The following is a 59,419-nucleotide window of genomic DNA, read 5'->3' on the forward strand; positions in this document are numbered from 1 at the left end:
TTTGTTTATGGCTTTATTTGTTTGTTGAGGTTTGTTTTTTGGGGGGGGGGCGGGCAGGATTTGTTTTTAACAGAAAGATATGAAGTGATACAACAAAAGTACAACCTCTGCTTGAAATAACTGAATAGGAATGTATCACTTCTTGATGCTATATAACAAAATACACTGAACTGACAGACTTGGTGAAAAGCAGGAGTTCAACTGCCTTCTGTTGAACAGGAATTCTGCTATTTGGTATATCCCTTACATGGGAAGGTAAAGTACCATTAAGGTACTCCTAAAACGATTGAATCTCTGTTTAAAGAGAACTTGGCCTAGTCATGGACTTCCATACAAGGTTCATTATCAAATGCCCATTTTAATCACCCTCCTAAAGACTGTGGAGTTCAGCCAGAGGACAAAACCATTCGGTAAACAACAGCTTACTTCATTAGGTATGTAAAAGATTTCAACAGCTGAATTCTTCAGCCTTCTTTGACAACCTTCCCATTTTCCTCTGTTTCACCTCTCTCCTCCCCTGGAGGACACTGCATCATTGTTTGATGAGCCTCTACTAGTATTAGCCTTTCCTTGCTCACAATTAATAAGAGCATCAGAAGTTTTCCTTGGTTGAGATTAGTCTGGCTTTACCATCAACTTCTATGGTGCTAGGAAGAAGAATGAGCTTGATCACTACTGGACATTTTAAACAAAACCCATGTACTTCAACAGCCTCTCTAAAATCTACTTAGTTTTGTGTGGTTTTTTAAAAAAGTCAAAATAACTAGTAATTAGGTTATGACACATTAAGTGACAAATATTCCTACTCACAGCAAGTAGACTAAATATACATTTTCCTTGCAATGTTCTTTACTTTAAAACACATTAAAAAAACCTCCATGCTATGAGTCTGAGATCACCTTGTGTTATACATTTGAGTTCTCTGTATTTTAGGAGGGACATAAGAAGATGATTAAGGGACTAGAGCACCTCCTTTATGAGGAAAGGCTGAGGGAGCTGGGTCTCTTTAGCTTGAAGGACACTGAGGGGTGACCTCAGTAATGTTTATAAATATATGAAGAGTGAGTGTCACAAGGATGGAGCCAGGCTCTTCTCAGTGACAACCAATGATAGGACAAGGGGCAATGGATACAAACTGGAACACAGGAGTTTCCACTTAAATACGAGAAGAAACTTCTTCTCAGTGAGGGTGACAGAGCACTGGAACAGGCTGCCCAGGGAGGTTGTGGAGTCTCCTTCTCTGGAGACATTCAAAACCCACCTGGACACCTTCCTGTGTAACCTCACCTAGGTGTTCCTGCTCTGGCAGGGGGCTTGGACTAGAAAATCTTTTGAGGTCCCTTCCAGCCCCTAACATTCTGTGATTCTGTGACACTGGCCCTTAAGATTCATTCCTACTGTTACTATATGTTAGAGCATTCCTAATTCTCCTCCTGGTTTGAACACCTATCATATTTAGATTAACTATACTCATATCTATATTAATGTATATACAATATTGAGTAATTTGGAAAGATTTGTTTTTTTCTTCATTAGCATCTTCATTTCATTGTCAGTCACTGGAACAGGCTCCTCAGGGAAGTGGTCACAGCATCAAACCTGTCAGAGTTCAAGGAGCATCTGGATGATGCTCTTAGTCATAGTTTAGCTTTAGGTAGTCCTGCGAGAAGCAGGGAGTCAGACTCCATGAACCTTATGGGTCCCTTCCAATCATATTCTATGATTCTATGATCTAATTTGCCATTATGAAGAAGGTTCAATTCGGGTAGACAGTCATGAAACAAAAATATATAGAAAAGGGTAGAACACATTAACATAAGCAATGATGGAAAATATTACGAGTAATGTCTTTAAACTGTGCCTGTTCAAGAATGCTGTTTAAAAAGAGCAGCTTTTAAGTAAAAGAATAAACTAGAACAAACTATTTCATGCATGATCATTAAGGGAAGAAATCATCTGAAAAAAATAACTGTGTTATATCAAAGCAATTATAATTCCTGGATATGAATATTTTAAAGTGCCTTTTTTTTTCCCCCTCTCAGGCAGTACACAAGCATTCAAAAGACTCCAAGTAATGAAAAATTACAGGATACGATATACTGTAGCACAAGATTATTTTTATTTCAAAATTGTACAAAGCATAAACAAAGATCTAATTACACTGAAGTAAACCCTGCTCTTTAAGTAATTCAATATTTAAGCAATGATACTGCCATCAAAAATGCCTTTATTATTTCTCATTAAGAAGTTTTATCTTATGGAGCGATACATCATGAAATCAATTGTTGTACATCTAGGGAATTTACCAATAGAGCTCTCTTCCACTGGGGTGTACACTTTGATTTGTCTCATGTGAGTGTCTCTTCCATTTTGGTGATTAGCTAGAACAGCAATCTGAATCATAAACGTGCGAATAGGCTTCTTATGAGTATCTGTTAAAGGAACATGAATCCAGCCACTTGGTTCCACTAGTTCAAGTTGCTGCCAAAAACAAGACAAAAAAGCAAAACATTCAGAAATAGTTAACATGCTTAATTATAAGTGATCACATATTAAACCTGTTTAATAGAGCAGAGTCTTGCAAATCAGATTCTAGTGACTTTTTCAAATTAATCTGTAATTGTTCAGTTGAATACTCATAGCTAATTTACCACCGACGTAACTGGATCCAATTTGTTTCACAGAATAGAATCAAAGTCATTTAAGTTGGAAAAGACCTTTAAAATCATAGAGTCTAACTGTAAACCTAATTCAGTTGAGTAGATGTGTTTGCTTTTGCCTTTCAGAATCTACCTTTCATTTTGTGCCTTAACCTTAAAATAAAAATCAGTACAAAAACCCACAGATTTGAGTATAAATTCAAGAAAGTCAAAGCAATACTATTTGGATCTTATTACTGAAGTACACTGCTCAAAGATGACAGATCTGTTAATTTATCTAGGCACTCTGAACTAAATTACACTGTAGTGACTTGCACAGAAAACTAAACCCACACAAAGTCTGAGTTTTCAGAAATTTATTAAGTGGGCTGGGGAAGAGGAAGAGAAAGGTGACAGAGGAAAAAATACAGGATAACTCATGACACTCTCACCTGTGTGTCAAAACAGATGCCTGTCCAATTTATCATTGCTGCATAGCCATTTATTCACATAAGGTCCATTTTTACTTTTATACAAACCAAGTGTAACATGATTTTTTTCAAAAAAAATTTGAATCCTACAGAAACCAATGTCAAAGCAAGCAAGAATTGCATTTTGTTAACTCTAGACCACATCACTGACACATCAGCAGGCTGAAATCAAGCTAGATGCTATGCAGAAGTGTGGTAACAGCTTTTGTTTAAAGCTAGTTGCCCAACTTCAAAGCATAGCTCAAACATATACAGGAGAAAAAACACACCAAACAAACCACACCAAGCAAAATCCAAAACAGTTCTCCACAAGCAAGTGGATTTCACACACCTAAGCAAGCAAGATTGCTGTTCTTAGCAGCCAAGTTCCTCTGCGGAAGACCTATGCTTTGAACAGCTCAAAATTCCATCTTTCTCCTGAAAACACTGTATGACAAGCATCCTGTCAAACGCCTTGCCTTTGCTGAAGCTTTCAAAAGACCCATCTGAGATCTACTGCTTCACAGGTTGCAAACATCCTCAAGGAATGACCCAAGAAACAAGTGAAAAAAAAAGTTTGACTACTTTAGGTTTAAAGAGACCAAAAAAAAAACCCACCAAAAAAAAAACCAAACCACAACACACCACCTCTCACATTTACATCTTGAAAAAAAGAAACAAACCACCTCACAACACCCAAAACTCTCCACTGCTGCAGGTTCTCCAACTAATCATTTCCAAAGCATTAAATTCACTAAACCTACCTATTCATTTCACTCTGGGTGCTAGACACTTCTACAAGCACATTCACTTGTTTCTTGTAACCCCGGTCTTTTCAAAAAACCTACAAAATCTTTTTTTGCATAGGAAACATCAGGTAACAGTTAGCTTTACAAAATTATAAAAATCATGTGTTGTTGAAGCAGCTTTAAAAAGGGGAAATTAGTCATGGTGAGGTAGTACTCAATAGTTTGAGCAAGTATGCTTTCCATCTCCAAAGTGAACAGAAAGGATGAAGATCCCAGTAATATTTTATTCAACTAGCACTGAAGGTAAAGTGGCTATGACTTAGAAGAGAATTAAAAAGTTATTGCTAATGAAACTTGCATTTTAATATTATTCTCATATATTACAAATTTTGACTGCTGATTCAAAGTGGAAAATTTAAGTTCCCTAGCTAGGGTATTGGTATTTTTATGCTTGGATTGGGATGAAATGGATTAGTTAATACAGTAAAAAAAAACCAAAACAAAACATGTACCACATTCTATAGGTTGACATCATTGGTTTCAGACAGATTTAAGAGAGTTTGGGTTTGTATGCTTTATTGGGAAAGAAATTGCAGAGAGTGAAATAATGACTCCATCTCCAGAACCAAGAGAGCTACAAAGCAACTGGCAAAAGTGGACTGTTTGTACAAAAAGGAGTGAGATGCTTATTAAATTCACAGAGAAACTAACATCTTTTATTTTAAGACAATTATTAGAGTCATAAAGGTAAGCACTGGAAAGTGGTGCAAAGGTAATTTTATTAATGTAGTAATATACTTTGTGAGATAAGATACAATTTTTGTTTATATATTTATCAGAGCTTTGTTTCATCCCTGATCAATGGGAGGTGGTCATACACTTTATTTACAGCATTATATTTTTCAGTCCTGCTACAAAGGCAGTCAATTTCTTTACAAGCCTTTCTACAGAGGTGGAACAAGTAATTTCTACATCTGTAAAACAGGCAACATTAATTAGATTAAAATATTCCCTAGTTCCAGATGTCAAATACTTTGAACCTGATTTTTCCTCTCCTTAGTAACATACAGTATTTTACATGAGGTTTAAGCTCCCACTGAGTTCACTTGCAGTTGTGTCTGGATTTCTGTAAATTGATGAGTTCTCAAACCAGTCACCAGAAAAACAAAGTATGAATAGCCACCTCGGAACAGTCACTTAAGTGCATCATGTAAAAACACCATGACTAAGCACAGATCATACACAGTTCATCAAGCAGCAGTCAAATTGTCTTAGCCACAAAGCCTTCTTTTTATTCCTGAAATCTCCTCTGCTTCATTTACTCCACATGTTCCAACTTCTCTAACCGATGAATACACATCCTTTACTGAACAAATACTAGACTCATCCTCAAAATAGACCCCTTTCCCAATTACAATCAAATAGTTGCCTCTTGGACAAAGCATGCAACACTTGTGATGAAGTTGGAGGTTGTCCTACAATGCATTGAGTACAAGATGTCTGAGACTTACATGTTTGAAAAAAGTTAGGTCATTATTTTTGTCCTCTAAATAACATGACTGTACTGTGACATTTGAGGCTATTTTTTAGTTGATGCCTACATAGTTCAGTAAAGTGATTAAAACCTTGAGACCCACTCAACTACTGAAGTTTAAATACAACAAAACCTAGTAATTATTATCTGAACATCCACTAAAAAACAAAGTAACATTTTGCAAGTATGATACACACATTTTCTGTGACCAAAGGAATGGTACAAACCAGACACGCACATAGTCCTAAATTCTTCTCCTCCCCCATCTGTCATGCTCTTTCAGATGAGTGAGACAGTTTCTTTTCACAGAGGACCCAGGTCCTTCAGCAGGGAGAAAGAATAGGACATGGGAATAGGCAGTGGTGGTACAAGACAAAATGCTGCCCACTCTGCTGCTGAACTCTAGTTCGATGTCAGCACCCAGATCCAGCCACTACAATTCAGCACAGAAGTGGGATGAAATATGCAGCTCAACTCTGCCTGGAGCGTTCCCAGTGTGAACAGAATCTAAAGGAAACTTACTGTGAAGTTTTAAGAAATTCCTATTAAGCCCATGCAAATCACAATCTTTCAAAGCCTTGTAAACCGGTCTGGAAATTTGGGTGGATTTTTACAGGGAGGCAAAAGGCACATCCTCAACACAAAGGCTGAACTACTGCCAAATTTCAAATCCTTGCCTCAGAGCTTGGGGGCACTGGAGCATCAAAGGAGGACACCAGAATATTCTCACACAAGCAAAATAGCATACTTTTCACTAGCCTTGTTCTTGGAACAGAACTGCTTTGGCTGAAACTTTCAAAAAACAAATTCAACCCAAGGCAGACATCTGGCATGGAAAAATCTCAGTCTGAACTGAAATCTGGCAAAAAGTTATAAACTAGCTAAGAGTTACACCTTAAAATGGAAAGGGCCACACAACCTTAAATACAGGTGACACTAGGAGCTCTGCCTACAGTAAATACTATACTTTAAATTGATTTTGGTTGACTTTGTTGTCAACCCCGTTTTTTAAAAAGCATTAAACATCACATGTATATGTTTCATCCCAACTCTACAGTGTAAGTCCACTATGAGAAAATACCAGATTAAGTTTCTTCCTGTATTTTTTCCTCCTAAGTAGGTCATAAGAATGAGCCACAAATAACTGACTTCCAGAAAAGTTTTTAAATCAGCTATATTATTAATTACCTGAGCGAAATTAAAAATAAGTTTTTCTGTTATGTGTTTTACCAGAAAAGGTTAAAAAAAGGGAAACAAAGAAATGAATCAACGTAAGTTCAATATTAGTAACTCAGGACAGTTCCTGCAGCTCTCGACTAATCTTATGTACATTATACTAAAAGCCTAGCATTGATTTTGGGGTTTTTTGTTTGGTTGGTTTGGTTTTGTGTTTGTTTGTTTTGGGAGTATTTTGGTTGTGTTTGTGGGTTTTTGGTTGTGTGTTTTTGTGAGGTTTTTTGGTTTTGTTTTTGTTGGCTTTTTAAAAAATTTGCTTCTTATACTATAGCAATTTGTAAATAAGAGCATGAAATTCATAATAAAGGAACAAAGGGATAAAAATTGAAATGGAAAAATCACTCACCTGTCCTTTGCTGCTGTTATATGCTCTTATCTATCTCTTCTGCTTTTTCTCCATTGCTTTCTTATTTTTTCCTGTCCTTTGTGTGCTACAGCTTTACCTATGGACATATACTCCCACTCCAGTAATCCATGTCATTTTGAAAGCCAAAGCAGAAAGTGTTCTCAATGTAAATCTTTTCCCCAATCAATTTAATAGCCTTGTTTCTTCACTTTATTGTATAGTCCCAGAGGGTCTACAGAATTCCATACACTTTTGGCAAGGCTACTAAAGCAACTAATGGGTGTTCTACCATAGATGACGCAAACCACACAACAAAATAAAAATTAAAATCAAGGCCAGAGCAACTTGAGGCTACACTTCAGAAAGATGACTGAACACAAGACAAGAACTTTTAAGAGGAATATTGTTCTACACTGGTATTGCCAACATCCTTATAGGATAGGAAATCATTTATGCAAACAAGGTTTTTCTATTGTACTTAATCCTACTTACTTTGAATGGTGACCTTTTTTCCATACTCAGTGATATTTTACTTAAATTCTGTGGTGTTTTCAAAGCAGCACATAACTCAAACTGCTGCTTCTACTAGGCTTATAAACCCAAACCAAGTTGTTTGCTATATTTACAGTAGGCTAACATCCTTGAAACAATACATGATTTTTGCTACCCTATGTAGATATCTTTTGTGAAGATACAGGACGAAAAAAACCCCACTGTAAGTAGCTTCATATCCAGGGTGATTACAAACACACCTCAGAATGTATGCTAGACGAGGCTCTGAGATTTCAGGAGAATAAGTTTTCTGTGCATATAATGGAAGAAAAAGCAGCCACTTTTCTTCTCCTGGAAAAAACATCCTCTTCTGTATGCATGGACTTAGAGAGAAAATTACTGCTGCCATCACAGCTTCATCATGATACAACATGATTCTCCAAGACATTGGTACCTCATCACACTTGCATTTGATCATCTGTACTACTAGATCCAAATGACAACACATTTCCTGTGACTGCCTCTAAAACATGCTGTGAAACTAAACAGCATTTGATTTTGCTCCTACTTTTCTCATAAAACTGTCAAAGCTGCTTCTTTTTATTTTAGTGACTTACCTTTGAAATTAAAAGTAGTGGCTAGACTCCTCTTCATAAATATAATTCTGCCTTTCTATGTGCTTCACTAGTTCTTGCCATACAGTTATATAAAAGCCCAAAGCATTTCAAAGGGGCTGTTCTCAATAAATAATGTATTCTTCTAAGGAGAAGACAAAGTTCCAGAGGAAAAAAAATACTATTTTCAGAATTGAAGTATTTATCAATATACAGCTTTTCTCCCAGTTGAGTGATCAAAATATGGGAAGGCTTTTCCTTGTTTAGCTATTGGTTTTTTACAGCTACCCAAATGTTTCCACAACTGGCAACGAGAAAGAAGGCTGGCTAGATTTCCAAAATTGTCTTTCCATAACTGCCATCCTCTACCATATAGCTACCAGGATTCAGAATCAGTAGACCTCTGCATAATTCCAAGTATTGGAACTGTCAACAAATGAAGTAGCAAAGCTTGGGCCTCAGCCACCACCTCACTCAGGAAGGAAGAGAACCAGTTAATAGCAGTGATGCACCAGTTCCAGTAGAAAAATGAAGCATGTCCAAAAAAAACTTCACAAGTTCCAAGTGAGTCAAAGGAGGGACACCACATTAGCAGCTTAACAAGAAATGCAGAAACATGCTCAAAGGACTCACTGTGAAAAGCACACTTCTTCACTCTAATGAAGCAACGACCACCTAAGGAGGTTACTCTGTGGTCTTAATCAGTCACCTCCTTAAGCAGTCAAGAAATCTAACTTCAGTCCATTAGGTAAAAGAAGTTTTCCGTTCTTCCAAATAGCAGTTCCTGAAGAGTCTAGAGGAGCACAGTCCATCCCTCAGGAAGATTCAACTATTGGATTTGGGCAGACAGGAGACTAGTTGCAGAATAAGCAGTAAAACCTGCAAATACTAAATATTCCTATCATATATAAAAAGCTTTTTGTTCAAATGAGCTGAAAGAAATAACATTTGGGAAGACTGGGAAGGTTGAAAAATAGAAAGGTCAAAAAGATCTCTGCAAAAAGTTTTATAGAACCTCCTTCTTCAGACTGTTCTGCTCTTGATTAGAACAGTAAAAATTAACCAATGTCCATGTATTAGGAAGTTCTACCTGGTTAAAATAAAGACAACTAAACACGCAAGCCAAGCTAGAAAGAGTAACTTTACTGATATAGATTACCAAAATAAATACGTGTCACAGAATATGTATCTGAGCCTAGCAGTAGCACAGAAGTCAACTAGACCACAGAGATCCTGAAAACATACTAGAAAAGTGCTTGATCAGCTCAATAACAAACAGGGAAACAATGGAAAATGACAAGTATATTAGGCCAAATGTTCACGAACGCACTAAATTTGAGTTTTGGCACCAATCAACTTTCAACACATCTTGCCAAGTTTTTCTCAGAATCATTTGTACCTGTATAAATAATCAAATGCATCAAGTGTGACAATTCAGTTTATGCTATTGTTTGTAAGTGACAGTGTACATATATCCAGAATCACCCATAGCTTGTCCTCATTTCACTTATTTCTGAACTGTTGAATGAAGTGGTAAGAAGTCTGGCAAAAACAAAATATTCTTTAGAAAATGCTTTGTAAGGTGACACACTTCTGCTTTATTATGTCAAGCAAAAGCACTGTGAACTCCCAGTAAACGATAAAAACTGGAGTTATCAATAACAATGTTATATACCGTTATGAGGATCTCATCCTTTGAAATATGATCTGCCAAATTTTAAATACATTTGACAAGTTGTAAAATAGCAAAAGACCAAGGTGCAAAAAAGATTCAAGCTACAGTTTTGTGTTGTTTTTTGTTCGGTTCATTGTTTTGGGTTTTTTTGGGGGGTTTTTTTGTACTTGTTAAATAGCATAAAACTGAAATTGGAGGCTAGTGCAATGCTAGGAACCAGAAATACAGTGCTTCTACACAGGTATCACTGAAAACTTGCAAGCAGTTTTTACATAAGACATGCAACTGGATGGATGGGGATCTGCACACACATCACTGATACAACACACACACACAAAAAAAACACCACAAAAAACCCCCAGAGCCACACAAACAACATGCCCCCCCCCAAAAAACCCCAAACAACACCAGAAAAACCACACCTTTTGAGAAGCCTGTCTTAAGTCTGATCTGAGACCTATTCCAACCACACTCCCCTGCCCTTACTCTCCCAGCTCATTGCCACCATTACCAGCCTCAGCATCAGTATGAGTTTGTCATGACTACCCAAGAGAAACTGTGATATAGAATTGCCAGTGGGCATCCCCTTTGGGCATCACCTCAAGGACACAAAAAATAAATTGAAGAATTGGAATTCCTCAAAGCAGTGTAATGTGTAAGTCTTATACTGCCTAGTGATCCCCATACATTAAGAAAACCAATCTTGATCCATTCTCATTTCCTTATGATTTAACACCTAAATTCCTATGGTTTCTTAAAACAATACCAGCTCAATCATAGCAGCAAAACTACAACACCTCCAAGAATCATAGTGTAAGTAAATAGCTACTCTACAAATATGTACTCACAGGTTCCCAGTGTAGGTAACCACCAAGCCATATCCTCCTCGCATGGTGGGCTAAGGTTTAGCATCTATGATGCTCTAATAGAGATTCTTACACTGCCTTTCCAAATTTTATGTCTGGATTACAGAAGCAGCACAACACATGTTGGGCAATGTCAGTGGGTTATATCACATTGCCACCTTATAGATCACAGAAACAGACATGTTCCTTAAGTAGACAATGTCAATTGCGCTAAGACACAACCTAAATTTCATTTAGCAGAAGTGATTCATCACCCAAGTCACAAAGTGGTTACATTGACTGGTCCATTTTGAATATTCTTTAGAACAGAGGTGTCCCGATCAGAATTTTCCCATATGAGAAACCACTTGATTTGATTCTGCTGATAAAACAACACAACCTCTTCCCAGACATACTTCATTGATTCAGACAGAATTTCAATGTTACAATAGGAATACAATCAGGAAGAATACAGTATTGAAATGTAATCCATGAAATGTCAAACAGTGAAAGTCAGATTTTTGCATTATTATTGCCTTCATTGTCTTTGAAATCTTCTGAGATCAGATAAGCAGCATGTAAGAAGACAAGAATTAAGTCTTAGATATGAGAGGAGTCTCTGGTGAGTAAGTATGCACAGAAGACTACTGTCAATTGGGACGGAATGGGGTGCAATTGTACATGCTGTGGAACACCAAGAACTTTGTGACATGGACTCACATTAAAAATAGCTGTTTCAAAAGTATCAAGTGATAAAGAATCATAAGTACTGATGTTTGCAAAAGGGTCAAGGCTGTGCTGAATTACCCACATGGAAAAAAACCTCCAGACAGATGAAGTCACCTTAGTGGAAGTCCCACAGCTCAACACATGGATGGTCTAGACAGGTTTGGAGGGGGCCCCTGTCCATGGTACTTAAGCAAGCACCACCCTGGCCATCCCACTCACACCACTGCACCTGCTCACAGCCCTTGCTGGTAACATCAACACAATCAGGTACATGCAGCCTGAGACAAATAGGCTGCCAAATGCCCAGCTACTGTGGATGTGTCAGCCAAAACTGTCTTAATTGCAATTTCAGGAAATATTGTCTGCTTAACTCTAAGTGGCAGAAAAAGAGCAAAAGGAAAGAAAGAAAATAATCAGACAATATATGAATACTTCATCCTCTAGAATTTGGCCGAAAACAACTCTTCATTCTGGAAAACATATCTGCAGAAACCATCAAATTTGTCATAGATTGTTTGCTAGGGATGTCTCTCTCTGGAAAGAAAGGAACACCGTTTTCACATTTGTTGTGCCATATATGATTTTTTTTTTTTTAATATCCTGTGAGGGACAATGCATAGGCAGCTCTCAAGATCCATTACAGAGAGATGTGTCTCAAGAGCTATATAAAGTTTCAGAGAAGGCCAAAATGTTAAATAGGCTTGGACAGTTTGCTCTCACATGCCACATCTGTAAAATTCTATTTTTCTGTTGAACAAGGTCACTCAAACTTTTACATAATAGAGCTAATGTGTGACACATCAATAAATTAAATCTCATTAGAGAATGACTGCCTCTCTGTGTACATTTTAAGTGGTAGTTGTCCTATCCACTGGAACTTAAAAGTGAAAAAAACCTTCTCCCTCTCCCTCTGGAAAGCAGAGGGATTGAATCAGCAGAGTGGCAACACAGGCTAGCACAGCTTCATATGTGCTTATATGGAAACAAGGCCTAAAACTTGAGAGCAAATCTTTGACCCACAGCAGAAGGTCATTTAAGTTTAGTTTGGTTTCAGCTAAAACAGACTCCATCTTAACAGGAAACTTTTGCTGCAGAAGAAATACTGTCTCTGACTGAAGTCAGTCATAACAGCTGTGAAATTTTGGATATCTGATTTGATGAAAAATGGTATTCATAATTCATTTAAAGATCAGTCAAGAGAGGAAGAAGGGAAGGCAAACATTCTGAGCTCATTAGCATTCTCCTGCTGGGATGTACTTCTCATTAACCAGCTGTCACAATAGACAGGAATGCCATACCTTTGCAGGTGCACTGCTATTAAACTTTGAGAAGACTTCTGGAACCAGGGGAAATCCTTCAGACCTACACAGACTTGGCTCCAGTGTGAATCTCAGTTATCTCCCTTGAGATTGGCAGATAGTATGCTGAAGCTGAAAAAGCAACAAAAAAAATTTCTTGAGCTTATGCTCTAGAGTGGTGGCCTAACGGTGTCAAAAATAGGTAACGCAGCCCAAAACAAACTTTCTGCTTCAGTCTGCCTTCTTCTGGTACCCATTTAAAGTCTAAGTTGCAGACATATTGGAACAGAACGCATCTGGACAGTCTGGTCCTAAAAATGAATTGTAGAAAAAGCTACGGTTTGCTGCAAATCTTTAAACTTTCCAGAATTCCAGTATTCTGAAAAACGGATGAGGAATTTTATTTTATTTTTTTAAAATCAGGGTACTGTCCAATTAAAATATTCGTAGCTCAGAGTATTTATTGTACATGCAGATGGAAGAAAGGAAACAGGACGTAAAAAAAACCCCAAAAAGTTGCTAGAAGATATATAGCCAACACAATACATTTAGAAAGAAGTGCAAGTCTAATTTAGTGCAAACGGTTTGTACCTTTTGGGAAGCATTTCAACCATAAAAGCTTCTCACTTGAATGTTTTTCATTTTATGGACAAGTAAGGAGAAGACCCCATATACACAAGGTAACAGGTAAGTATCCTACTAAATAGGAGCCTGGCAGATGATAACTAACTGATACAAGTAATTTTTGGCATGCTGTGTGATGATACAGAACCGAACCAGAAAATTCTCTAACAATTATATGTTTAAATGATCAACTGTTATAAAAACAACAGCATTAACATGGCAAATGTGATTCATGAAACTGTTCCTTTGAAAACCCTTCCAGTAACTTTTACATGATCAGAAGACAGGGACACTGCTTTGCAACAACAACAAAAAAAGTGTCAAACCACCACCCCCCCCTACAATTTCCCGAGTTCATTCCAACAAATGGCACTATCTGCACTCAAACCTTCTACTCACAACCCAGAATACCCTTTAGTGACAGAACTTTCAAAAAAAACCATCTGGCTACGTATGTGGACTGAGATTTTCACAAAAAAGGAAGTGGGGCACAAAGTTCCTAAAAATTACTTACGATGACACATTACTAGCCTTGTTTGTTTAAATGCTTATCTTAGCAATGAGTTTCAGTTACTTTGCATCCCTCCCCAAAAAGCACTGAAAAGCCCTAAGATCTTCCAATTCCTGTACTAAGATCTAAAAACTTTAGTTGCTCTTCAAAGCAGTATCCATCCAAAATAAGGACATCATCTCCTACAACTTCCAGGTGAGTCATGCTGCTCTCAGGGAAGACTGTAGCACTTCAACTACCTGCAGAAGTAAGGGAAAACTCAGGAATTACAGTAGCAGAAAGTGAAAGAGCAGACGGCCATACACACAGAACAGAAAACAGATTGAGCAAGAGCAGTGGAACATGTTACAGCAAAGAAATCTGAAATATTAAAAAAAACAAAACCTCTGAAGTTCAGGTGAATTTACATTACAAACGAGACTGTTGACTGAAGAATTGCACAAGTTATTGCTATTGGCAGCTGCCTTTTACAAAAAACAACACTATAGAATCCTACAAGAAAGGAGAGAATGAGCAATATTTCCTGTAAGCAAAGAAACAAGGGATTTAAAAGAAAATCCTACAACAGTTTCTTGTTAAGAGATAACCTTATACAATATGACCTTATGGCAAGTTGAATTAAGACATCAGAAACCAGGAGACAGAAGAGCATAAAGGAAGAGGTCCTATCATTTTTTCTAACCAGAACTGCTGAGAAGCTTGAAACTTCAGTTCTACCAAATAATACAAGCAGAAACAACACAAATGGACCGTACAGATGAACTGCACAAATTCATTGCAAATGGAAGCTAAGATGATTCTAAACACTACTGGGAAATAAGTAATCTTACAAAGGTGCAGAGGTTTGCAAAATGGATGAAAACTGTACTTCTCATGTCTGCAGTTCTCATTTCTTCTAACATATATAATGGAATGATATTTTGTTTGTATGAAAGTGTAAAAAAAAATCAGCTCAATTTACCTTCAAAATTGTTTAGCCATATCCAGGAAATATGTCTAGACATAGCCACAGTTAAATTATACAAAGAAAGTATTTGGAAAAAAAACAATTATGCAATGAATATTAAAGAGTTAAGTGTCTGAAAACGAGCCACACTGAGCTAATCCTATGTCAATGTCAAATCATCTTGAATAACATTGTGGAGATAGCTTAGTGATTACACTTCATGCACTATGCTTTGCATCCCAGAGAATACTGGAATGCTTCAGGAAAAATAATATGGGAAATGAATAAATAAAAGAAAATGGGAATATCATGTGATTTACAAATAAGTCAATAGTAGTAGCAGCCAACAGCTTTTAGCTCTCAAGCACCCTTCATAGGCAAGGGAAAGAAGGTACACCCAAACCAAAAGAAAACCACTTCCCTCACTGAAAAGGGCTCTTATTGAAGAGAACTAGATTTCTGATCTTGCTCCAGACAGGCCCACAAAACTGCATTGCTGTAACATCTTATCTGCTGCATGAAAATGTAGTTCCAGAGTGACTTTAAATTTTGAAAGAGGCTGCAATAAGCCATACCTGAGTGCTACCCAATTTTAAAAAATCCTACTTATTCTTTACCAAAGGGACAAGTTGTTGCTTTGTAAGACAAAAAATACTGGGGTTAAATGAAAGCATTTGTCTCGTTCCACAGGAATGGCTTGTTTCTGAGGAAACAGAAAATGAAAGAGGGTTGCCTCTCCTAAAAGCAAGCAATTTAAAGACCTTAAACCTATACAAATAATCTCAAGATCCTACAGTAGTATACAAACAAGTAAAACATTTTTGCATCTGGATAAAGACTGTGCAGATGAAGATACACAGTAAAGGTGAGTGGGGCAAAACCTGTCAAACTGTAACATTACTGAAGTTTGTTATAGAGTACCAGATTTCAGTAAGCAAACGCAGAGTAACATTTCACAGGATCCAGAGCAGATGTAATGCTCAACTCAAGGAATATTTACTCATTGGAAACAAATGCAAGAGACTGTTGTGAAAATTATTTGTGGAAATTTGAAATGCAATGCTATGTCTCATCTGAGAAAGATCCCAAATTCATAAATATGTCCCACTGGAAATATATTTTCAGATGAATGAACTTTAAAAGAGAAGCAATAGGAGTATATTTGTCAGAGGTTCAGCTGGGTAGTTTTATATGAGCCAGAATATACTTTCATAAATTTGTGAAGCTGGAATCAGGACTGCTGCCCAATGGAAGCATTTAATTTTACATCTACGCACAATTTCTTTTTATTTTGTGTATGGAACAAATGCAGTAGAGTTTTCACCTTTTGCTCATGTTTTCTTATGAATCAATATGTGTGTCCATAAAATGCAAGGCTATGTTTCATTGTTTAATGTGGAGGTCAGACTGGACTCTGCTCCTCTCAATCTAGAGGAATTCTATTTCTTGACTTCGTTCTAGGAGTCAAAGGTTCCTCAAGTCACCGTTTCCTCAAAGAACGTACAGTTCAAAAAGGCGTTCAGATGGAGCTACACAGTGATGGGCTAATGACTACCTTACTGCCACACCATGTCTACTATAAACACCAGTCTTGAATAGTCTTAATGCTACATTCAACAGGTCTAAAGCTCTTCAGCACAAACTGTATGAGAACCAGAATAAAATTGTGTATGTTCCTGAAGAATGAGGGGGCAGTGGGAAAAACAAAACAAACCACAAACCCAAAAACAAACAACAAAACACAAGAATGACATAATTGAAGATTTGCTTACCAACAGGCCCACTAAGTCTTAAATTCAGAGCTACTGTTGGATATCATCTTACTCCTTAGAGATGTGAAATCAGTAATACGCTGATGGAATTGGATTACAAAAGTATGTGACTTACTGTATGTCTTAAAGAGTAAATCTTTATCTCCTCATGACAGTACAAATAAAAAGAAGCCTAATAATTCCACAATGGAAGTTCTTACCCCAGTAGTGCTGGATTTACCCAAAGCCTATTTATGAAAATCTACCTGTTAAACACTGTGACTGTCATAACCACAGAGATGTTCACACAGAGGGAAACCTACTTGAAAATTTTATTAAATCATTGCTCCTGATATGAAACTACAACTCTTTTCCCAACAATGAAGAAACAAAATATTATTCAAGCTTCATTATCCTCAGCAGCATTGTTTGCTATGAAATAACAACATAAACTCAACTGAAGAGAAATAAGGATTTTCTGCATTTGATAGTAGAAATTATCAAAAAAGTCCTTCATACACACAGTTAAATTTGACCACTAACAGATTCTGAAGGGGATTTTTAAAATTTTTTTTTTTAAGAGCATAATACATATAAGGGGCTAGATTCTCACGGTTCACTCAAAGACTGTGACTGAGAACAGCATTCATTAAAAGCCTCAATAAAAACTGTATTTGTTAACATTCCTTTAAGACAAGACATAAGTTACTCCAGAACTCATTCTGAAATATAGTAGGAGAGATAAACCTAATTTAGGATTTGGACTAAGGCAGCTAAAGAGCACAGGCCCTCGAGCCAGACACATATGCTACATTATTACTCTCACTCCACCCTCTCTTGTATGTTCCTGCAGAAAACAGGAAAAGCCTGGGAAAGGTTTCACCAATTCAAATGCACGATCTTTGTTATTTTATGACAGAATAAGACAGAGAACAGTGCTCAAAGAAATGAATTATACTTCAGACATACAGAAACATTTCCATGCTCTACTTGTGATAAGGAACAGGATTAAACTACATCTAATTCTGCCTCCCCCATAGAACTTGGCAAAGAATACAATACAGATGCTCTCTAAGCTCCTAACAGACACGTGATCCCTGACCAAAATAACATTTCAACAAAGGAGCAAGACCTAACTTTAGGGAGGACTGTCATGATGATAGCTCTGAAAAAACTGAATCCATTGCTCAAGAACTCTGTTTCAGATATCTATCATTTACCAGGTGTCATTTTCTTCTGAACCTCAAGGATTGCTTTAACTGGCCACGTGAACAGCATTCCTTTTCATATATTTTTGCCAGAATTCAGGTTATAAAACTACTTTCTTAATGATATTGTGAATAATCTCAGTTTTCCACTAAAATGTTAAGCTTCAGGAATAAAAAGAAAATGCAAGTATGATTTCAATGATAAAATCTCCTCAGATACCTACATGAAATACATTTGTCCACCTACTTTTCCCTGAAGAAAAAGCCTGTCTTTTAATTTTTAGAGATACAGAATAATATATTCTTACTACTGTTTATCCGTGCTAACACTCCTTATGAATTTATGGAAAATTGGGTGGGGTTTTTTTGTTTTGCTGCTGGCCTAACAAAGCATGACACAGCCAGTGCGTTTTCTAGATGTATTTTTTGGGTTTTGCTTCAGATGTTTTGAAAACTTACTTTGCAGCAGCATTTGATAGCTTTGCCACAAGGCAAGCTACCTACAAGGATACCCACTACAAATAGTGAAAACTGTTTGAAGTTGTACTGATGCAAATAAAGATACTTGCCACATGGAAGCCACACATAGGCCAGAAAATAGTAAGTAGTGGACCAACTGGCTCCTAAATTCTTCTACATTGAGGCCACTTCCCCACTGTATCACTGAACTGTTAAAGATGAATGGTTAAGAAAGTGACAGGATGTTCCCAGCTGCTGTTACCTAAATTGTGTAAGAGAAAATAAGGTGTGGTGCACCAGTTGACCAGCACAGGACTTCCTTAGTTCTTGGATATCCTAGAGTTCCCATTCTGTTTATATCTTATTTTCTTATCCTTAGGCCAAATTAAATGTCAACTGCTGGCTTTGAAAGATTTAAATACTGTGTTAGCAGTAGCACCCAGAGAGGTCAGAATCAATCTTCAATTTGACCTTTCCACACTTAGCACTTTTCACTGTTTGAAATCATCTAGCATTCCTTCTAAGAACTACTTCCCACAATTAAGTTTGTGAAGATAATCAGGTAAATCAAAGCTGATTATTTGTAATTCACTGGCTTTACCCTCTCAATCCTGATCCACCGTTTGTAGAAAAAAAATGGCTCAGATGCCACTGCAAGATGTTTCCAACTGGCTAGCAACTGCTCCCCTTCAGAAAGAGAAAAGCAGAAGTTAGTGAGCAACATCTTAGTGTCATCTTTGACACAAAAGATCTCTTAAATCTTTCAAGGAAGATTCTGGTGTTCAGAATTGGACTCTCACAACATTATTTCACATATAAGATCCCAAAACAGAGTAAATAGCTTTGGATTTCTCAGGTTTGGGGAACTTCAAGGATAGGAAAGAGCCTGCTTATAGAACACGAGGCTGGGGGGTGGAGAGAAAAAAAGGAGGTAAACAGCCTTCTATTTAACAATTCCTATGCAGTATGCAGGGCCCTCTACTACAGAAAAACATAATTTCCCTTTCAAGTACAGGTCTGCTGATATCAGAAAGCACTTCTGCAAGACTTCTTCCCTAGCATGCTGCTCCCTAGAGAAGTCCCTTGTTCCAGACAATTTCTTCAAGAGTACCTACCTTCTTGCTCTGCTAAATAAATGGTAAAGTCAGGTGTCTGGATTATTCCCAGAATACTCATCATTCCCCCCATGCTTCCCCAAAAGCCAACAAACAATACAGCAGGCAAGCAAAGGAGGAAAGGTTTTCACTTGAAGTTAAACCTTAAAGCCTTATATCACCAAGAGCCTCTCTGAATGTACAAGAAAAAAAAAAAAACTGGCAATCCACACAGCAATTTCCCTTTGGGGTCACACACAATTAAAATTGTTACCAGAAGCTTCCCTTCAAATCTTTACAAGCAAGGAAAACTAAAGAAAATGCAAGATGCTGTTACAGCAATTAACACTGTATGGAAACTCAAAGCGCAGGCCTTCTCCTTGCCAATGATTTAAAAAAAATCTAATTCTGTGCCCAACCAAATTTTGACACAATTTCTGCCATGGATTATGGCACAAGAAGTTATAAAAACAGGAATAAAAACTCCTAAATAATTTGCTGTTTAACATAGAACACACTTGGATAGAAAAGCATTATGCTTTAATCTGAAAAAAGAAATTAAGATAACCTATACCTAAGAACTAGCCCATTAACATATTAATAACAGTAAAACAGACATACAGTTTTGCAGTTACTGTGGGGAAGGAAAAAGATACACACGTATATAGTTCTCTGGTCATATGATCTTAACCACAGTTGAGGGGGGCAGGAACCAAAAAAACCACACCAGTGAAGACAGACTATATTATTTTTTTAGATAACCAAACCCATAATTTCTATACTGGCAAATATACACTGACATCATTTGCCACTGGCAATTATACTATTAGAAGTACTTTAGCAGTGTTTAGACAGTGAGATAAATAGATAATTATCTTGAGTATCAAGGTAAACTATCGCACTTTACCTAGCTTGAACCTTATAACCTGGTTTAGAATCATTTCCTTTTCTCTTAAATTTCATGAATCTAGCAAAAGACTAGAAACTGTAATAATCTCTGCCTACATTAAACACCTAACAGGTTCTCCAACAATATGCTCAAGTAGAGACAGATTAAGAACTATGGAGAAAACAGATGTTGCTACATACTACAGTTAGCAAGTGAACAGTATTACATGTTTTGTAAACTATAGTTAATATGAATTCTGATCCACCCCTGTCAGGGTGATCTGGTCAAGCACCATGAAGACATTCTATAATAGATGAGCCTGAACACTGAAATCCAGTATCAGCTGTAATGCTGGATGCATTTCTAGTTAGACAATACATTTGCATTAAAAGGAGGGGAGGAGAAAGAAGGAGTTAAAATATTGACATAGGGAAACTAAATATTTGAGTGTCTTCAGTCATGCCCTCATCTCCCTCTCCACCCATCCACCTTTATCCTCACTCCCATGTCCAGTCTTCAAGCAGAATGCTTAAATGAAATGAAGAGCATCAAGTTCTTTCTTGATATGGTTTTTATGTCACCAGAACTAAATATCTGCTTGCTTCTACTTCTGAAACATTAACAATTACCTGCAAGAAGTATCTAGTGAGCCTGCATTGGTGAACTGTAATTAGAAATCCCTACAAGCTTTGAAAAACCATTGACCAACGAATATCCCAGTGCACTCTCCAAACACAGAACCTTTATTCCAGCAGAAACTTTCAGTAAAAAATGATGTGTGAACAGCAGACACTGATGTTCACACAAGCATATTGCATACAACCCAGCAGGCGATTTTTCTGGGTTTTTTTGGATTATGCCCTGGAGGTGCTGGCACAATGGAATTTCAATACCATAATTGCTTATTTCTCTGTGTGCCAGCCTCCAAAATAACAGGTAAAAAAGAAAAAACACGTAAAACAAATGTTCCTTTTTTAAATTACGGGAATCACAAATCAAATGTTTTTAATTCTCTAGTTCAAACGATGTAATTTATAACCATGACACAAATAGAGAAGAAGCACAAAAGGGAAAATACAGAAATAACATAACGTTCCCAAGGTTCAGTTTACAAGGACCTCACACAAAGTTTTTTTTTTTTTGCAACTCTTACTAGAAACAGTATTATTTGCTAAAAATGCAGTAGCTGCCAAAAGCTATGATCCATCTAAAGCAAACATGTTTAAGATGGAAATAGAGTGTTAATGCTGAAGAAAGACAGAATTGAGTATACAAGTTTTATTTTCAAAAGTGTTGAAGCATCTACAGTACAGTGTTAAGTTTGTTTCTCATCTTCTGAGCAAAAATTGACTGCATTTGCAGATAAGCACCTAAATTAGAGAAAAGTACATTAAGACAATAACAAAAGTAATCAAATTTCGAACTTTCTAATTAAACCTCTTTTTCCTGCAGAAGGTTATTGGGAATTCAACACTAGTCTTGGTTCACATGATAGAACAATGGGAAAATTTTCCGAATGGTTGAACACTAACCCTGACAAGTGTGGAGAGCCAACTACAATACATTATATGGTAGCATAACCTGCCACCCACGTTGCTGAGAGAACAGCTTTCAAACACATGCACCGAGCTGTAAAACCACAAAATCCCTTATTACACATTGTCCCTTACTTAAGGTGAAATACACTATCCCCTCCCTTTTACAAATCCTGGTGCTTTTTTAAAACTTTCATCTCTGAAGTTTATTTAGTAGCTAACTAGACTGTTTTTCAGATTTTTTTTTTCCCAAATGCCATTTTTCCTGGTTTGTTTTCTAACCAATAAAATAATCTTTTTATAGTGCACAGTGAAGCCTGTTATGTCTTTCACTGGTGCTTTTTTCTTAAAAACTGCTTCCACCTGTGTGACATTTCCAACTTTTTAAAAGGAAATGTCTGATATATGACTAATTCATTTGTGAAGACTTATTTCTGGAGTAAAATATTTTCCTTTTTTTTAGTAAGATACATGACTCATCACTGGTACAGTAAAAAAAACTGTTCCATCACGCTTTTGATTGGAAAATCAGATATTCTGTTTTTTACTGTGATTCTTTTCCATTGTTACACAGTTGAATATATTAAAAAAGATACACTGCCACAGTATGCGCGGTTATAGACACTGGTATTCATGTAAGTCAACCATTGCTGTAGAATGACAAACATACTCCACCCTCATTACAACATGCTGTGGTTACGAGCCAAATATCTTTGCCTTTTCTGAAAAGGATACATTATAATAAAAGCAGACTAGCAAAACAAATAATACAAAGGGACCTGAGATATGGTAAAACTAATAACAACTGCTGGGAAACATAATTCTGAAGAGGGAAAGTGAACTCCTTAATTATTTTAGGAACACATACAACCTTATGCTACCAAAAAAAACAACACCCAACACTAGAAAATGCCGGTATAGAAAACTTTCTTAGTTAATGATTCCCCCGCTTCACCCCCCAACCCCACACGTCTGCTGCTTGAATCACTGCATTCCAAGATAGAGGATATACACAGTTTCTTCAGGGGTTTTCAGTTGCAACTTTGCTGGCAATGGGAATTTTATTTGCAAGTGTTTCTATTCTACTGACAAGGTCAATTAGTCCAACGAACTATTGGTTGTTCTGTCTGATAGCTCAGTGTATTTATTCAAGCAAGCACTTTTATAACCCACAATTGAATGCAGACAGTTGCCCTTGTAAACACGATTGTCCACAGGGATTTTCACTACATTTTGGGCATGTAAAAGAAAAGCATGCTTTTCTTCCCTCAGCCTGATAGCACATAGCTTTGATTGCAGCTTGAATTTCAGGGAGCAAAGGGTGGGGGCGCTACTGTTTTAAATATATATGATCTATTGTATCTAAATATACACGTTTGGACCAATTCCTAGGAGTTAAAGAACACAGACATTTGATTGATCTCTCTAGGAGCTCCAAAAATTTGGTAATGCTATCAAAGAGACAGATCAGCATCTCTGCTCTATCCAGGCATTAAAAAGAAAAAAGCCATGGTTTCAAAGAAACAAAGACGCTATATGTAGCGTAAAGGGTTAAAGGCTACATAAAAAGCTTTCACAAAAGCCAGAAGCACATGGGTGTGGGGGGGTGAGGGGTGAAAATCAGCTGCAGAAGTTGGCAGAGTTTAAAAAAAAAAAAAGACGACTATTCCACAGCTCTAGCTAGAATTTTTGTAGGTCAGCAGCACAGCCACACCACTGGCAAAACATACAAAGTGGCAGACTCTAGTCTCACACAAGTTTTAACACCACATAGCATGTACTCCCTTCACCCTTCATACAGAATCTTCTTGCAAAGAATAGATTCTTCATTTGTACTAATTAGGAAAGGTAAAGTGACTATTCTATTAGTAGATTGCTCTTCATTATTCAAGTCTTCCCTGAATAAATCCTTCAGGGATATAAAGAAGCAAAGAAACTATCATGGAAAATGAGGAATCTTTCATGGCTATATTCTACCAGGTTGTATATTATACAAAAATGGAAAAGCCTTCCAAAACCATTTGGGAAATCTGTAGTACAGGAGACAATCACAGAGATAATCAATAAGGAAATATGGATTCCATAAAGCAATGAACTTCGTGAACAACACAGAAGCATGCACAGTATATTAAATCTCCAATATCTATTTAATAATTATTAAAGAACCACTGAAAACAAATAGCTTCTCTGAAAAACGTTACCAAGAACAGTTGAGTCAGTATAACAAACTGATGAACAAATGGCAACAACAGATTTTTAAGGACTGGAAGGATTATACACACATGTTTATGGTGCTTTACCTCAGGTGGGTTTTTTCGTGAATTTGTTTTGTTTGTTGTGGTGTGTGTGTTTGCTTTTGGATTTTTTTTTTTTTGGTTTGTTTGGTTTTTTTAGGTAGAAGTCAATTTTACCACTGCAAACCAGGCAGCAATTCTAGACAGAACTAATTCAGTTGAACAAAACTGTCAAGAATTAACAATCTAGTACCAGTGAATGTCACAATTACAAGGTTCAATCAGTCAGGTATAAACTGAACACAACCTGATGTGGTCTTCAACTTGTGATATTGGTTTAATAGCATAGATAATCTGCATGGACTACAAACAAATCACTTAACCTTCCTACAAAATGACTAGTACTACTGTAATTCTACAACAGTATTATCATCCTACATACTTCAAAAGAATGTTGGAGAATACGCTCATCTAAATCTGCAGTTGGTTTCCTTATACAATTCTATACCTGCTAAAAGGCCACAATTTTATCCCTACTTCAGAAAAAATACTAATATAAAAAGGTTGAGGTATTTGGCTCTCTCCTTCCGACAGACAGAACACTATCTGCAACCTGCTCCTGTCCACCAGAGAACGGACTGGAATTTGTTTATAGTACTGTAATTAGAATACAATGGTTGAGGCTTGCATCAAAGCCTAGAAAAAAATTCCCCCATCATATCAGAGGGTAGTTTCCCTGCATTGATAACACACTTTTTAAAATCTGCAGTTTTAAGCCATCCACACCAGAAAGATTTTTATAGAAATATCTAAAACTTTTTCAGAAATCCCTTCAAACCCTCCTACTAGAACTTCACACACACACACAAAAAGAGAGATGAAAACATGTAACCAAACAGTTGCTACAAAGAAGTATTACAGAGTATAATGTAAATGATTAATGTCACATTGATTAGTAAGTGACCTTGCCGTTTCTCATTGGCAGTGGAAAGAAAAGCTCTTTCACTTTTACATGAGAAACCATACACATTTTCTAATCCCTTTTCCATGGTGGAACTTCGATTGAACAATCATGAAAAAGCTTATAATCCCAGAAGAGGCTTTCACATATGTAAAATGTTGTGCTTCAGTTCATAGCCTCTATACAGTCAAATTCCCTTGAGGAAAACTTTGTACTTCATCAAGTTTCTGCCTTCCATGGAACTGTTGCCGCTTTCTTTCACATGGCTTTTCCTCTGCTTCAGAAGTGTCATGGTTTAACCTGAGCTAGCAATACAACCACAATAGCCACTCACTCACTCCTCCCCCCACCCCGCCCAATAGGGGAAAGAATCAAATGGGAAGAGAGCAACTTCGATTGAGATAAACACAGTTTAATAAAATAACAAAATACTAATACACTACTAGTAAATATATATATAATAGAAAAAAGAGATACTCAAGGCAATTCCAAACTAATCCCATCCACACCAAGCAGCCAGTCTCAGGAAGTGATACCCCAGTCCTGGACAGCCCATCCAAAAGAGAGAAAAAAGGAAAAAGGCAGAAAAGCCCAGAGGCCTCTGCGAAACAGCAAAAGGCCGAACTAAACATCCTGACCAAAACTCCACCGGCTGCGCCCCAGAGAAAGCTAGAGCGAGAGAGAACAGAAAAGAACAAACCAGAAGGCCTTGACTCCTTAAATAATTAGCATGACACTAATGGGATGGAATACTCTTACTGATCAGTCTGGATGTCAGTCAAGCTCTGCCCCATCCATGTCCCCCTTCCTCGATGCCTCACACCTGTGGGCAGAGCACTCAGAGTGTCCTTGGCTCTCAGACCAGAGCAATTAAAAACATTAGCTCTGTGCTGGGGTGTTATGTCTTGTTTTCAGACTAAGTCCAAATAATGAGCATCCTAGCTAAAAAAGAGAAAGATTTCTAACTGCATAAAGAAAATTAACTCATTTTCAGTCAAACCAGCACAAGAAGGTAAAGTCAGACTGACAGCATTAAAAATACAGGGCCTCTTTAATGTACCCTTGCCTAATTGAGTCCCTCTGTGGCAAGAACAGGTTCCTTCAAAAAAATTGTTTCGAATACTGGGATACAAAGCAAGAAAAAGTATCTTTCTACATGCAACAGAAACAATGTTTAATTTTCCTCTTTTTTTCTCCAACATCCAACAGAAGAGATGCTTATTTCTCTTAAAATAACACTTCAGAACAAAGAAAGATAAAAATGTTTAACAATTTTATGATGTGTGGACCAAAATAATATTCCATTCTTCAGAATTCTTCTAGATCTAATGTGAATCTTGCTGTTCACACACACGCACTTCATATGCACAAAAGGCTATTTCAATAACTGCATTTCTAATGATTCCATAGTAAGCTCTGTTCCAATGTACTACACTACGAGGGTATAAAAAGCAAGAAAACTGGAATCCTCTTCAAAATTTCCACAGTTTGAAGCATGTATTAGTTGATTTTCATAAGCAAAGGAATAATGAGTAGGTCATATCATCTGCATTGATGATGAAATTTGCAGAGAACAGTGATGTCACACCATTAGCCTTTTTTTTTTTTTTTGCATAGAAGGCTTCATGTGAACATCCCAGGTGGTGACTTGCAAAATATTCTCTCTGTTGGAAGGTAGAAATAAGGAGTACCAGCTGCACCAAATGAAAATAACCTTGCTTCCTAAACTTGACTCCTACCCTTGACATCAAGCACAAGGCTTAATAACTCAAAAATACCAGTGGATCATGTTCCTCCCTGCTTTGCAGATTTCCAATACTGCTAAATTTTAGATGTAAGGAAAAGGTACTGTCTGCATCCTGATGAACTAAATCCATATCCATCTAGCAAAACAGCAAGATAAAAATCAAAATGCACAAGCTGATGTGCTGATCTCATCTGCAGAGCATCCTAGAGACAGGTAAGACAGACTACAGTTCAAAACTCTATAAAACTAAAACTTAGCCTTTTCTTAGCATCAAGTGTAGCTTGCAGGAATCAGACTGAATATTTTTGACATTCTGAACCCAAGAAAAAATTTGGGGTCAGAAATACATCTTTTCTTATATGGGAGAAAGAACACAGAGGAAGGGTTTCTAACCAGTGTACTTGGAGCCTTGCCAGGAATCTAAATAAAGCAATAACTCAGTACTCCATATTCAGATGAAAGCAGTTTAAAATGCACCTTAGAGATGTTTGATCAGAGACTCAGCAGTAATATATTTTCTTGATTCATTAGCTTGCAACAGTCCTATGACAAGTTAGCACCTCCTTGTTCCTCAGTATTTAAGTTTACTCCACATACAGAAAACAGGTTGAGATTAGTAGCTGGTGAGTTTCAGAAAATGTCTAGGAAAGTCCAGCCTCTACACTACAATCACTTTACACTGTAGGAGTAAAGAGATTACAATAAGGTCAGAATCCCTTAACTACCTCTAGGAAAAGCTCCCCGGTTTGGTTGATAGTTCCCTGCTCTAGCACAGAAGGTCTTAAAGCAGTGAAGAAGTGGCCCTGTCCGTGGTGCTCAGTCACAACACCGTGCCACCAGGGACACTGCTGGGCCTGCCACAGCTCTGGAGCACCTGGTCGCAAAACACCAAAGCAAAACTAAAAGGGCTAGAAAACAAACCAAAATAACCAGCAATTCAACAAGAGACAACAAAAAGCTGTTTGCCATTATTGCTGGCAAAGCTGTATTAAGATAAGGCTTTGAAGACCTGAGTCTTCAAAGTCATCTTTAGAACTGAGTCCTGTCGAAGAGGCTTTTGTTCCAGGAGGAGAATATAGAGCAACTGAGTTAGAGCAGGCCTCTTCCAAAACAATACTTGGTATCATTCTCTGATGCAAAGTCTGCTACATAGGACCTCCAGTGACAAAGTGTCTTTTCCCCATATTAGGTCTATTCACCACCACCCAGTGATAAGTCATAGACCTATAAGGTTGTTAAGCAAGGGAGTTACCCTGTTCCAGCAGCACTGCTTCAGACGGAATGGCTTCCAAAAGAAAGCATCTTGCTTACCTAGGTTATGCAAAGCCACAACGCTGTTTGCAGATTTGCCTTGCTGCATAAAGAACACACATTCACGGCCAGCAGCTTCCTGTCCCCCAACTTCATTGAGGTATTTCTGATCATTGCCTTTTAGGCCTCAATGTCAATACATATTACCTGCCTGGTGGATTATTGCTATCCTTAAACAATTTGACAAGCAAAGTACCCATAGCAATGCCATGCACCAGAAATGGTTTGGTCCTGTCACAAAATTTGCCAGTTTCCCTGAACTACACAAACTAGTAAATGAAAAACATGCCCTACTGCAAACCAAAATGATGGGAAAGTCCAAAAAGTGTGCTGGAAGAACTAACTCCTATTGGAATAGGAAGCAAATAATACCTGCCTAGTTGCATCTTACCTACTTACAGCCAAGACATGTACACCATGTTCTGTGGCTAGGTCCTCTACAGGGCACAGCAGAACAGAAGAGACTGTCTCTTTCTGGAGGGGGGTCTGCCTCTTAAAGCAAGTTTAATTTTGAGATACAACACCAGTGGCTTGTCAGACATGAACTAATGTGAGGAGTAACTATTTTCAGAAAGCCTGACGCACACCTTCCCAGAGTGTCTTTTATATCAAAATATATAGAACTGGCTAATAAAAGAGTTCACAGGTATCTTGCTTCGCTGTGTGAAGTCCCCACATTGTAGGCTGACAGCAGAAGTCATAGAAACGACTAGATTAATATAACCTGAAATCCCACCTGCACTTAGCATCATAACAATTCATCTTATGGCAAGATGAACTGCTGACAACGTAAATGTCTTCAAGAAGTACAAAGGCAATAAGCAGGCAAGCCTTATTTGAAGAGACCAGAAATCTCTTGCAGCCAAGATTTCACTCATATCCTGGGTTATTTTCATATCTTGAGAAAGTATAATAACTTAAATCACATACTGAAGTCTGGATGCTGTTCCAAAATGCCTCTATAGACTCATCTTGCCCATTCAGACTGTTTGCACCATTACATGGGAGAACTCTTGAGTCTGGAAATGAGAAAATATTTGCTCTCCAAGCTTGACGGCTGGGATAAAAACGCACTTAAGTCAGAGGAGAAGGCTTACTGCACACATCTCAACTGTAGTTCCTCCATCTGAGCAAGGGAATAATACTGCCAGATTATGATGGCTGTTCTCACACATAGATGGGGTAAAAATGACTTGTTTCTCAGAGGGGACAAAAACTTTTATTCAGAAAATAATTTCACTTTTGGTTCCAAAAAGGACATGCCTTCATAACAGACCATACACTAAAGCTAATCTCACATTAGTGGTAAAACCTAGCCTAACAGCACATTGCATTGTTTTGAAAATTTCACCATTAAGGAGAAAACACATGGACACATCATAGGACTTTCATTAGACACTATGAGCTGGGCAAGCATCCATGGAAAAATATAAAATGATTTAGCTGGATTTCCCACCCAGTTAATCAGTCCTGAAGCCAATGGAATTATTGTATAATTAAGCAGATTCCTCTAAAGAGCTCATAACAGTTCTCTGCCTATGTGTCAGAAAAGCTGAAGAAATGAGAAAGTTTCAGCACTGCATAAAAATTTACTAAACACATTCTGAGTATCAAGCAATTTAAGAAATATGAAAATGTATAGCACTACTGAACATTACAGTGACAAAGTCACTTGTATTTTACAGCATTAAAGTATTGTATCTCATTAGTAAGCAGCTTGACCATATTTTTTTCTCAGTTTTGAAGTTAAGGCACATGAGCATGTGTTATGCATAAGGATTATTGCTCTCATGCAACATATTACAGCCATATTAATATACAATAAAAGATACTGGCAACTTGTTTAATTTACAAGTTTTTAAACTAAATACATTACATATAGAATCCTGTGTTTAGCAAGAAAAAAGCTAAAGAAATACTGCCTGAAAAACTGCAGAAGACTAACACACTTATTTCACATTTTATTGTTTCTATAGATCTTTAGTAACACATATAACCTCAAAAGTGGAAGTCTACCACTGTAGAAGAAACTTAAGTTATTGTGGTTGTACATATAATGCTGTACTAAACGTGATTATAAAAGGATAATCACGCACCTATTGCAAGAGCAGACTACAAGCACAAAATCAAACTGATAATTAAGGACAACCGTGACATCTAGTGGACACTCGGAAAACAGACCTGTAGCCTAACAAAAGATCCAGCTGCTTACTGTGTTACACAGTGTGCAACTCCCTAATTGCTGCGATGCAATTAAGAAGATTAAAAGGGAGAACTTGCAGCTGTTGAAAGTCAAAGTAACATGATTATTCATTTCTTTTCAAAAGAATATTTTTTTTAAAAAGTGCAAGACTCTTCCATCTAAGATTTAGGATAAAAGTATAGTTCAAAACTTGTGAGAACATGACAAATCATTGTAAGGATATAGACAGATACAAAGCACCAACATAACAGAGGCACATGTTTACTACACTTGCTATCTCCACTGCATCTACAGCCTTCTACTTCAAGTTGTTCTTGTTGGGACTTCAAACACTGAAAAACAAAGTCAAAGCAATAAAAATCCCAAAAGTAAAAATTAAGACCAGTATTTAGCACCTCTCTTTTCTCATCATTCAGATCCTTCTGTTATTATAATACCTGCCATATAAGGGAGGTAAGTTAAACCTTCTCAATATATAAGCCATTAGCTGCTGAACTCCAGAAAAGAGGAATCTGAAATATTAGGCTATGGTAACTCAAAATTAGCAAAGATACCCACTCATGAGTAACCCAATTAGTTTATAAAGTAGAGCTCTACACAGATCACAGATTTTAAGTCTGCTTTATCTACTTACCAAAAGGGTAGCAAAACTGAACAGTCAAAGCAAATCAAATCTGATCTCACTTGTTCCATCTTTCTTCCAGCTAGAAGTATCACCATGAAAAATACTGGTTTTGACTACTACACTTTTGTAAATAAAAACATTACCACCACACTAAAAATCTATGCCCTATTTGAAGTCTTAAGCAACAAACATCATCTTCACAGAAAAATATATCAAATTTTGCATCATATTGTTAGCAACAAAAACACTGCCTCCCTTCCAAAATTTCCACATCTCAGTGACTGTCCAGAATTAAAAAAAATATGCAAAAGATCAGAAACTATACTCAAAAGTAAAGCATAATTTATGAACACATCTGACCATAATTTACATTAGACTGCAATTTAAATTGTCATCTTGCTTGCTCTATATATGATTTTTGGAAGTTAGCGTTGCAATTCGTGTAGCTCTCACCATCAGTAGTGGCTAGAGTCACCTGTTAGCAAGTATGTAACAGATTATCACTTAACATGAATATTCTCTAACCAGTAGAACACAAAGAAACCTTTGCATAACTGATGATCAGGCCTTGTGTCCCAATTTCTTTTTTGCCAGAGTCTCAAAGTGACTTTTGAGTCAAACACTACCAGTTCATAAGAGCACATGCAGCCTCCTGAAACCAAAAATCCAGAGCCCAAAGATATTTATGCACCATACACCCCCATAACTAAAGCCCGTAGTTTTAAAATCTGATTCCTAGTAAGACTCAAAAACTGAGCAACCCATTCACAAAAAACTTGAATTTATGCCTTTTTTAAAGTCTAAAAATGCAAGTATTTAAAAGCTAAGTCTCCCTTTTGATGTATGCAATGCATTTCGTTTTCAGATGTTTTAAGTGAGATCAAAGCTTAACCAATTCTAAACGGTCCTGTTCCAGAAAACACCAGTCTTTATTCCATTACAGGATCTATATATACATCAAGTCTGCTATAACCATGTTGGTAATGAAGCCTGATACAAACAGAAAACAGCCTAGTGAATTTACAAGATTAAAAGCAAACACCAAAATAAACCCAGTCATTTTCCCCCTACAAGCATGCTGCCATATTTTACCTTCAAAAACAATTTTACTACATCAGATGCCCTAATGAGAGGATAATTTTGAGACAGAAAGCAAAGCATCATTGACCTACCCGGATTTCCTGGAGATTATGAAAATTATTTCCTACTCTTACAGAGATTTTGCTTGGAGTATAACTTTCATCAGATTTGTAGTCTGCATAAATACATAATGTCTTCACAGTTGTTTTTCTTCTGCAAGAAAAAAAAGCTATGTAAGCATCATAAATAAAAATATTCAGGATGAATTTGTTGCCAATTTGTAATAAGATTTAAATGTTTTTAAACTAAAAAAAAGTGTGTCTACTGATAAGAACTCTGTTGTTAAAGCAACTGGTGTTTTTTCACATTAAGTTATGCACAAAGTTGATTTTTACTTTTCTCCTTCATCTGCCTTCAGAAGTGTCAGTATACCAAGAAATACAACAGAAGGCCAAGATGCGAAATAAGCACTTGTTATGCCATGAAGCATATGTTTAGCTTATCAAATATGGGCTCTATTACTGTACCAAAGAGTTGTCCAGAAGGCAAATGAGGTTAGGTGCTTGTCACCTTTTTTATCCGAAGAGTCTGAAAAGAAAAAGGACTGAAAGTATTCTAGAGCTAGTCTTTTCTATCACAGCCAAACAGAATATGAAAAGGTTTCTCAAACAATCAGTTAAGTCATACAGGACTTCTTTAAAAACTATCATGTACCCTTCAAATTACACTCAATGACTGAAAGGACAAAAATGTTACTTTAGGTAAGTAAATGTGAAACTGTTACAAATTACATACCATTAAACATTCCTATTTGTTGTTTATTTGGGCATTTAGTAGCCATAATATTTGAAAATCTCATTTTTATAAATGCTATCTAACTGGCTTCTTGCCAGTTGGGTAATAGGATTAACAAGAGAGTCCTTGCACTTCCAAAATTCCTATCTTGGTGAAGAGTAATAAATAAGAAATTATACAACACACCCTAACACATACAGAGTATATTTTAATACCTAAATTGGATGTTCACCAAATGAGGCTGTGATCCATCTGACTGCCAGTAAGTTTCTAGATTATCATCTCGTAACTGATCCACTCCAAATCCTAAGAAAAAGGTGATAAGTCTTGAGTATCCCATTTCTGTAATGTAGACACAGACATAATTCTTCTACAGCTGTTACAAACTCAAGTATGTATCCTAAATTATAACACATAAGTAAATAAATCTAGATATCCAAGTTGTGCCTATGTTTTTGTGACAAAACAAACAGGGCATCTGTCAATCAAAGCTCAGTACTAGTGTCTTTACATTCTTCTCTCCTACTGAAACCTGTGGGGTTTGAAACCATTCAATATGTCCTTGAATTCCAAATGCTTAAGTAGTAATTCATACTAATCACAAGAATAGTACTTATTGGTTAAGCTTTTCCACCTATTCTATAATCAAATTGCTAAACTGAAGGAAAATCATTAGCAGAGACCATTCAGGTACAGATTGCCCAGAGAAGCTGTGGATGCCCCATCACTGGGAGTGTTCAAGGCTAGGTTGGACAAGGCTTTGAACAACCTGGTCTAGTGGAAGGTGTCCCTGCCCATGGCAGGGGGCTTGGAACGAGATCAACTTTAAGGACTCTTCCAAACCAAATCATTCTAAGATCCTATAATTTTATTTTCAAGTTGTTTACTGAAATATTTTTACTTTTTCAAACAAATAGTTAGAACAAGCAATAGATGCCAAAACCAGTATTCCTGAAAGCAAATGCTGTCGCATTTGAAGAAACAATTCCAAATCTTTATTTTTCCATTCCCTCATTATCTGTCCTTTTACTAATCCTTTTATTGATTGCCTACACTAGCTGCAGCTTTATTTCAGCAGTTGAAATTTAATCTGGAATGAAAAATTATTTTCACTCTGTTTGGAGTGACTAAACTATATCATATTTTTCTCAGAGTAAGATACCAGGATATCAGACCAAAGATGTTCAGCCTGAGCACAATATTGTGACATAAAGGGATCATTGACTCTAGGCTGCAGCAAGATACCACATCAATTCCCAACAGATGTTTCCAAAATAAGCAGTTCAACCACCTCAAATGAAAAGAATACAGATTTTCAGATATTTCGAGCAGCTATAAGCTATCATTAACTGCAGCTCAGGACCATTTATGATAGTTTACTTGCAGGACTTTAGGGAACTATACTACAATGGCAGAGTCCAAAGTTCAGACAAAACACTTAGAAAAACTATGCAGCTTGGCAGCCTAAGTTAAAAAATCAGAGATATCTAGGCAAAATGTCAAAGCATAAAACCAATTACACAGTGTCAGCTGTGCTTCTGCTCACGTGGTTTAGTTTGTCCACTGTGCAAGTAAAAAAAAAATCAGTTTAGTATAAAAATCAGTAAAAGATTTGTTTTTAATAAGAGATATGTCTTCATTGTAGGATTTCTTGCATCAAATATAGAGTAGGTCAAAATTATTTGTACGGCTTCACTACAGCAGTTTTACTGCTACACTCTATTGTTGTCTTATCAAAACAAAATATTATGTATTCTAAGAAGAAAAATGTACATTCAGTTTTACACATAATTTGTTGTGATTTTACCTGGCTTACAGGATGAAAGAGACCAAACTGCTTGTGAGCCTATTTCTCTAACAGTACCAGTCCTCTCTAACTGCTTTGGATCAGCACCAGGTGGTGTCTTGTTTGGGGTAGTCATTTCTAGTAAAAGAAAACAAACGAGTTAGTTGACACATTTTTAGTTTGATGGGAAAATTAAAGGATTGTATTCATTCATACAGAAGATTTAAATCTTTGGCATCACACTTACAGAATAGCCTACAGAATATGTTGTTTATACATATACACATATGTATACATTTTTGCATGTCTGTAGAACCTTTTATTTATATATAAAATACAAAACAAAAAAATCTTTAAGTAAGAGTTTCCACATGTAAAATTTGTGTCCTTAAAAATTCAATACCCATTTGGAACATTCATAAGACACATTTTATCATTCTAATTCACACATATAGAGTTAGTCAGGGTTTCAGGTTCTGGGTTTTTTTACAGTTTTGTTCGGTTTTCAGAAATTAAAACAGACTCTGATTTAAAGGCTAACAATACAACTTCATTTCATACACACACACACACTCTTAAGAGTTTTCTTAATCTGCAAGTTCAGAAGCTAGAGCAAACCTATACTCCTAGAGATAATTCTCCTTAAAAATAGGAGAGTTTAAACAAATCACACAGTCCCTAAATTGGTATGGATTGGCTATTGCCACACCCATCCATGGTACATTTCCTTAACTTCACAACTTAATCTGGAATCATTAACCTGTGACTTACACTGCTTAAGTAATCACATTCTCAACAATTAGACTACTACCATATATACTACAACATAATCATGTTGGTTTTCCCATAGTATAGAGCACCTCACTACTTCCTAGAATGTAGCTTGTAAGATTTTTTTTTTGTCAGAACGAAGGACTCCAAAGAAACATAAGCTCCATGCAAGGAACTACATTAAAGCTTAAAATTAAACAAAAAGCACTCAAAAGTCAGGAAATTAAGAGTCGACTTCTAATCCTTTGCTTACATGCATGATAGCATATTATGCTCAGCTAGATCTCGGAAGAAGTAGAATAGAACAGAATAGACTGGACTAGAAATATTTCAGTTGGAAGGGACCTACAACAATCATCTAATTCAAGTGCCTGACTAATTCAGGGCTGAGCAGAAGTTAAGCATGTTATGAAGGGCATTGTCCAAATGCCTCTTAAACACCGACAGGCTTGGGGCATCAACCACCTCTCTAGGAAGCCTGTTCCAGTGTTTGACCATCCTCTTGGTAAAGAAATGCTTCCTAATGTCTAGTCTGAACCTCCCCAGTGCAGCTTTGATCCATTCCCACATGTCCTGTCACTGGACACCAGGGAGACCAGCACTTCCCTCTCCACCTCCCCTCCTCAGGAAGCTGTAGAGCTCAACAAGCTCAATGAGCTCAATCCTCAGACTCATTTTCTCCAAACTAGACAAGCCCAAAGTCCTTAGTAGCTCCTTATAGGACATGCCTTCCACCCCTTGCACCAGCTTTGTTGCCCTCCTCTGGACACACTCAGGTACCTTAATATCCTTCTTAAATTGCGGTGCCTAGAACTGCATTCAGTGCTCATGGAGAGGTTGGACCAACAGTAAATACAGCAGGATAATCACTTCTTTTGACTGGCTGGTTATAGCGTGTTTGATGCACCCCAGGATGTGGTTTGCACCCCTGGCTACCAGAAGTCTTCCAGTACCTTTCCTAGATAGCAAATGAAGTACTGAACTAGGCTGGTATCCACAGGATCCCACCCTTACCCACCACAGAAATGACATAAGTCAGAGACAAGATTTTCCATGCAAGAATAGCTCAGCAGCTAAAATCTTTGTTGGACACAGGTAATTTGAATTCTGTAGTGTACATTGCTTCTGCAACAAATATTTTCTACTGGCCCTTGCCTAAGTGGTTTTTTTTTTTCCATTTTGTAAACACAGTATTGAGACACACTTCCAGGGTTTTTTTGTTAATTTCTCACATACAAGACTGCAATCCTGACTACCATAAAAAAAATCTAAGGAAATAATTACATAGGTAGTAAAATCTAAGTACTGACAAAAGCAGGTCACAAACAGAACACCTTGCTCAAACAGTCTTCTCAGAAAATTGGGTTGAACACTACACAACTAATCTGACATATCACATATATATTCATATAATACACAGATATACTACCCCTAATGCTGACCAATTAAAAAAAAAGCACTCACGCAAAAAGATGTTTTAGAGTCTTGCCTGCGCCAGAAGAGTTCTGTTCAAAAAACCCAAACTATTAAAAATTAAACAGGCAATCCATTTAACAATTCCTATAACAAGACACTAGCATATAAATCTTCCCTAGTTACTGTATTTAAATATTGCATTCTTGGTTTTAAAGCTTTTATCAGGTATTTACAATAGGCTCTTTAAAAATATAGCTGTTCTCTATTGAACTGGCTACACAATAAACCTGTTAATCTGTTCCACAGGTTATACACTAAAATAGAAAATAAATAACTTACTCTAGTTCAGGGGTGTCAAACTCATTTTCACCGGTGGCCACATCAGCCTCATGGTTGCCTTTGAAGGGCCAAATGTAATTTTAGGACTGTCTAAATGTAACTACTCCTACATTTAGACAGTCCTAAAATTACGTTCAGTCCTTTGAAGGCAACCGTGAGGCTGATGTGACCCCTGGTGAAAATGAGTTTGACAGCCCTGCTCTAGTTGCTAGTTAGCACGACTTTAAATGTATTGATAGCAACTTCAATAAAACACAATACGACAAGTATTCTAATCTTCTAAGAATCTAAAACAGTCGGGGCGGGGAGAGGAGGAGGAATAAGAAAAAAAAAAACCCTCACAAACCACTTAGTTCACAGCTACCTGAAAAACATTTTGCATAGGATCACAGAATGATTTGGCTTGCAAGGGACCTTCAAAGATCACCTAGTCCAACTTGGATCCTACATCGAAATTCAGATTACATTTATTAAGCATTGGGGAGACTATTTTCCTGTACTCATTAATTTTAAAGCTCAAATCACCTACTAGTCCAAACTCTGCACTATTTTGTTGCTTTTGTGACAACAAACCAACTAAGAACAGTTGAGTTACACTGAGTTGGGAAAAACTCAACTTTAAGACTTTTAGAAAAATCACTATGATTTTCAAGTATGCAGAATCCCTTAAGACAATGATGTTGACATATCTTAGAAGCTTTAGTGCACACAGGGAGGTCCTAAATAACTTTACATTGCCAAGATTTGCATTGCAGTGGTTCACAAAATCTTGAAGCACACAAACATTTTGGGGGTCTGCAATACACAGCAAGAAAAGCCATCCAAGTTTCCTACTGTCTTAAACCAGGTGTTTCCTTCTACCTAACAGGCAAAGCTACTCAAGATCCAGCTCTTAACTCCAAACCACTGCTGGCAAATAAGTTAGCCACAAATTGTGCATTAGTGATGTGAAAGACTGAAAATCCTTACTATTTAAATTAATATGTTGAAATAATCGCATCAGTTTTTCATGACAACTCCTGTTTAATGAGCTTTGTAACAATACATTCTGGATAGCTTTGCTGAAGCTTCCCCATTCTCTAATAATTTTTAAAAAGCTGATAAAAGTACTAGGGAAAAATAACACAGCAACAGGTCAGCACACTCAAGTAACACTTTGACATTTTACTAGTGCAAGTACCTCATTTTGGACAAAACACAAATACTTATCATTAAAAGTAAAACCACACTTGCATCTAATTTAAGTCACCAAATAAACGCAAAAGAAAAGGCAGGTCCCACACACATACATTTTCTTAGCTCAATAAGATAATAGAATGAGATTTTTTTTTTTCCTTTTTTCAGGCTGTGTAAAAACAAGTGATCGGTATAGAAGCTTTTTCATCCTTGATATGTGCTGAAAAATAGAAAGACACACTGCATCTACAGAAGCATTGGCTGGAAACATCTCCAATTTTCCAATTCAGTTATTCCAAAAGATCATTAATAGGCTGCTGTTTCCTTATTAGCAATATTAATATATTAGTGTCTTAGTGACATGATTGATGCCACACTTTCGTTTTGCCATTTTCCATTATACGGTATGCATATCCTTTGACCAAGACAAGGCGACAGCTAAGTTTTTGCCCCCGTCCTTCCTTGAACTCTTTATCCCTTAGCATCTTCCTCAGAGAAGTTTGCTCCTTTTCTGAGAACATCCCTGTGAAGGTTACAGCCATTAAAGATGTTTTAACAAATGTACAGTTTATAAATAGAACAAATGGATTTAAATGGTTCAACAGTCTGTCTTTCACAGTCAAAGCAGACAGGTCATTCTCAGTATCCCAGTGGAAGACAATTTTTTAAAAAGGTGCATGCCTGCAAGCAAACCCTTCACTAATGCACACACTTCTTCCACAAAACACTGGATAGGAGGCAGAGGATACATTGTGGTCCTTTTCCTACTAAACCTCCATAATAATCCAGGCTCAAGGAAACTTTTGCAGATTCCAAAACAGTTTTCTGCAATTAAAGTTTCTCATTCCACCGCATTAGTAAGACAGAGAGCTGTTTAAGTGCACACCTGTATGGAATTCTGAGACACCAGACTGTCCTTAACAGATACTTGTCCAGCCATTTACTTGTCTGGCAAAAAAGATTTCACAATCTTTGTGGACAGCCAGCTTCAGTGTTTTGTCAACATAAAAGCCAAACATTTTGCTCTGAAATCCAACCCAAATATTACCTTCTAAAAACCATCATGATTTCTTCTTTTGCTCTACAGATAGCTGGAAGACTAGTTAATCACTAGGCTTTATCTGGCACCTCTCTTAGAGATGTGATGGCATTCATCAAATTCGCTCTTAGTTTCTTCTTGTGTAGTTTGTCTATGCCTTTCAAGTTTCCCTCACAAACCAAGTTTTATAAACCTAATATTCTTGCAGAGTCTAGAGATCTACATACTATGGTTTAAAAAAAGCCATACCATTTTAGCTAAGGCCCTTCTTCAACAGAGCAGAATAATCACTTTCCTTGTCCTTATATTTAATCATGCCTGTTAACATGCCAAAATAACACTTGTCTAGTTGACAGGACATCATATTATAGATTAATATTTAGTTTACTATGCACTAAAGATCTCAAATGCTTTTTTTTTGGGATATGGTTTGCTGTTCAGTAATACCCTTTCAACTAATTATGCCTTTGATTTTTCCTGTGTTCTCTTCCTCCCTCAGTTCTCGTTAACTGAGCTTAATTACACTGATTTCCAATCCACTATCCATCTTCTCAAGATCATTTTGAATTCTGACCCTGAGCTGTACAGTGCTTGCAATCCTTCCAACTTAACAAAGTATCTGGTTTTGTATTCACCATTACAGAAAACAATGAAAATACATTCAAAACAGAACTCCCCAGGAGGACACTTCATGAAATCCCTATTTAAAAGTGAATTATTTACAAATCAGCTTCAAAAGCAATTTTTCAACCAGCTGTACAAGATCTCACAAAAATTATTTTTAGCTTGTTTTTAACAATGTCAACCCAGACAATGGCAGAAACCCTGTAAAACTCAAGACAAACCACTTATATTCCCTCTTCATTAACTGTATTGTCTACTGTCAGAAAAAAAATGCTTTGATCCAGACTGCTCTTAACGAACCAAATTAGTCCATTTCCTGTTTGCATGTTGCTTTTGTCTTCTACTTACTGACAAATTCTCCTCCCAACCCATCTGTGCAGAATCTTCCAGGGGATCAAAGTTTAGCTAGCTTTACTTTTTAAATTATTGTTCTGATTGAATTCCCATCATATAATTTTATTCGATTTCAGCAAGTATTTGACTACAACTTTTCCATCAAAACTGAACAAAAGCTGCACTGACTACTCCAGCATTTTTGCAATATCTGTGATTTACAAGACTGCTTTCCCTGTTCTTCTTAAGAGAAGGGGATTTCATACCTTAGATTCCCCGACTTTCATACTTGCACGACCCATTTTACCTCACAAGCTCTTTTCCCTGCTCTCATTTTCTTTGTATGGATCCTGGTTGGTTAAAGGCATTTAAGGTCTCAAGATCTTTCCAGAAACTAGCCTCTTACTATGCTTCCTATTTTTTATTCAGTTGTTTCAACTACCTCACCTGTACATTTGATCCATCAGATTATTCTCTCAGTGCGATTTTAAATACTTTTTTTTTACTCTGCCTTCAGTATATTGCTTTAAGGCTATCAGCAAAAATTACTTAGGCCTTTCATTGTCACAAAGATGTATTTAACTAAAAATAAGGTAACTAGAACAACTGCACAAAAGAAGTTACATTAGCAGTTTTTATACACATACCCCTAACCAATCTAAATAAACACACTTTAAAAATATTTTTTGTAACAACCCAGACTTCCAAAGTTACCTAGTAAGGATATAAGTCGTTCTTTAAAGGATGCAAGCAGTTCTTTATGAGAGCTTGTATTAAATAAAAACAGTCTGTAGAAAATACAGTAACCAGAGGATGAAAGCAGTTTGACAAATCAAGCTGCTTTCACTCAGGCCTCCTTGGTAGCCCTTCCCCAACGGTTTCTTTGTAGGACTCTTAGTTACGCTTTTAAGCATAATTAATTAGTTTCACAACACTGTATTATGACCGTGTCCCCCACACCTAAAAAGCCCTTAATTATTGGGAAATAAATCAGCAATACCAACGCACGAAACACACGGGCTGCGCTTAATCACTAGATGCACTTAACCACAGGTTCCCCCACTCCCAGCCGGGGCGGGGTCCGTGCCCGCACTGAGGGGCAAACCCGCAGTACGTACCGGAGCCGCGGCCGCTGCAGATGCCGAGCGAGCATCCGCCGGCGGGCACGGCCGCAGCTCCGGCGGTTGCCGTGACACCCGGAGCCGAGCGGCGGGAGCAGCCGCCCCTCCGCGCCGGTGCCGGCTGCGGCTGGCGCGGGGCAGGGCGAGGAGAAAGCACGAGCTACGCACCACCCCCCGCGCCGGTCCCGAGCAGCGTCCCCACCTGAGCCTCCAAGCCGCCGCAGCGGGTGGCGGAGCGGCCACGGGGCAGCAGGGCCGGCGCCGCGAGGGTCCCCTCGGCGCGGGCCAAAGGCGGGCGGGGGCCGCCACCGCCGTGAGGGCCTGACGCCCGCCCGGGGCGCCGCTCCCTCCTCCGCCCGCCGCGGGAGCTGCCGGGCCCGGGCTCCTGCTCGCGCGGCGCCGTTGCCGCCCGGCCGCGCACGCGCAGAGCCACGCGCGCCGCGCGAGCTCGGTTTAAAAAAGACCGGAGCGGGGCGGGGCCCAACCGCAGGTGCCCGCGTGCAGCCGGTGGGGAGGGGCGGAGCTCAGCGCGCGCTGGGGGCCCGGGGCGGGGTTCGCCGGCCCAGGGATCTCCCTCAGTGCCGAGCCCGTGGGGGCCGGGACGGCCCGCTGCCCGCCCACAGACCGCCCCGGCAGGAGGCGGGTGGTACCTGAGGCAGCGGACGCACTTCCTGCGTAACGTGCCTCTCTGGCGGCGTCACCCGGAGATGGCGTCACCAATCGTCGCGTTCGCAGTGCACGGACTGACACCGCCCGCGCCGTGCCTCGCCCCGCCCCGCGCCACGAGGTGCCACTCTCTCTCCCTCTCTCCGCACAGGCACGTGTTCTCTATGGTGAGCTTCCCTCCCTTCCTTCCCCTCTGCTCTATGGTGCGCGCCCAGGCCCCTCCCTGCGGGGGCGGCGGCCATCTTGGCCGGGTGGCGGCGGGAGCACGTTGCGCGCCGGCCCACGGGAGCGGGGACGCTGTTCCCCGCTGAGGCCCGGCCGGGGAGCGGGGGCGCCTCGCTCTCTCCCCCACCTCCCGGTAAGCGGCCTCTGACAGCGCGGGTGGGGGGACGCTGGCGTTCTCGCACGGGGGGTAGGGAAAGGGCTCCCCCTCCCCCTGCCGGGAGCCGCCGCCGGCTTCCCGGCCTTCTCCTGGTGCTCGGCCCCACGCACCCCGGGAGAGGCGCCGGCCGACCGACCGCTCGCTTCTCGCCGCGGCGGGGGCCCCAGCGCGGTGTCCCTGGGCCACGGGGAGCCGGGGACCCCGCGCCCGCCCGCCCGCCTTGCGCTGAGGGGAGTGGGCGGCGGTTCCCTCCTGTGGAAGCGCAGGCTTGCTCTGCTAGAGGCAAAAAGCCGTGTTTTGCCTTATTTTGAGGAAAGCTGGTATCCATATGTGTGGTGAGGAGGTCGAGACTTCTTGCAGGTTTGATAAGGCGATAGGGTAAGGCTGTTTTTTACAAAGTATGTTTAAAAAAAATAAAAAACAAACTCGGCAAGGCTTTTCTCTAGGGCCACGGTAGTGTCTCCCCTGCGGAATGCACATAGTTATTTCACCTGCAGGTTTCTGTGACAGTTTTCAAATTCTAATTTAAGTCTCTCTGCTGTGGTTTCCCAAACTCTAGTCCTAAGCGAGTGGTCGTGAGATGCTTCTGTAATCTTCATGTGGTAGATCGCTAATTCGTGGGTTGATTCTCATGCTTTTCACTTTGTGTTAAAAGGAAATATTAAAGATTGAGTGATAATTAATGTTCAGCACCAGCTAAACACACCCACTCGTTATGCTGCGTCAGTATGTTTGACCATATGCTTTTCATGTTAACATTGCATTTATTTTCATATTCATGTTGTACCTTGTGAGTAATATAATGAGTTAAATACAGTATTGAGATTTGGGGGCTGTTTAAACTTCTTTTTGTAGCTTGCCTTAGTTTACAAAAGAAATTCCAAAACCTTAAGCATAGACTTCTTCTTAATATTTAGTAAATTTTGTTTGTACTTGTAGCATTTACTATCATTTATGCTTTGACACCTATAAACATAGTGATCTCCCATATGCAGGTTGAAAATATGCTCTTTGTCTTTCATTTAAGTTTTCTTTGGGTGTTCTAGTTTGTCACTTTCTTGTTCTTGTTATGGTGTGACTGTATGTAGTCCACTAGCAATGGATTGAGAGAGAATTCTTGAGGTTAAGTATTTTCAGAGAAAAGCGCAAATTCTTCTCATACTCACTTCTTTCCACAGCATTTATCTTTGAGGTCTGATGCAATGTATTTTAATAAAATGTTAACTGTTTTTCTGCGAAGTAACTATGACTCAATTCTGAACACAGATCTCTATTGTCTCTGGTTATGTTTCAGTCTTCATTTACATTTTTTAATGATTTTGTGTTTAAGTCTGAATAATTCAACACAGCTACTCATCCTTCTTGCTCATAATTGACTTGACTTAGTAAATTCTAATATAACTTTAATGCCTGTGAAAGAAATAAATATTGGTATTTCTTAATGCAACTACATTACGTTTGTTCTGCAGACTTTGCATTGCTTTTACCTTTTGTGACAGGTAGCATGGTCTGCTTACATGCCTTTTTTTAATTATTATTTTTTTCTGTTGTGTCAGAGATGGCAGCAGCTATGTCAGATCGCCTAAGTATGCTGACTTAAAATTCTTGTGATAACATCTTTTGTGTCTTATTTTTAGATATGTTTCTGTTAACTGTCATAATCAGACTTAATGGACAGCTTTTGGCTTCAATAAATTATACTGTCAGAGTTTTTAAAACTTCTTGTACCTGTGTCATCAGTCCATCAATTCTGGAAAGGTTTTCTGTTGTCAGTCCATCAGAATTCACTAATTCTAAATAATGCTTTACTCTGTAGTTAGCAACAAACTAATATCTTCACACTGTTTTTTATTCTGTTCTTCTTGATTTGGAAGGCAGAAATACAGACATGAATTTTAATGCTTCTGAATACCAGTTCCTCTTGCCCTTAAACTGCTGACTATTCCTAACAATTACTGGTGTGCTGTATGCATGTATGTGCCTATGCATGTTGGATGTGTTGCTAGCCTGTGTTCCGTGTTTTGAGAGTCCTTCTGTCTGCACCTGAAAACCAGACAGTCCTATTTGGTTATGTTAAGTTAAATGCCACCGAAGTAACTGCATATAAATATGTAACTTGAGTTCAGTCTGGTTTTGGACAGTGTTGTTTAATTTGCTCCAAACTGTCAGTTATAAGTAGAAATTTACTGTTGTCGTTATTATTGTTTTGTGGACAATAATCATCACAGGCATCAGGACAGTCCTGGAAATGCTGCAGAAGTGACAGAAGTCACAGATATTTTTTCTGAATATGGTTTAAAGACCAGTGCAGAGTTTTGGATGAACCAACACTTCCATAATGTAGATGGGAGCAGGGGGGCACAGGTGTATGTCTCTATGCCAGTTCAGAAGTTCTATTCCCCACCCACCAAATACTTTATAAATGCTTGGCATACTTACTTCTGTGGCCCCTTCAAAATTCTTCACCATAGATGAGCATTTTCCCATGTAAGTAAGTTAGAAGAAAATCTTAGGCTGTTTTACTACTTACCAATCGAGGTCTGATTCGGCAATGGGTAACAGTGTAAACTGTAGTCTGATTATCCCACCAAGACTGGGCAGAAAGCTTGATGAGGTAGGTGGCAAAAGCTAATTGTTTCAAGACATATTTGACTGTGAACTGCAGGACTTTTATGAAAACTACTGGGATATAGTCCCAAAAAATGTATATTTGAAACACTGACAAAATCCAGTATCTCCCTCCTAGAAGATTACCCTGACTCAAACATCCTTACAGTTTTTAAGAATAAGACTTTCAGTTTCTTGTTTTCTTATCTAAGAAGAATGTATTAAAGTGAGAATTGCAAACGGATTATTCCATATCTTTTGGTTTGGCCTGTGGATCTCGTTGCAATCTTCAGCCCTACTTTGTCAATCTGGTCTGATGATACAGAACTGTAAAATTAGGGTTTTTTAAAAAAAAGTATTCAGTCATTTATTTGAAAACATTTACTATGTTATTAGGACTTTTTGATTTAGGGAAAATTAAAAGATTAAATAAAAAATGAATTATTAAAAGTAGAAACTGCCACAGTATGGTTGTCAGCATGACTAATAATTTCATTCATTTATATCTGATGAAGAATTTCTTTAGACATTAATTTAAAAACACTCTGGAAATTGAAAAGAGGAGTGTGACTACCACCTTTAAAAGAAACCACTTAAAGTATTCCTAACTATGGTAATAGATTTAAAGATTCCACAACATCTTTGTTTCTGACCTTTGCTCCCTGTTAGATGCCGGTCTCTAGTTTTCTTTCACATTACAGTAGTATCTGTAGGATTCCTTCCAACTAAAGTTCACAGATGGGTTTAGGGAAGGATAGAGTTTAATGTGGAAAATGTGCCATCCTCTTATTTTATTTTTGCTTCTTTCAGGAGGTTAAAGTCATAACCTTTCTTTGCATAGTAGCCATGTATAGTGAACAGTCTCTAAACCACTGCAGTATACTTTAGTTTGATGGGGCAAAGATGAACTGAACACCCATCAGAAAATACTTTCTTTAACAAGAAATGTTGGAATCCGTTCCTTCGAAGGAAGTCCTCGTGCAGACTGTGTGGAAACCTGAAGTATTTCAAGACTCCTTCCCAGTTATGTCTTTGAACTGCTGATACATACTGCATTAAATTGAAATGATTTTGCATTGGTATCGTCTGTATGGCTGCCATCACCTTATTTAGTGGTGTTAAACTGGAAATGCTTTGTACTTTATTTATGGTCTTTCTTTAGACCTTAAAAACATCTGTTTGTCATCTTTCATGTCTTGTAAACTTCCAAGAGCCTCATAATTCAGTTGTCTTTGTTGTGGATTGGTAGCACATGGAGAGAGTTGTCCTTAGGTGTGTGTTGCTCAAAGAAAGTCGTCATTATTGTTATTCTCAGTACTATTTGTGAATATGGTAAAGGAAATAGAAATGCACTTTAAAATACATTCCACCTTTATTTAATGTATCAAGACTTAAATTTAAAAGCCTTTGTCTTTCCATCCCCTCGGCTGCAATTGATGACATCTTGAATTCCCAGTACAATGCAGTCCTTGTCAATGTAAATTACTGTCCAAGCAAGAGAAGACAGTCATGTGGAGGAATACAAGTTTCGAGTGCCTGTATTTGTGATTTCAGGAATATTTGTCTAGTTCTCCAAGAGCTTTCTCTTCTAAAAATAAAGTCATTTTATAAAGAATTGTGCCTATTTTTATTGGAATATATTATAGTCGTTATTACCATATTAGGGAATGCAGAATGTAAGTGTAGTTAATCAAATACTAATGAAACTCAATAAAATCAAACATCATCACATATGTCTGTTCACATTGTCTGGATTACTTTTCTGTATGCAACTGGTTTGAAAACTGGTTCAAGTTTTACAGTATTTTGATTACTTAATATAGAATGTTGGCATACAGTTTGCAAAATTATTATTATAATCAGATTCTTTGAGTAATTGTTGTAGTCACAATTCAATTTTACTAGACACTGTACTTTGAACAAGATTAAACAAGGCAGTCTGTGAAACTGAGATTTGCAGCAGTATAGATTCTTCTGTTCTTACTACAACACACTTTTCTGGGAGACAAATACATTCTCAGACACAATCACAGTTGTATTTTACAGAGGAGAAATAGTAATGCAAGGCTGATGTTAAAGATTTGTGCACTTATTTAGACATCAGTACTCTTACTACTAGTGTCTGAGTCTTTGCTGTGTTTGCTGTTTAGTTTAAAAGAGGAAAACAGAAAACCGTTTTGCCTTTTAAATCTCTGAACTCTGCTAGTAATATTTTCAGATATGTACATTCTTCTCTGTGCTGTCTGTAATTATGTCCTCTTTATGATTTCTCTCTTTTTTAAGATCTGGAAGACTCCCACTACTCCTCATAATTGGTGTATGTGTATAACCCTAAATTGTGCATTATGGCAGACAAATTAACAAGAATTGCTATTGTCAACCATGACAAGTGTAAGCCAAAGAAATGCCGTCAAGAATGCAAGAAGAGTTGTCCTGTGGTTCGAATGGGTAAGAGATGTGATTTAACAAAGTATTTAAGCAATTGGAGAACTTTTAAGTAATGTTCTACTAGAAGGAGCTAGTCTTTTATAACTGCTACTTTTTTGTTTATCATTCGTGCTTCATTTCCTAAAGCCTTTAGAAGTTAAGTATTGCTGAAAGCTCGAACGATTCCTAGTAATAAAACCGCTTTTCAGGTCTTTGAGTGATCTGAAGCTTCAGTGAACATTAATTAGTTACATGTTCCTCTGTGGAATTTAGTAGTACTGGCAAGAATTCTGATTCATCGGAAGCTTCCTTGAGTTAATCTTATTCTTTTTCACTAGGAAAACTTTGCATAGAAGTCACATCGCAGAGCAAAATAGCATGGATCTCAGAAACACTCTGTATTGGTTGTGGGATTTGCATCAAGGTAAAAGATAGGCTGCTTTATTTAAAGTGATAAAATTTCCCTCTTATGCTATTGTATTTAGTAAGGTATATTGTAACTTCCCTGAATAATCAGACCTTGTGAGCTGTTATTGTTTATATAAGTGAAGTACTGTGCCTGTTTACTGAGCTGGTTGGGTTGTAGGGTATGGGTTGTAGCTTTTTGTTTGTGGTTTGGTTTTTGTTTGGTTTTGTTTGTTTGTGGCTATAGACACAACAGTAGAAAGGTGTTTTTGTAAAAGAGCTAGAGAATTTATGCAATGTGTTTATTTGTATTGTAAACTGGCAGTCTCAATTGCTAACTATTTAATTTGAAAAATGTGGTATAGAACTTCTTTGGAAAGTTGACTATGTAAATGAAAGTGAAGTAATTTTTTTTTTCTAAGTTCTTTTAAAAATATCTAATTGCTCAGTTGGTTGCATTACGGAACAAAACATTTTGTTAATAAATTGTTTGTGTGCACTAGCAATTTATGAATTTATTTCAATTACAGAAATGTCCTTTTGGAGCCTTGTCCATTGTTAACTTACCTAGCAACCTGGAGAAAGAAACAACGCATAGATACTGTGCCAATGCCTTCAAACTTCACAGGTATTTTATTTTCCAAGTCAATGTAAAAGTGACAAAAATGTCGAGTTTTTCATAGTTTAAACGTAGTGCACATTAAGGTGTTCTTGGTTCTTACCTCAGTAGCTTCCGTTTTGAATGTGAATGACTTTTTTTCTTGTCACTATAATGAATTAAAATTTGAGTGCTGATTTTACAGAACTCCTGTTTAAAGAACAGACTGCACTTAAATCTTTCTTATGATCTTCTATTTTTAAGGAATATTGATTTAATTTGAATTATGTATTGGCAGGTTAACAGAGCAGATTGAAATAATCAGAAAGCCTGAAAATGGGTTGTAACATTTACCTTACCAGCAAATGTTGGTGTCTGATGGCATTAATATAATCCAGAGTTATGAATGTCGTGTACAGGTTGCCTATCCCTCGTCCAGGTGAAGTGCTGGGATTGGTTGGCACCAATGGTATTGGAAAATCAACCGCCTTGAAAATTCTAGCAGGAAAACAGAAGCCAAATCTTGGAAAATATGATGTATGTATGAGCAATAAAACAGAGGTGGCATTATAGATAGCTGCAGTTATATTTTTTCACTGAATTTTCATATCTGTGCACATGGTAGAATTTGCAAGGACATTGGCACTTTCCTTATTGCCAGCCCATGACCTGCTCCACATAGAACAGTAGTAGAAGGTTGTTGTTAACAATGGATTTTTTGCAAATTCTGTATATCTTTCAGGAAAGAGAAGGATACTAATTATAATTGTAACTCACTAAAGATGAATATCAGAAGTACGTTTGTGTCTTTAAGTCGCACTAAAGGTTTGGGGTGGGTTTTTTTATACCCATATTTTAAAATGTCAGCTTTTTCTTTTTCCCCTGCACAATTTACCTGTTCCCCATCAAGGGATGGAGGTAGCTCAAGTTTCGGAGTTTCTTCGAAGTTCAACATTGGTTTTATCTGAATAGCTCATGTCTGTGAGCGCTTACCATGCATCCTTGTGAGCTCTTTGGCTTTTTTATCTTTGATTCTTCTGAATATGATCTCTTATAAAATATCTTGTTATCATAAGTTGTTGTCGAAGGTATTTCCCACTGTACACGTTAATACTGAGTTCTGAAAATCCTTAGTTTCCTTATGTTGCTAGATACTTATAAATTTTGATAGTATTTTTCGAGAACCAGACACAGAACAACTTGTAATCTCCTGGTCTTCATGGGAGATCATAACCTGTTTTCCTCTATATTTACACTCAGTCAAACTGTGCAGCCAGCAAGCAAAATAATTTACAGGGCTTTGTTTATCTACCACTACTCCAAGGAGTGAATATTATTAGAGAAAAGACATAAGTGATAACTGCTGTGACTCATCAGACAGTATTTCAGTTATCACCTCACCTTCAAATCATGTGATGACACTTGAATTCTGATGCTGGCTTTAGTCCTTCAGGAAGGACTTGTAGGAACAAGTGTGTTCAAACTTTTTTTCCTATTTTTTTTTTTAATCTGAAAGTAATATTTTAATAAATTATTCATTTCATGGCTGCCACCTAAAACTGCAAAGAAATAATAATATCCCAGCTGCATTTTCCATTCTTTTTCAAGTTTGGTTTATGTTATTTTGTGGACTTCTTGTTTCGGGTGGTAGTATTGCAGAAATAGCAAAACTTTTGACTTTCTGAGTGTGTACTTAATTGAATTACCATGCTTCCAAAATCAGACTTTCCTGTGAAGAGCCAAATCATTATGACCACAGAAACACGTGGTATGGATTGAATCTTCCATGTCGCTTCTGCTCTAAAACTTACCAAGCATTTCCTCTGTGTATTTGCTTGGTTTGGAAATATGGCTGTGTCGCTCTGTTTCTGTATTGTTTACCATCAAAATAATTGATTTGGCACCATTCATAGTACACTGCATAAAACGAAACTGTACAAGTTGGGACTTTTTCCTGATTTCTGTGAACAATTCCTTTTTTGGGGAGGGGGGTGGTCAGCATTTTTCCTTTGTCTTCTCCTGTTTCCTTGGAAATGTTTGCTAGAAGCAGAGAAAATGGCCAAACGTTTTTGTATCTTTTGTGCAAGGTGATTTTATGAGTCCAAGCCCCTCTCTTCCCTTGGATTTGCTGGGTCAGATAGCTTATAAGTGCAGTTACACTAATCCACACTATAATTTTCCCCATGAAGCAGTTTCAGTTGTAGCTTCTTCATTGTCTGATGATGGTTTTGGATGTCCAAGGTGCAAATTTAAAATGCTTTTTCTTCAAAGGGCTAATGACAGTTCACCTGGAAAAAAAACATAATCTGAACTTCTGCCCTCCACTTTGCAATTTTATAAATTTGGGGATTTTTAAATGGAAACTTTGCAGGGCCAACATAAGAGTTTGGTAACTGGCTTTTACTCAGGCTTATTTTAAATCTTGCAAGCATATTCTATTTTTTTTATTTATTAGAATTTTAAAATTAGACATTTTTTACAATGATTTTAGAATGGTATAAGTAAACATAGTGTTTAATTTTGTTGCAGGATCCACCTGACTGGCAAGAAATTTTGACTTATTTCCGAGGATCTGAATTACAAAATTATTTTACCAAGATCCTGGAAGATGACCTGAAAGCTATCATTAAACCTCAGTACGTGGACCAAATCCCTAAAGCTGCAAAGGTAAGAAATTTAATTAACTAGCAGAAAGCTGGGAGCTTCTCCTGTAATACCTCTTTTTTATTTAAAGATTTTATTTAGCAGCATACTTCAGTGTCAAAAATCCACTACTGTTGGAAATATTTAATGTTGATATAATGTTGTGGGGTTTTATCTGTCATGCAGGGAACAGTGGGATCGATTCTGGATAGGAAGGATGAAACTAAGACACAAACTGTTGTTTGTCAGCAGCTTGGTAAGTAATTTTGTGAAGTCAAACTTTAAGGCATTTGAGAAATTCATATTTACTGAAAAAATAAAGTTACTACTAAAGTAATAGTAGATTTAAATTATACCAATTAAAAAAATAATAAAAGTTAAGATGCTTTCATTCAAAGCATAGGGCTTGCTGTAAGCATATCTGGACCAATGCAAGTAATATTTCCTAGCAGCAAAGGCAAACTAATTGATACATGCTAATTAACACAATCTAACACAATTTCTGTTTCATGGTAGAAAGTGTTTATTTTTAAATCTGGAAAAATTCTCATTACCATCTGCTGCTCGTTTGCTTACAACTCTGGCAGTATCTTAGCATCCTCTCTTGTGAGAACCATTCCCTATAGCAAATGCTATCCAAGTACAAGAAAACATTTTTTCAAAAAAAGCTGTATATAGCTAATTATAATGGGAGTAATACTGACTTCTGAGAATAGTGCAGTTAATAAGAACATCTGCATAGTCCAGCACTGGCCATTTTTGTAGATGTTTTGAATTCAGTTGTTACTAAATTTGGATGTTAATTTAGATGTTGCTAAATTAATGATGGGGGTTTTTCTGGTAGATCTGGGTGGTAAAGGTGGAGCCACCAAGAGTACGGTCTCTGAATCCCACTTAGCTTATTAGTGAAACTGAATATTCTTAAAATTTGCTGTTCATAAAGCTGATGAGAAAATACTGGCTTCACCTGTTTGCTGTAATGTTTGGGGGACTTGATTTTCCTGAAAATCAGAACTCTTCAGCCAGGTCTAACAAGAAACACTTTTTAAAGGCGTATAGTTTCTTTTTAGGGCCAGAAATCTTTACCCAGTATATGGTGGAAAAACAGATAGAGATGTAATTCTTCTGCATGATAAGAAGCAGCCATACAAATTAATCAGGTAATGGTGCAGAGAAGCTGTAACTTGCTGTGACTTACAAGTAGCATGATGTTGCTTCTATACAAACAGAATATTTATTTTACTTCTTTCTGTGTTTTCCTCTGTGCAGGATGCCTGCTGTGATTATACATGTTTCTGTAGGTAATAAAAATACAGATTGTTGTGTTGGCTATAACATATCTATAACTAACCTCTTACTTGCAGACTTAACGCATCTGAAAGAAAGAAATGTTGAGGACCTTTCCGGAGGAGAACTTCAGAGATTTGCGTGTGCTGTTGTTTGCATTCAGAAGGCTGACATGTATGTTTAAGTTACTTCTGATACACATTGCTTCTAATAATCTGTCTCAAAGTATGGTCCCCTAATTTACATTTATTGTTAGAAATAATACTTCTATTTGAAATATTTGAACAAAAGGATTTTTAAAAAATGGCTTTACCAACTCAGCAGCTGAGATCCAGCATGCTTCCATATAATCTCTGGGGTTTTTATACTTAATTCATGTGACTGGAAATGGCTCATTTCAGAGGCTGATGTTAAATTTCAGCATTACGACTTCCTAACCTCTCCTTAATCCCACATAAATATATATTCCTGTTTGACACCGTACCTCTCTTAGCCTCTCTGAATAAGAAATGGACAGGTCTTTTCCCACCTTGGGGAACTTGTGTTCCTCTTCTCCTGTCTTGCAACCAGGAAATTACCATCCAGTCTATGCTGTTCCCTGACTCCTTGGGACCAAGAAAGCGAGATCAGAAGTGATGGGTTTTGGTTTTGTTTTGCCTGGGGTTTTGTTTTTTGTTTGTTGTTGTTGTTTGTTGTTTTTTAAAAAAAATTTAGTTTTGGTTGGGTTGTGTTTTTTTGGTGTTTGTTTTGCTGGTTTGTTTTTCTCTTCTGGAAGATGTCCTTCGAGTCTCCTAAAGTATTTTTGCACTTTTCAGTTCATGTTAAATTTAAGCTGAATCAGAACTGAGTGCATGGGATTCCTAACTGATGCTGATTTCTTGTAACATTTGATAACTTTGTCAGAGGTTTTGGTAAAATAGTACTTGACTGGAATGATTTAACAATTTCACGTGACAGTCATCAGAGATTCAAGGTGTGTGTCAGTATATTTTTCTCTTTTTTTTTTCTCAATATAAATAATGATAATTTTGATTTCTGTGTATTTAGTGGTTGAAATGTTATTATTAGGTTTGAATGTGTGAGAGGTTTGTATTCACTAAGACTTCATTCTTCTTTTGGGGCCAGCTTCATGTTTGATGAACCTTCTAGCTACCTGGATGTCAAGCAACGATTGAAGGCTGCCATTACTATTCGATCCCTAATCAACCCTGACAGGTAAATATAAACTTTAAATGTTTTGCTAGACTGTAATAACAGATGACTGTTTACAGAGAAAAACAAACAAACAAAAAACACCCAAACAATCCAGTCCATCTCTAGAAGTGCTAACTTCTCAGTATGGTATACTAATAAATGTTTAAAATATTCTAAGTCAGTAATATTCTATTCCTTTGCGTTTTGGAAACTTATTTCCCATAGTTTCTATACTATATTGGGGTAAATTTTGTAATCAGGATTTTTTCTTAAAATGTGCTAAGTATTTTCACTCCAGTCTATCAATATCCTTCCACTTACTGTACGTAAAGATGCTGCCAGTTTACACTGAAAATGAACTTCCAACTTGAAATTCGCAATGTCTCTTTATTGGACAGTTTAACAAAATGCTTATTGGAGATTTGAACTATGTCCTTAGAAACCATATGAAATGAAAACCATGTTGATAGCTTTTGCTTATGCAAGACTATAGTAAGAAAGAAAAAATGGTTTGTATTGAAGTATAAAAGCGTCTCCCTGGCTCTGTTTTTCAGGTACATTATTGTTGTAGAGCATGATCTAAGTGTGTTAGACTATCTCTCCGACTTCATCTGCTGCCTGTATGGTGTGCCAAGTGCTTATGGTGTTGTTACTATGCCTTTCAGCGTAAGAGAAGGTAATTCTTGCTGTATTTCTCTTTTTTAACATACAGAAAAAATTCTATGGAAGAAAAAAAAAAGGTACCAAAATGCTGGTTGTCTGTTATGTGAACATGTTGTCTCCCTGTTGTAATTCAATAACTAAAATAATAGCGTTTTATTTTCTTCAGAATTTCCATTTTACATGATCCTCAAATTTATAACTCAACTCAAAAGTCTTAACTATAAAATGCCCTTTGTCTCTTGCTAGGGACATAATTTTGATGCTTGCAGGTGTTTTATAGACAGTGGAGTTGCACAAAAGACTCCTATAAATAGTAGAGAAAGGGCAGGAGAGAGTTTGCACCGTACAGAGGTGCGTCGTGTTCAGCTGAATTGACCACACCTGTAGCAATGAGACTCAGTAACAAATGTTTTTATGAGAATGGGTCCAACAGCCATAGTTTCTCTAAACCCTACCCACATTACTAATACTAGGTTTTCAGAAAGAGCTTTTATGGCCTTCAGTTTGCATAATTTCCACACTTAGAAATACTTTTTTATTGCCTCTTTTAACATGGCATTTGAAATCCAGTGTTCTCCTTATCTGACTGGAATTTACAGCCAAGAATTAAAATCCATCTTGTCTTGCTTTGTTGTAGACCTTTTGTTAATGATATTTTTTCCTCCCTTCATAGGCATAAACATTTTTTTGGATGGCTACGTTCCAACAGAAAATCTAAGGTTTCGAGATGCATCTCTGGTATTTAAAGTGGCTGAGACAGCTAATGAAGAAGAGGTTAAAAAGATGTGTATGTACAAATATCCAGGAATGAAGAAAAAGATGGGAGAATTTGAACTATCCATAGTAGCCGGAGAATTCACTGATTCTGAAATTATGGTGATGTTAGGTGAAAATGGTAAGTGGAGCTCTTGTTGGGAACTGCTTCTACAGCCCTAAATATGCTCATAAAGCCCTTTTCCAGTCTTGAGAGCCAGGCTTCAAAATTACTGGGTTTGGGTCAGGTTGAAGTGCTTGTTTCCTAGTGAAGGTGTGCCACCATGAGCTTGCTCTCTAAATAGTGGGAACTTGAGGTTACTGAATGTTAATGATGGCATCAATTTGTCTGGTACCCCATTTTAAGAACTTAGATTGGTAGGATGATGACTGACCCAGTGAGCTTAGCTGCAAGTCGAGACTGTGGCAGCTTTAAATGTCTCTTCTATTTGAAAAAGCAAATAATAGTGAGTGCTGCTTGTTAAAGTGAATATAGGAATTATCAAAGCAGTCTAATTTTTAAATGAATACTTTTTTGAGTCTTTGCTTTGTATCAGTGACTTAATTGCTGGAGGTCTAAGTTATTAAAAAGTCTTAAATAACTTGCATTTTATTTTAGGAACTGGCAAAACTACATTTATCCGAATGCTTGCAGGAAGACTTACACCTGATGAAGGAGGTAGTGCTTAATAGCTTAGCTGCAATCTATTTTGCAGATACTGGAAAGGCTCTTGTTTTCATTATAAATTGTATCTCTTTATAGGTGAGGTCCCGGTTCTAAATGTCAGCTACAAACCACAGAAGATCAGTCCTAAATCTACAGTACGTTTAAGCTTTATTTATCAAGTATTGCATTTGCTACAAAAAACATTTTCTTAGTACCCATGTGGAATTTCTTTATGCCCAGAAAAAAAAGCTCTAATTCTATTTCTTCTTGGGTTTTTTTTGTGGTGTGGTGCATAAAACTGAGTGGCAATGTTTTTCTTTTAATAGGGAAGTGTCCGTCAGCTGCTGCATGAGAAGATCAGAGATGCCTATACACACCCCCAGTTTGTAACTGATGTAATGAAACCTCTTCAAATAGAAAACATCATTGACCAGGAGGTATTAATTGCCTGAGACATCATCCTAACTTTTCTTCTTTAATTCTCTATGTGTACCTGAACTAAATATGGCCTTATTACCCCTTGCCCTAATAGGTTCAAACGTTGTCCGGTGGTGAGTTGCAGCGTGTTGCACTAGCTCTTTGTCTCGGTAAACCTGCAGATGTCTACCTAATTGATGAACCTTCGGCATATTTGGACTCCGAACAGCGTCTAATGGCTGCTAGAGTCATTAAACGGTAAAGTTGACATGATGGGAAAAAGGCCTGAAATTATCAGTAGCTTTACAATCAGTTTATATTCAGCTTTTTTTTTTTTTTCTCCCCCCCTTTTCTGTTTCAGTTTCATTCTTCATGCTAAAAAAACAGCTTTTGTGGTAGAACATGATTTTATCATGGCTACATATCTTGCTGATCGCGTGATTGTTTTTGATGGTATTCCTTCTAAGAACACACTTGCGAACAGGTAAGAGACTTGTTTGGATTACTAAGCAAGATAAGAGACGACAAAGTAGAAATAAATTGTTTATCAGAAGCATCAGCAAAAATAAGGAGGTGAAGCGTCCTTGCCTATGGAAATTTAAGCTGCAGTTAAAGTGATCCAAGAGTGTCCTGAAGGGTTCTGGCTTGTATTATGGAGCGAGGAAAAGAAAATGGGGTTGACCCACACATAGAGGCTGCCTGGGCAGGGCTGGGGGCATACTTGGAAAAATGTAACCAAGCCCTCAAAAAGCACACCAGCTCCTGCCTCAAACTGGCCTTGAGCAACTGCTCGCCAATCAAATTACAGTTGGAGAACAAATAAGTGACATCGATTTTTGAGGAATGAAACATGGAGCAACTGTAAACTAAGTGCGCTTAGGAAAATAGTTTTCAGCTGTATTAAGAGCAAGCAGTGTACTAAGGGTACGTGTCTGCAAATGTTGTAAACTGCAGGTCTTGACAGCAACATACAGCATAGACTATGATTTTTACTCTTTCAAAGCTGTCCCTTTTGATGTGTGTACTTTGTCCCTGTAAATCACTTTGTGTAAATCACAGAGGCTGAGGACTAGCCTTGTTAGAAACCAGGCTTTTAGAACAGTGTAATTAGCAAGTGCCTAACCTGAGCCAGATGAAGTAAACACATTGGTCTAGCAGTGCCTTGACAACACAGCGCTAGCCTGGTTTTGACAGTATTCCTTCTAAGAACATACTTGTTTGAAGAAAAAAATCATTATCACATAATCACATTTCTTAGCATCAGTATACATTATGATTTTCGTTATATATCTAGCTAATGGTGCAGTTTGGTTTTTTCTTTGAATAACTAAGCGTGCCAGTGTATCTACACAAATGTATAGATACAAAGTAAAAAGAGAATGTAAAGGTAGCAGGCTGAAGACTCTAGTGCCATGCTGAGATACAGCTGAGAGGAGTAGTTACCACTTGTTGTTTGAGGTTGACTGAAAATGTAGCAAAACCTGGTGTGTCAAATGCAGCTCCCATTGGTGGTACCAGACCGGAGTGAGCTCAGGATGGAGATCAAAGCTGCCCGTTATCTGCATTGTATAGAACTTAAGAAAATTTATCTGGAATGTTCTTCTCTCTTAACAGTCCGCAGACTCTTCTGGCTGGAATGAATAAGTTTTTATCTCAACTTGAAATCACTTTTAGAAGAGACCCCAACAATTACAGACCAAGAATAAACAAACTCAATTCAATCAAGGTAAGAGAGAAGCACCTTTACAGTAATGAAGCCATGAGTGTTTATAGAATGAAGACTACCCTGGTAGTTTTGCTGTGCTGGAAAACAGCACATGAAATGAGTAGTAAAAGCAGTAAGTAGAAATGAGTTTAGATAGGTGTCTCTTAATTCAGCTATGTTTGAGTCTGCCAAAGACTACTTCAATTAACATTGACCTTTTTTTTTTTCTCTTCCCAAGGATGTGGAACAAAAGAAGAGTGGAAACTACTTTTTCTTGGATGACTAAATATTGAATCTGAGCATCTTTTGTAACTGGCATATAGAAATGCATATTGGAATCTAAACATTTGTGGATGAGAAGGCTCAATCAGGTTTTAGAACGCTTCATCTTCTGGGAGCTTAAACTCTTGCTGCGTGTAATATCTGAGACCAGTAGCAGTGTAAATCCTAGCCTGAGTAAAACTGCCACTTTCTATAATTTTGGTAACACAGCCCTGTTTTCAGTGTAATAATTTGAAAATAGACCACCTTGAAATTGTGCAAATGAGTCTCCAGATTTTTCAAAATTTAAGGGCAGTTTTCAATTCAATATATTCTACTCACGTACCAAGTACTGACTGAACTTCCTTATTTTAAAAACCATTGAAGCTATTTTCTGTGTAAGAGGGAGACTCACCAAGAATGTCAAGCTACAGAGGCAACTCCTATTTTAAAAAGGCTGAATCTCTCTGGATGAGGGTTTCATAAATAAATGTCCTCTTGACTTACAGCTCTTCTGTGACACAGTACAAAAATTCTTGAATTATTAATTCAAAAGTGTGCATATTTATATGATGTTGTCATACCATAGAAAGGAACGCACAAAAAGATGGAGTGCAAACTATACTAAAAATATAAAGTAAGAGATCTACACCTTTTTTTAGTCATGTATCCCTGTGCATCTTCTCAGACCTAGTTGCAGGGGAATAATGGGATAAATAAAATCTTAAAATCCTTTCACTCTTCTGTAACTTAAGCTTGCATCACAAAGAAAGCTTAATGGCTGTGTTTTCTAGTTGCTTGTTCTACAAACTCTACCGTATACTATAGGAAGTAGGTTTTTGAGTAATAAAAGCCATACGTTTCACACGGTACTGACACCTTGTCAGCAAAACCCTCCTCCTGGGCTGGAGCTACACCGAGCTGAAGAGAACATTGACCTAAAAGCTTGTACCAAATCTATAGTCTAGATACAGCTTTGTCAAGGATTAAAGAGGGTATATAGAGCAGCTCATCTGCCAGCACAGGGTCTACCTCAGATTTAGGGATTTTCTAAAAAGCTGAGCAGACTAAGGTGTTTCAGTTCATACACATACAGCAAAGCAGCACCATAACTAAAAGAGGATTTACAGAACCAAATGGGATGTTTCAAAGACAAACAAACGGTTAAGAGATCGCCTTCTGTTGTACTGAGAAGAAAACACTCGCGTTTCATGCTGCAGACAGCTAGTGAGCTCACTTAATAATCCATAGTGGTGACTAAGATCTTAAAATGAAACATTGTTTAGTAGATTAAACATCCTACAAGACCTACAGTTTTCAGGGACACACATACAGTACTTTCAGGAACAAAGCTGTGGTTTCTATAAATAAAGGTAACCAGTTCTCTTAGGGAAATTGAGACTAAAGTTATCCCTTCAGACTTACTAGCAGATTGAGAATTCTTCCATTTCTAAGTGCTGGGATGCACCATCTTGAAGTTTTTACAAGGTTAAGATACAAGAAGTACTTTTGCCTAAAGCAAAAGCTTTGATCCTTACA

At 37.5% G+C, this 59,419-nt stretch overlaps 2 protein-coding genes across 4 annotated transcripts; one reads left to right on the plus strand and one right to left on the minus strand.

Moving 5' to 3' along the window:
• Positions 1 to 2,117: 2,117 nt before the first annotated feature.
• ANAPC10 (anaphase promoting complex subunit 10) lies at positions 2,118 to 41,855 on the minus strand. Of its 2 annotated transcripts, none has more exons than XM_065634731.1 (5): positions 41,408 to 41,855; positions 34,408 to 34,524; positions 32,816 to 32,942; positions 31,898 to 32,018; positions 2,118 to 2,481 (listed from the first exon to the last, which is right to left on the minus strand). In XM_065634731.1, exons 2-5 carry the CDS (start codon positions 34,520 to 34,522, stop codon positions 2,251 to 2,253), a joined length of 594 nt encoding a protein of 197 aa, XP_065490803.1. In that variant the 5' UTR covers positions 34,523 to 34,524; positions 41,408 to 41,855; the 3' UTR covers positions 2,118 to 2,250. The 2 variants fall into 2 exon arrangements, with proteins under 2 accessions (XP_065490803.1, XP_065490804.1); XM_065634732.1 differs by having other exon boundaries at positions 2,121 to 2,481; positions 32,816 to 32,906; positions 41,408 to 41,852.
• A 55-nt stretch (positions 41,856 to 41,910) lies between these two features.
• ABCE1 (ATP binding cassette subfamily E member 1) lies at positions 41,911 to 58,388 on the plus strand. 2 transcript variants are annotated; one of them, XM_065634729.1, is made up of 18 exons: positions 41,911 to 42,038; positions 47,144 to 47,308; positions 47,626 to 47,711; positions 48,223 to 48,320; positions 48,710 to 48,827; positions 50,820 to 50,957; positions 51,120 to 51,189; positions 52,298 to 52,394; positions 53,346 to 53,435; positions 53,969 to 54,090; positions 54,751 to 54,972; positions 55,450 to 55,509; positions 55,594 to 55,652; positions 55,824 to 55,934; positions 56,030 to 56,172; positions 56,276 to 56,398; positions 57,529 to 57,640; positions 57,858 to 58,388. In XM_065634729.1, exons 2-18 carry the CDS (start codon positions 47,206 to 47,208, stop codon positions 57,903 to 57,905), a joined length of 1,800 nt encoding a protein of 599 aa, XP_065490801.1. In that variant the 5' UTR covers positions 41,911 to 42,038; positions 47,144 to 47,205; the 3' UTR covers positions 57,906 to 58,388. The 2 variants fall into 2 exon arrangements, with proteins under 2 accessions (XP_065490801.1, XP_065490800.1); XM_065634728.1 differs by lacking the exon at positions 41,911 to 42,038 and adding an exon at positions 42,096 to 42,229.
• The last annotated feature ends 1,031 nt before the right edge of the window (positions 58,389 to 59,419 follow it).

The sequence above is a fragment of the Caloenas nicobarica genome, chromosome 4, assembly GCF_036013445.1.
Source record: "Caloenas nicobarica isolate bCalNic1 chromosome 4, bCalNic1.hap1, whole genome shotgun sequence".
Taxonomy (NCBI): Eukaryota; Metazoa; Chordata; class Aves; order Columbiformes; family Columbidae; genus Caloenas; species Caloenas nicobarica.

What these genes read in the sequence shown, in the direction of transcription:
- ANAPC10 (XM_065634731.1), bottom strand. Translation starts at nt 34,522, where the DNA reads ATGACTACCCCAAACAAGACACCACCTGGTGCTGATCCAAAGCAGTTA. An exon ending in TCTTTCATCCTGTAAGCCAG is followed by an intron (nt 32,943 to 34,407) that starts GTAAAATCACAA and finishes TCTACATTACAG; the next exon opens with AAATGGGATACTCAAGACTT. An exon ending in ATAATCTCCAGGAAATCCGG is followed by an intron (nt 2,482 to 31,897) that starts GTAGGTCAATGA and finishes TGTTTTTGGCAG; the next exon opens with CAACTTGAACTAGTGGAACC.
- ABCE1 (XM_065634729.1), top strand. Translation starts at nt 47,206, where the DNA reads ATGGCAGACAAATTAACAAGAATTGCTATTGTCAACCATGACAAGTGT. An exon ending in GGTGATGTTAGGTGAAAATG is followed by an intron (nt 54,973 to 55,449) that starts GTAAGTGGAGCT and finishes ATTTTATTTTAG; the next exon opens with GAACTGGCAAAACTACATTT. An exon ending in GCTGCTAGAGTCATTAAACG is followed by an intron (nt 56,173 to 56,275) that starts GTAAAGTTGACA and finishes TTTCTGTTTCAG; the next exon opens with TTTCATTCTTCATGCTAAAA.